This window comes from Quercus lobata, chromosome 7 (assembly GCF_001633185.2).
Source record: "Quercus lobata isolate SW786 chromosome 7, ValleyOak3.0 Primary Assembly, whole genome shotgun sequence".
NCBI classification, from domain to species: Eukaryota; Viridiplantae; Streptophyta; class Magnoliopsida; order Fagales; family Fagaceae; genus Quercus; species Quercus lobata.
Genome location: NC_044910.1, coordinates 31,141,747 through 31,213,386, shown reverse-complemented (window position 1 = coordinate 31,213,386; position 71,640 = coordinate 31,141,747). Strand labels below are relative to the sequence as shown.

The 71,640-nt window shown below is 36.1% G+C and overlaps 6 protein-coding genes and 1 non-coding gene across 8 annotated transcripts; 4 read left to right on the top strand and 3 right to left on the bottom strand.

The window, feature by feature from the left end:
* Positions 1-6,042: 6,042 nt before the first annotated feature.
* Positions 6,043-9,165, bottom strand: LOC115952857 (probable mediator of RNA polymerase II transcription subunit 37e). The gene is made up of 2 exons (XM_031070189.1): positions 8,846-9,165; positions 6,043-8,012 (listed from the first exon to the last, which is right to left on the bottom strand). The coding sequence occupies exons 1-2, from the start codon at positions 9,057-9,059 to the stop codon at positions 6,286-6,288; spliced, it is 1,941 nt and encodes a 646-aa protein (XP_030926049.1). The 5' UTR covers positions 9,060-9,165; the 3' UTR covers positions 6,043-6,285.
* An 11,353-nt stretch (positions 9,166-20,518) lies between these two features.
* Positions 20,519-25,948, top strand: LOC115953880. Of its 2 annotated transcripts, none has more exons than XM_031071700.1 (5): positions 20,519-20,710; positions 21,687-21,894; positions 22,342-22,681; positions 23,486-24,424; positions 25,565-25,948. In XM_031071700.1, exons 1-5 carry the CDS (start codon positions 20,619-20,621, stop codon positions 25,687-25,689), a joined length of 1,704 nt encoding a protein of 567 aa, XP_030927560.1. In that variant the 5' UTR covers positions 20,519-20,618; the 3' UTR covers positions 25,690-25,948. The 2 variants fall into 2 exon arrangements, with proteins under 2 accessions (XP_030927560.1, XP_030927561.1); XM_031071701.1 differs by having other exon boundaries at positions 20,627-20,710; positions 21,698-21,894.
* A 1,215-nt stretch (positions 25,949-27,163) lies between these two features.
* LOC115951902 lies at positions 27,164-28,468 on the top strand. Its single transcript, XM_031069027.1, has 2 exons — positions 27,164-27,590; positions 27,699-28,468. Exons 1-2 carry the CDS (start codon positions 27,164-27,166, stop codon positions 28,466-28,468), a joined length of 1,197 nt encoding a protein of 398 aa, XP_030924887.1.
* Positions 28,469-40,467: 11,999 nt separating this feature from the next.
* LOC115951901 lies at positions 40,468-47,789 on the top strand. Its single transcript, XM_031069026.1, has 2 exons — positions 40,468-42,105; positions 47,319-47,789. Exons 1-2 carry the CDS (start codon positions 40,468-40,470, stop codon positions 47,787-47,789), a joined length of 2,109 nt encoding a protein of 702 aa, XP_030924886.1.
* A 7,083-nt stretch (positions 47,790-54,872) lies between these two features.
* Positions 54,873-59,446, top strand: LOC115951900. Its single transcript, XM_031069025.1, has 3 exons — positions 54,873-55,328; positions 57,389-57,556; positions 57,719-59,446. Exons 1-3 carry the CDS (start codon positions 54,873-54,875, stop codon positions 59,444-59,446), a joined length of 2,352 nt encoding a protein of 783 aa, XP_030924885.1.
* A 516-nt stretch (positions 59,447-59,962) lies between these two features.
* Positions 59,963-60,872, bottom strand: LOC115953873 (dolichyl-diphosphooligosaccharide--protein glycosyltransferase subunit 4A). The gene is made up of 2 exons (XM_031071695.1): positions 60,766-60,872; positions 59,963-60,275 (listed from the first exon to the last, which is right to left on the bottom strand). Exon 2 carries the CDS (start codon positions 60,273-60,275, stop codon positions 60,162-60,164), a length of 114 nt encoding a protein of 37 aa, XP_030927555.1. The 5' UTR covers positions 60,766-60,872; the 3' UTR covers positions 59,963-60,161.
* Positions 60,873-61,040: 168 nt separating this feature from the next.
* TRNAH-GUG lies at positions 61,041-61,112 on the bottom strand. Its single transcript has one exon. It is a non-coding gene; the product is annotated as a tRNA-His (tRNA).
* Positions 61,113-71,640: the final 10,528 nt, after the last annotated feature.

The following is a 71,640-nucleotide window of genomic DNA, read 5'->3' as shown; positions in this document are numbered from 1 at the left end:
TAAAATAGCTGAAGGAACATGGTACTTGGCTTAGAGATAGAGCTGTTAAGGAAAGTAGGAAAATGCATTTTCGTCATGAGTGAGGTCAGTTCCATGTCTTCTTGTTTTCCTTATTTATTTATTTATTATTTTAAACTAAAAAGGACAAAAAGGCATTATTAAAAAAAAACAAAAAAACAAAACAAAACAAAACAAAATATTTTGATTCAAAAAATTTGTTTTGTTTTTGGTTGAATGATTCAAACATCTCAACCAAACGGAAATCTATTCTTTTTGTGTATAGAAAACATGAATATTTATCTCCGTTAATAACTTAATACCACTAGGCTTCCATGTAAAATAGAAATGGATTGGGATCCAGTATAATAGCTAAGCGTCTAGCGCTATTAAACTATGTAATTATTATATTTATGCGAAATGTAAAAATTGATAGGATGAAAAGTAAAAGGTTAAAAAAATTATGAAAAAAAATTACCCTATCAACTTTCATATTTCACATGAGATGTTAATTGCATGGTGCAATAGTCAAATCTCAATCCAACAACTATATTTACAGGTCTTTTTATTGTGTATGGTGCCTATAGCATATTTCCTAGATAATGCCAGGAAAGGTGAATTTATTTTTTCGAGTTTCAGGCCTGTTACAGTGCTACTAGCTTGGGAATGGAGAAGATATGTGTATCAAATATATGTACTGTCTCTTTTATATAGAGGTTGGTCTCATACTTGTGAGGTACCCAATGTGAGAGGGGTTACCTCAATATGAGAGGGGTGTTACATATACTTGACGCATATAATTTTTTTTTTCTTCTTGAAAATGGGGTACTCAAGATATTATCCTAGAATTGATAGTTCACCATGAATGATATAAAACGAACCAATGTGCAGCCTGCAGGTCAGTTGATAATGACACTAACACCACATTTGGAATAGCTAAAAGAAGGAAAGGAAGAGAAATTAGGAAAAGATAGTTTCTGCTATTTGGTTGGTATGAGAGAAAAGAAAAGAAAGAAAAAAAGTGAATAAAAAAAAAATAAATCCACTTGGACAACTCTTATAATCGAGAAATTATAAGGTCCTCATGATAGATAAGTGACGTGGTCCACCATTCCACTTAAAGACTCCCACTTGTTTAAAATTGCTGAGTTAAATTTTTTTTTTTTTTTAAAACAAAAACTGATTACTGGCTCAACAATTTTAAACAGGTGGGAGTCTTTAAGTGGAATGGTGGACCACGTCACTTGTTCACCATAAGGACCTTATAATTTCTTCTTATAATCTGTCCAATTTGTGTAGAATTGGAGAGAAATCAGTAATAAAAAATTCTAGCTGCTTTTTTTTTTTTTTTTTTTTTTTTAAATTTTAGTTGGCTCTGAAAATTGCAATTTTATTCATTAACTCTTTTATCCATTTCTCATAGATAAAATTTAATTATAAAATTGGTTGTAACCTTAGATTACAACCTTACTCAATATCTTTTTATTGTAGATGAATTTTGACAAATCCACCGTTGAATTACATTTTCTTATATCCTCCATATTTGCAAAATTTCTAGAAAGTTAAAAATCAATATCTATGTTATCAATAAATTATTTAAATTGCAAGTTTTTGTAGTTTAAAATTATGCATAAAATATAAGCTTGTAGATCATATAGTAAAAATATCCGATTGATACAAAATTTGACATGTATATTGAGAGCATAAAGAACATGCAACTCAATGGTTAAATTTTCAAAATATGTAACAATGTATATTTCATTAAGTAAAGTTGTAGTCTTAAACTACAACCAATTTTGTAACTAAACTTTGTCATTTCTCTATTTTATCATGGTATAAAAGTAAAAATTATATATTTTTCTTTTCATTTCTCTTCCCTTTGCAAACCAAACAAAGGTTGGATAAGCATATTATTTTCTTTTCTTTTCTCTTTCCTTCCCTATTTCCAAACATACATGAGAGAAATGTTTTCTTTTCCCTTTCTTTATTCTTTCCTTTTACTTTTCTTTATTCTTTTCTTTTCTTTTCCCTCACTCAACTCCAACCAAACACAGTGTAAATAATCCTTTAATGAGTTGCAAATTATCAAACATTTTATCTTTTGAAAGGAAATGAATGGAAAGTAAATAAAATTATTTAGGAATAATATAAGAAAAAAAAATCAATTTATAACAATAGTACTATTATAGTTCCCTGCAAATGATTTATAGTTCACTTAGTACTTTCTTCTCTTATAATAATATATAGATAATAATATGTTGGGAAATTTAGACTCTAGTTGATAGAATTAATAAGTTTTAAACCCAAGTTGTTAATTAGATTTATTATGAATAAATCTTGTTAAAACAAACTAACATCAATACCATGTCAATATCAAGCACAACGGAATAGTAAATAAGACAAGATATGATGACCCAGGAAAATCAATGAAACAAACTAGTTTCACAGTAAAAAACTTGGCAGGAAACCTTCTCGAAAAGCAATCCACTATAATAAAGAGAAGTTTCAGATCTAGTACAAAACTTTTGTCCCTAGACTTTACAATCCTCGCAGATGAAATTACAGTAGAAACTTTCTACAGTTTCAGAACCTATGAATTCTTCAATATATGAATGCTACCTTTCAATGTACGACTCCCAGTACGTAATTAACCAATGATGTACGGATCTCAATACGTGACTAACACACCAACTTGAAGATGTTGTTGGTTGCAAAATTCTTCACTTTATCAATAATGAAGATCAAGAAGCACTTGATTACAAAACCCTAAGGCGCAAAGACATAGTAACTTCTTTCAGAGAGAATAAGGCACTAGGTCACTTTTTGCATGTGTTCTCCATGTATAGTCACTCAATACATATGTAATAGCCTTTAAAATAAGCCTCATATATGTCTAGGGTTGTGAGAAAATAAACCTTACACATACACATCAGCTTGGGCCGAAAATCAAATCTGAAAATTATGATTTCGTAGATCTCGATAGATTTTCTATCCAACTTCTGTCCAACTTTAATGAACAGCTTTTCTTCATTTGTTTCTTGGTCCAATCTTCATGGCTTTAATACTTGGCTTGAACAACATGTTTCTTGAAATACTAAACTCATCCTAGATCTACCCAATTACAAGTAAAGTGCATTTTATCAAAGGATTAGCCAATTTACAATAACATATGTCTCTAACAATTCTCACATATGTCCTAACATAATATGAGAGAGTAGAGTCATAAATTTAAGATGAACTATATCATGTGTGTACATTACCAATAAAAAAAAAAATTATTATTATTATTATTGTAGCCATCTATCAAAATGTTGATGTATACATATAGCATAAAATTGTTGACCAAAAGCGGCCGGTCCACTCTAAAAACAAAAACCCAATGTCTTCATTCTCCATTACCAACATGATGCCAAAATATAGTTTAATTAATGTGCTGATCTAATGAACTGTATGAGTGGCGGCAACTTCTTTATCTATGAGACCTATTTCCTTAAAGAGTTGATTATTACACGATCAAGTGATTGAACTAGAATTGTCCCCATCATCTGATAATATTGAGTGTGAGGTAGACTTGTGTATCAAACTGGATGAAAGCCAGAAGAGAGAAAGAAACCCGATAAGGAATAAGTCTAGGCAGGGCGGAGCTAGAAATTTTACTTTGAAGGGCCGAGGCAAAACTATCATATTAGCTTTTATTAGTTCTCTTTTAAGCCTACACCAACTGCAGATATCACTTTTATATATATATATATCTATAGCTAACAATTAGTTATATCAACAAATATGAAAATTTTTGTATCTATAAACCTTCTCATATATATATCAGGCATTAGTTTTCAAATAAAAAATAATAACAAAGGTCTTTCAATAACTTGGAAGTATGTTGCAAAATTTTTGTTATAAATTTTTAATCAATGTAATTCTTATTAGTACCCAAAATACTAATAAAACTAAACAACCAATTGATCATTTTAAGGTCATTTATTTTCCCTCGAGTTTTTCCTATTCCTTTAAACACTTATAAGTCCATAACATTCATAGAAATAAAATATAAGTATATAATAAAGCTAGACTACATTGCAAGAACAAATCATATTAATAGAAATTAAATATAAAAAAATAACGGTTAGCAACCATAAAATAAATTGAATCTAAATTCAACCAAATTAGATTCCTATAATGAAAAAATAAATTCAAGATCACTTTTGTACCTCTCAAATATATGCAAATTTAACTTAATAAGAAAACCATTAACCATAATCATAAGATCAGTAAATAAAGATTGAACTATAATAGAAATGAAAAGGCAAAACAAGAATTGTTTACCTCAAAATTCACATAACTTCATATTATAAAACTCTTTGTTAAGGAAGATATAATTTTTTCTTAAGATGTGCTTTGTTAAGGAAGAGTTTTAATGAAGTGAAATTGAAGAGAATATGAGAGTACTAAGTGATAAAAAGTTTTGGGGTGACTGAAAGGTAAAAACTATAAAGTAGCTTTGGAGTAACTGAAAGGTAAAAGCTATAAAGTATTTAGGAAAAAGCTCAACTAAAGAAGCTAGTAAAAAAATGGGTAGTTGACATGTTGAGAGGGAGATGGATAAAAACTAATGGGCAAAACATGAAAACATGCAAAGAAAAGTTGGGGGAGCCAAATCTTTATGCTAGGGTGGCCAGCTCATGAGAAGACTAAATTGGGACATTAGTTTTACCTGAGTCTAAGACTCTAGAGTAAAAGAGCTGAGAAGCTCCGATTTGAATGGAAGGTTCTCCATTTTATCCACTATAATCAGGCGATGTTTCAGCTCCATTGACTATCTCAAAAAAGGCAAATGGTGAACGAATTCCGCAAATGTCATTTTTCTCCCTCTAATCTGTGATTACAAGTAAATTTGGATGGCCTCATTTTTACTTAAAAGATGTGATCCACAACATTAAAATTGGATAGGGGGATTTTCTTTACGCTCTCAACATCAATTGGAAGGAAGACAGGAAGTAAATAATGGTTACTTTAGTTCCCCTTCCGCCAGCGGGTATCAGGATCAATCAACTCGCATACTCTTGCTTCTTCGGATTGAGCACTTTCAAGTTCAACAGGAGAAATAAATTTGAACGTGGTTGGGTTTGGTAATCGTTTTGTCCTGCCAAATTCCAGCGGCTCTTCCATTACCAACCCAACATCCGGTCTTGTTTGAGAAGACTTTTCACCACCGGTACACGAGTAATTGTAGAACCACACTAATTGTAGAACCACAACTTTTGTCGTGTGGCAAACTATGACTGACATCCTATTTCACATGAACTGTGAGGTTCAGCAAGCTGTAATTAGTTCTTTTCAAGCTCACCAACTTACCAAGTAAGATTTATTGTGAAAAATAAAAATGTAATAATTCTCTGTTTTCCTGCCAAACTTGAACTAAGAGTGACTCCGAGATTGGCTAGCATACCAGCCGACCCTTTGAGATATATATATATATATATATATATATATACATATATTTGCGCTTTTGAAATAATAAATAAAGGCTTCCACATCTATTTATTTATTTATTAACCATATAAATATATAACCTTGGAATTTGCATATATTTAGTGCTAAGTGATATTGATAGAATGAAATCCTCCAGTTGTTCATAAAAAAAATAAAAATGAAATCCTCCAATAAACCAAGCAGGTGCTTTGCACGTGCTGCTAGTGATTTATGATTTAAAAAGAGGCAAAAATAACTAAATTTGGTTCGAGATTTTATAATTAGGCATGAAACTCGCGGACATGAAGCTTTAAGGAACAAAGTCCTAACCAAGGTATATTCATTCTCACCAAGGTAAACAACTTTTGGAAGCAGATCAATATTGTCCCGAGCCTCCGTCCACTTCCTCAATTATGAATGAATACAGCAGCACTGAAAAAGTAGATTAGTTCGAAATACTTTTGGTGGGTTTGAACTTGCAACTGATGATGTAGAAGCAAAAAACATCTCATCTGTGAATCAGGACTCTTAAAAATTTTAAAAAACACAAAATAGAATAGTTTAAGTAGAATATGTGTCTAAATGTAAACACTTAATTTTAAAATATAAGAAAGGCCTGGCAATGAAATAGTTCCAGGCATCAATGCCACAATAATCAGTAACAGAAAGTAGTGGCAGCATAGGACATATAAAATGGCTTTCAATAAAATTACCGATAACTTCAAAGCCCCAATTGAGAGTCAAAATTAAGATAAACAAACAGCTTGAAATTTAAAAAAACCGCCTACGATACTATAGGGAATGCCGCTCAGAAATTTAGTCGACTTCCTCAATCTTGGGGCCAGCACCACTTCCTCCAGCAGGTACATCATCATCAGCTCCGGGCATTTCACCACCAGCACCTTGGTACATCTTGGCAATGATTGGGTTGCAGATACTCTCCAACTCCTTCATCTTGTCTTCAAACTCATCAGCCTCTGCAAGCTGGTTGCTGTCTAACCATTGGATCGCCTGCTCAATGGCATCCTCGATCTTCTTCTTATCAGCTGGTGGAAGCTTGGCGCCAATCTTCTCATCCTTCACTGTGTTCCTCATGTTGTATGCGTAATTCTCCAAAGCATTCTTGGTCTCGACCTTCTTTTTGTGCTCTTCATCCTCAGACTTGTATTTCTCTGCCTCCTGAACCATCTTCTCGATTTCATCCTTTGAGAGTCTACCCTTGTCATTGGTAATGGTGATCTTGTTCTTTTGACCGGTTGTCTTGTCCTCAGCAGACACATTCAAGATACCGTTAGCATCAATGTCAAAGCACACTGTGATTTGAGGAACACCCCTGGGAGCAGGAGGGATTCCTGAAAGCTCAAATTTACCAAGCAAATTGTTGTCCCTGGTCCTCGTTCTTTCACCCTCATAGACCTGGATCAACACACCAGGCTGGTTATCGGAATAGGTAGAGAACACCTGTTCCTTCTTTGTGGGGATGGTAGTATTCCTGGGAATCAACACAGTCATGACACCACCTGCAGTTTCCAAACCAAGGGAGAGAGGGGTAACATCCAAGAGCAGAAGATCCTGCACCTTCTCATTGCCCTCACCGCTCAAAATAGCTGCCTGGACTGCAGCACCATAAGCAACGGCCTCATCAGGGTTGATGCTCTTGCAGAGCTCCTTCCCGTTAAAGAAGTCTTGTAAAAGCTGCTGGACCTTGGGAATTCTAGTTGAACCACCGACAAGGACAGCATCGTGGATTGTGCTCTTGTCCATCTTGGCATCTCTCAAACACTTCTCAACAGGTTCCATACACTTCCTGAAGAGATCCATGTTAAGCTCCTCAAATCTGGCACGAGTAATGGTGGAGTAGAAATCAATTCCTTCATACAAAGAATCAATTTCAATGGTAGTCTGGGCAGTGGATGAGAGAGTTCTCTTTGCCCTCTCACATGAGGTCCTCAATCTCCTAAGAGCTCTGGGGTTGCCACTGATGTCCTTCTTGTTCTTCCTCTTAAACTCCTGGACAAAATGATTCACCATTCTGTTATCAAAATCTTCACCACCAAGATGGGTGTCACCAGCAGTGGCTTTCACTTCAAAGATACCCTCTTCAATAGTAAGAAGAGACACATCAAAGGTACCACCACCAAGATCAAAAATCAAAACATTCTTCTCGCCGACACTTGTTGCCTTCTTATCAAGACCATAAGCAATGGCCGCAGCAGTGGGCTCGTTAATGATTCGCATGACATTAAGACCAGCAATGACACCGGCATCCTTGGTAGCCTGACGCTGAGAGTCATTGAAGTATGCTGGAACAGTGACCACTGCATTCTTGATTTGGAAACCTAGGTAAGCCTCAGCAATCTCACGCATCTTCATTAGAACCATGGATGAGATTTCTTCAGCAGCAAATTGCTTCTCCTCACCCTTGTAGTTGACACAAATCATGGGCTTCTCGCCAGGTCCATTAAAGACCTTGAACGGCCACAATTTAATATCACTCTGAACTGAGGCATCACTAAATCTCCGTCCAATCAACCTCTTGGCATCTGCGAAGGATAGGTACGATATAAGAACAAAACATTGATTATAACAAACAAACAAACAAACAAACAAAAAAGAACAAAACATTGATTATAACAAACAAACAAAAAAGACTTAAATTTCAACGAATCAAAATTGATTATTTCACATATATAGTCATCCAACATGCATCGCCAATAATAAAACCCATAACATTGTAAGCTTATTACTTTCCAAATTTCAGATCATTTCAACTAAATTTAGATTCCATATAATTGATTATAATACAACTCTCCAATCATTGAAGTTCGTGGACAATAAGCTTACAAACTAACGTGTCACTGATCAGCAATTTGTAACAGTTTTAGTATTTTCTTTTTAGAAAACCATTACATCTTAATAAAACTAACATTAACCTTCGATTCAATAAACAGTAATAACATAGGATATAAACCATGATTTCTCTTGAATCTAAGACTACCTATTTGAATTAACAATTATTTAAAGCCTCTCAATTACTTTGTTTACTTACGCAACTACTTTAATCATAAGTTAATACGTGTTTCATTAACAGAATCACAAAAAACATCAAATCTAACTCCAAATATAAACATCAAAACTTTCATACCGAACTTGCAAATAGCATATCATCAGCAACAACAAAAACTCAGATCTAAAACACAAGTAAAAACAAACAACACAGAATAGTAGATCGGGAGAGCTCAAAACAAAACTAGATAGATCCACAAGCTTCAGCTATAATCAACAAAGATATAAATTCACATAAAACATCAAGTCAAAAAAAAAAACATGCTATTTTCAGATCTATGAAGCAGTGAACTGAACTCAGAGATCTTACCGAAGACGGTGTTGGTAGGGTTCATGGCGACCTGGTTCTTAGCCGCATCACCGATCAAACGCTCCGTATCGGTAAAAGCGACGTAAGACGGTGTCGTTCTGTTACCCTGGTCGTTAGCTATGATCTCAACACGATCGTGTTGCCATACTCCGACGCAGGAGTAAGTGGTTCCGAGATCGATTCCGATCGCCGGTCCTTCTCCCTTTCCGGCCATTATAATCTTCCTATTAGTTGTGTCGACGAAGAAGAATTTAATAGAAAAGTAAAAAAGAGATCTGAGTAAGAGATAAAAGAATAGTAGTACAAACAGCTAGGGTTTGAAAGTAAGAAAAAGCTTGGTGGAGCTCTGTTTATATAGTGTAAGGGTTAAGAATTCGAGAATGTTCTATCGCGCTATTGTATAGGAGCCGTCCGATTTTCGTGTGGGAACCAACGGTTTCAGATTTGTCTAGATGCGGTGCCTTCCTTCGCCGCTCAGTGCTTTATTGACTTGTGTGCTTCCGCGTCAATTCCCCCCTCTTCATACGATTTCCACTTTCCAGTTCCTTCCAATCACCGACCAAAATTAAAATCATTAACATTTTTTTGAATTTTTTTATTCTTTCGGTAATAAGTAATACTATACATAAATTATTAACGTTGGAATTTGTCTGATTTACCCTCTGGACATTAGACAATAGAGTTCAAAATTGTCTGATCTACTCCATTTAACTTTCATTTTTTTTTTTTTTTTTAAGTTACTTGGCACTGTTAAAAATTCTCTTGTTGCTTCATCATTTATATCTTACTAGTGCATCACTCGTGTGTATGTACGGTACAATTAAAAAAAATTATAATTACATATATATGGATTCAAATTAGACCCTTCGTCTTTTGCACTTTATTAACTCACCTAAAACAAAAATTAATAAAAAAAAAACTTAAATAGAACACGTGACGCAAAATTAAACAACAATTGAAATCCAACTTGAAACCTAATTTATCTCAAAAATAAAAAAATTGAAACCTAATTGGATTTTCTCTTAACTTTACCTATTAATATATATATATATACAAAGAGAGAGAGAGAGATATGTTATTTATCCACCATTGATTACCTAACACTCCTTTGCATAGCAGTGACAAACGTTACATAACACGGTTTAAAATTTCTCGTGATACTTTCTTTTCTATCAATCTTTGATAGTTATTTATTTATCATTAATTATGCAGACACTCTTTTGTGTTTGTGATTGCCATAATAAAATTCCAATGAAACTTATGCAATCCAAACAAGTTGTTAGAATAGTAAGGAACTTTCAAAGGATGTTCAAGGAAAACAATCTTTCTCTCTATCAGAGATAAGTATAAGTGTGCGTTTGGATATAACGTTTTGCATGTTTTGTGTTTGGCGTTTGACCAGTGGGACCCACGACACTGTACACATTTCAACCATTCACGCAGTTTGTCCATCCTTGCTAGGATCCACGTGTACTTTTTGTGGTATTAATACCACATTTCAGCCACTGTGCATTGTGCACGTCTCAACATTTATTTGCGTAATAGTTTGTCCATCCTTGCTAGGACCCATGTGTGCACTGTTTAGTCTAGTTTTAAAATTATTTGCTACTGTATTTTCAGTTTTCAGTTTTCAGCAAAATAAACAATATCCAACCAGACCCTAAGTCTACTCAATTTATATTTGTAGAGTTTTTGACGCGGTGTTTGGAATAATTTTAGGCACTATTAGCTCTGAGAGCTTCTATTCCAATAGGACCTGCAACATTATTATTCCAATTACAATGTAATAGGCGTGCATTGTCTGTCATTTATGTTTAGAAAGCAAATTTAATATTTTTGAAAAGTCTTACTCCCTCTGTCCCACTTTGTTTGTCCTGTTTGAAAAGTCAAACTTTTTAAGGGAACATCATTTATTGTCTTGTCTACCTTTTAAAAATGTATAAGTTTCCAAAACTACCCTTAAATAAATTTATCAAAAAATTGAATTATTAATAGGAACATTAGTAAATATGGGTATAATAGGAACATTAGTAAATTAATAACTCTTATTTTTAGAAACAGGACATTATTTTGGGACATCCAAAAATGGAATGGACGACAAACAAAGTGGGACGGAGGGAGTAATAATTTATGATATTAGCCCCAATCTCAAGAATAATTCTTATATTTTACCTTTTTTTATTTATTTACATTTTAGTTATTATTTTTAACTTCACACCTCAGTATTATTTTTTCTCAAAAAAATCTTACAAAATTTTAAAAAACAATTAAGAAATATTTGAATACAATTAAATATTTTCACATAAATATACATCAAAGAAAATCTACTTAGTTTTGTTTGTATGTAGATTGGTACCGAGGTATAGCCGGCAAATAACTATATTTTTAATATCAAAGATTTTGTAGAATACACAGATAAAAATGTATTAAATATTTTTATTAAAAGAATGCATATGTATATATATATATATATATATATAATTTTTTTTTCTAAGTTGATTATGACTGTGATTGGTTTTAAGTCTCTTTCATATGGATCTATCACTCATAGTCGATCACATGGATAGCTGTAACAATAATTGTAATATTTTATGTGATTCTAGAATTTTTGTTAACTAAAACTGCACTTTCCTACATCAAATGCCAAACTTTTTCTTTTTTTTTTGATAACACATCAAATACCAAATTGATCATAAGTGTATAGCTTATCATATAAAAAAAAAGACCGTAGGAAGATTCAAGAATAAGGCAATGACTCTGTTATAAAAAAAAATAATAATAAAGGCAAAGACTTTGATATATTTTAATAGTAGAGAATTTAAAATTTTAAAATGACTGTATTGAGCAAAACATGTAATACGTCAGGAGGAGGAGGAGGGATTAAGATGGAAATCTAGTGATGGGGAAAAATCAGAGAAAAAACTTGGCCGTCATTGGGTGTGACGTAATGGGTAAATGCAGATGTGCACATTTGCGAGAGAGAGAGCGTTGTGATTGGTGGGGGCAGCGCCTAAGGAAGATTCTTAGGAAAAAGCACGAGACGTCGACGAAGACTTTTGCTTTCCCTTGCTGGCTTTGCTCGCTAAATAAATGGCCGTATAGTATAGGCCACGCAACGAACATTGTGGGGAGGGGACCACACATTTCAAAAATATTCTGGCTGGGGTTACCGACTTCACTTCTATTCTCTCACCTCGATCGGCCTTGTTTTAGCCTTATATATTGGGCTCATCCTGGCCCATATATACAAGGCTAAAGAAAGAAAGAAAATGACAGTATTTCCCTTGACTTCCTCTTCTTCTTTTATATTTTTTTAATTTTTTTTAAAGGTAGTTCAACTTATGACATCTGTTCCTGATGATAACTGTTATCATCAGATCAAGACACAAATCAGTTTTGGTGTAGGTGGGAATTGAACCCAGATATTTTATTTAACTATAAAAAATTTTATCAGTTGAACTAATTGAAACTCACCCCTAATTTCCTCCTATATTTAGTGGGATCAGGATGTGCGACACGTAATATTTATTTAATTTTTAATTGTCACGTGTCTTATATCTAAATAAAAATAGAAAGAAAATGAAAGATTCAATAAGAGGGACATGTTATCTTGCTATGTTTGATTGGTTCATTGCTTGGCTAAGTAGATTTGGAACAAGTAGGATATTTGTTCGATCTGTTAATGTATATTATGTTATGGGCTTTAGGCCCAATTAGGTTACTTGTATAGCACACTGGTACTTGTACTACACTCTACTTGTACTGCACACATATGCCTCCTATATAAAGGCAGTGATGTATATTCTTTAATTTATGAAATACAATACAATCATTCAGTATTTCTAACATGGTATCAGAGCCATTGCTCTAACCTTCTTGTGTCTTGCAGTCCTGTCTTTGTTGGTGTTTTCCGCTGCCTCGACTTCTTCGGTCAGTAAACCTTTTTTTTTTTTGTGCCCTCAGAGGTGCCAAGGTTGAATCTTCACCGTCAGAAGCTCGATCACCGCCACCAAGATCACTGCCTCCGTCAAGTCTTCCACATCAGACCTCCGATTAAGACATAAGAAATATCAACGTCTAGATTTTCAACCGATCTACATCACCGGCGAAGAATCAGCATCATCAGGCGTGCCACGCGCCCTCACGCGCCGACAGAAGTTTCGGCGAAGATTGGACCACGCGCTCACGCGCCTCACGCGCCGCTGGGTCATCTGCTGACGTCATCGCTGACGTCATCTCTGCCACGTCATCATCTACGTCAGCCCTAGCTGACGTCATCCGATAACGTCATCTTGCTGACGTCATCACTGGAGTTGACCGTTGACCGTTGACCGTTGACTTTGACCGTTGACCGTTGACTTTTTGCAGAGTTGACTTTTTGCAGTCCAGGTGCTCCTTACCCAGTTTTTCGCGCAGATTTCGTTTTTGCAGTCTATTTTTGCATATTTTGCTTCAAAATGAAGAATAAGGACAAGTCTTCTTCCTTTTGCAACAATCGTCGCCGACAATCCAACAAACGTTTTTGCAATTTTTGCAAACGTTTTGGCCATAATATTGAGACGTGCTTTCAACGCAACAAATCAGTTGTTTCCATTTCTGCTGCTACTGTTGCTAACACTAAGAATGTCCAACCTATGGCTCCCGTCTCTGCAAAGTCTCAGTCTTCTGGATCCACTTTCACCATTTCCAGAGATGACCTTATAAATATCATCGCCAATGTCATTCGTATGGTTGGTAATGCATCTTATTCCTCTTCTCTCTCAGCTTTATCTGGTATGTCTCCTACCTCTTGGCTTATGGATTCTGCTTGTTGCAATCACATGACACCTCACTCGTCCTTATTTTCTGAACTTAAACCTGCACCACACCCTCTTAATATTCGCACAGCAAATGGTTCCACAATGTCTGGTCATAATATAGGCTCTGTTTCGACCTCTAACCTCTCGGTTCCTGGAGTCTTTAATGTTCCTGACCTTTCTTACAATTTGTTTTCTGTGGGACAATTAGCTGAGTTGGGTTATCGCATTATCTTTGATTATTCTGGGTGTATTGTGCAGGATCCAAGGACGGGACAGGAGCTTGGGACCGGTCCCAGAGTTGGGCGTATGTTTCCCGTGGACAACCTTCGTCTTCCACTTGTTGCTCCTGTTTCTGTTGCTGCAGCTACCGTAGTTTCTTCTGTTCCTTCCCTTGCACTTTGGCATGCTCGACTTGATCACGCATCTTCCTCTCGGGTACAACAATTGGCTTCTAGAGGTTTGTTAGGTTCAGTGTCTACCGAAAATTTTGATTGTGTCTCATGTCAGTTAGGAAAACAACCAGCCTTGCCTTTCAATACTAGTGAATCAATAACAACTGATATCTTTGACCTTATTCATTCTGATGTTTGGGGGCCTTCCTCTGTCTCTAGTATTGGTGGGTCTCGATATTTTGTTGTCTTTGTTGATGATTACTCTCGCTATAGCTGGATTTTTAATATGAAACATCGTTCTGAATTATTGCAAGTATATTCTAATTTTGCAAAAATGGTTGAAACTCAGTTTTCCAAACGCATCAAAATTTTTCGATCTGATAATGCTCTTGAATATACTCAATATGCTTTCCAAGCTGTTTTGCATTCCTATGGCACTGTTCATCAACTAACTTGTCCAGGTACCTCTCAGCAAAATGGTAGAGCCGAACGGAAACTTCGTCATATTCTTGACACTGTTCGTGCTCTCCTTCTCTCTGCCAAAGTTCCTGCTCCTTTTTGGGGTGAAGCTGCTCTTCATGCTGTTCATGCTATTAATCGCATTCCGAGTCCGGTTATCCAAAATCAAACTCCATATGAGCGCCTTTTTGGGTCATCTCCAGACTATCACCACCTTCGCTCCTTTGGTTCTGCTTGTTTCGTTCTTCTTCAGCCACATGAGCATAACAAACTTGAGCCTCGGTCAAGGCTTTGTTGTTTTCTTGGCTATGGCGAAACTCAAAAGGGGTATCGGTGTTATGACCCTGTCTCTCATCGTCTTCGTGTTTCCCGCAATGTTGTCTTTTGGGAACATCGCCTCTTTGTTGAGCTCTCTCACTTTCGTGCCTCCTTATCTTCCTCCTCTGTTTTAGATATTTTTCCAGATGAGGCACACATTCCTTCTATAGCTGCTCCTGATCCTCCTGTAGTTGCTCCTGATTCTCTTGTAGACTTCTCTGTCCAACCACCAGATATCACTGATCCCTTTCCTAGTTCACCCTTTAATGAACAGGTGGAAGATGAACAGGTTGAAGACGAGCTACCCAACCCCAACCCTGAGCTTGGGTCCCCTGCTCCTGCTCCGCCTGAAGATCTTGCACAAGACATTCCACCTCGTCACTCAACTCGAGTAAGATCTATTCCTGCACATTTACTTGACTATCATTGTTACACTGCTCTTGCTACACTACATGAGCCTCACACCTATCGTGAGGCTTCCACTGACCCTTTATGGCAGATTGCAATGAAAGAGGAACTTGATGCATTATCTAAAAATCATACTTGGGATTTGGTGACACTCCCTCCCGGGAAATCTGTGGTTGGTTGTAAGTGGATCTACAAGATTAAGACTCGCTCTGATGGGTCCATTGAGCGCTACAAAGCTCGTCTTGTTGCAAAAGGTTTTACACAGGAGTATGGGATTGATTATGAAGAGACCTTTGCTCCGGTTGCTCGTATCTCATCTGTCCGTGCCCTCTTAGCTGTTGCTGCTGCCCGTAAATGGGATCTTTTTCAGATGGATGTCAAAAATGCATTCCTCAATGGGGATTTACATGAAGAAGTTTATATGCAACCTCCTCCTGGTCTCTCTGTTGACTCAAACAAGGTTTGTTACCTTCGACGTGCACTTTATGGCCTTAAACAAGCTCCACGAGCTTGGTTTGCTAAATTCAGCTCTACCATCTCTCATTTGGGTTACATGGCCAGTCATTATGATTCTGCCTTATTTCTTCGTCGCACTGACAAAGGCACTATTTTACTTCTCCTATATGTGGATGATATGATCATAACTGGTGATGACCTCAGTGGCATTCAAGAACTCAAGGATTTTCTCAGTCAGCAATTTGAGATGAAAGATCTTGGACATCTCAGCTACTTCTTGGGTCTTGAAATCACTCATTCTACTGATGGACTTTATCTTACTCAAGCTAAGTATGCTTCTGAACTCTTGTCTCGAGCTGGACTCACTGATAGCAAGACTGTTGACACTCCAGTTGAGCTTAATGCGCATCTAACTCCCTCAGGGGGGAAACCATTGTCTAATCCCTCTCTTTACAGACGATTAGTTGGCAGCCTAGTTTATCTCACAGTTACTCGTCCAGACATCTCCTATGCTGTTCATCAGGTGAGCCAGTATCTGTCTGCTCCACGATCAACTCACTATGCTGCTGTTTTGCGCATTCTTCGATACTTGAAGGGCACCCTCTTTCATGGCCTTTTCTACTCAGCTCAGTCTCCTCTTGTACTTCGTGCATTCTCTGATGCTGATTGGGCAGGAGATCCTACTGATCGCAGGTCTACTACAGGTTATTGTTTTCTCCTTGGCTCTTCTTTGATTTCTTGGCGAAGCAAGAAACAAACTTTTGTGGCCCGCTCCAGTACTGAAGCAGAATATCGTGCTCTTGCTGATACCACATCTGAGCTCCTTTGGCTACGATGGCTCCTTAAGGATTTGGGTGTGTCCACCTCCTCTGCTACTCCCCTTTATTGTGACAACCAGAGTGCCATTCATATTGCTCATAATGATGTCTTTCATGAACGGACTAAACACATCGAGATTGATTGTCATTTTATCCGTTATCATCTTGTCCATGGTGCTCTTAAGCTTTTCTCCGTCTCCTCCAAAGATCAACTTGCAGATATCTTCACCAAGTCACTTCCTAAGGGACGCACTCGTGATTTGGTTGACAACCTCAAGTTGGTCTCACATCCACCTTGAGTTTGAGGGGGGCTGTTAATGTATATTATGTTATGGGCTTTAGGCCCAATTAGGTTACTTGTATAGCACACTGGTACTTGTACTACACTCTACTTGTACTGCACACATATGCCTCCTATATAAAGGCAGTGATGTATATTCTTTAATTTATGAAATACAATACAATCATTCAGTATTTCTAACAGTTCGATCATTTTCCTTTGTAATAACTAGGCAAAAATAGCCAAATAACACATTTTTGCATATTATGTTGCAATCTACCATTGTTTCATAAATATATAGAGATTTAACACTTTTTAAATACTCAAGTTTGATAAAATCAAGTTTTCCATGGTACTCGAGTTCCTTAAACTCGAGTACTATGGAAAAATTTTCAAAATCTTTCAGAGTATATTTTCCAAAGAACTTGAGTTTTTGGAACTCGTGTTTCATAGCAAACTCGAGTTTCAAAAACTTGAGTTTCAAAAAAGTGGTAGATTCTTATATATTTTCAAAACAGAGATAAATTACTAATTTTTTTGCTAAATACTGATAGTGGGCCATTTTTGCCGTAATAACTACCTCAAATTACGAATAGTTGTGAGATTCCAGATTTTCCAATAGAACATACGCACAAGTACAGCAGAGGCATCAAGTTCAAACTTAAGTGAGCTGATTCACAAAGGCAGGGCCTATTGTATATTTGTATTCCATCCCTACTGGCCCATTATTCCACAAACATATCCCAACTATTCTTGAAGAGGTGGAGAACGTAGAACCCAACCCATTCCCCCAAAGCCCACTTCAGCATCACTTCAGCCTAAACTTTTTAATTTTAATTTTTTTTTTGGGAGAAAGGTAATTCCACTTCAACCAATTTTTTTTTTTTTTTTTTAGAGTACTAAATATTTTTAACACACACGGAAATATAAGAGAAAGTTTTAAAAATACTTATAGTGGTATATATCCAAAAGGGCATACTTCAACCAAAACTCAAGTGACAAATATTAGTATTTTTTTTTCCTGCACCTTGAAATAGAAACGAATATTAATAATTTAATACCAACACTAATATATTTATTTCTTTTAATTATTGTTATTTGTTGTAAGGACGCGTTTCGTGGCGGACCGTAACAGTGTCGGGTTCGCACGTGAAAAGGCCCCTAACAATATCATTTGTAGAGCGTGGGTTTGGAAGGCTAGGCCTTGGTTGACAGGCGGTGGGCTTTTCGTGGTATTCATACAAGTTTCGGTTTTCCTTCACCCCTGGAGTCTTTCTCCTGGAGGTGGGCTGGGAGGCTCTGGTTTCTGGCCATTTTTCCCAACCCCCTCCCAAGATTACTTCGTTTTCCTTTTATACTCGCCTGTATCCATTTATCCTTCATCCACGTGTAGGGTCAATCTTTCCAAGGCTGATACTTATCCCATCAGTCTATCCCCCAAAGTCATTGGGGGTGGTTGTAAAAGCTAAAGACTGCGGCTCTGTCAGGTTCAGAGCATTAAATGGCAGTAACAGCAGTTTTCCCTTGATATTTTAGATCTTTTTTCAGAGTTTCAGTTTTATACCATTTTTACCCTTCTTTACGAGGGGGAACTTTGGGTCTGCCGAGGACTGAACTACCCTCGGCGGTACCCAAAGTCTATTTTGTTGAACTTGGGCCATAATCCTCCTCGGCTTGGCCCATAAATCATTTTCGCCCTACAATATATATATATATATATATTTTGAGAATCTGATGAACTCAATTTGATGGTGTGATGCAAAGCAAAGAAATATCAAAAGACCTTTGTGATACTGATATGGCAATCCGAATTTGATTACAATGACATAAAATGGTAAATATGAATAAATCTTATTTTTAATGTTTTGAATAAAGGCTTGCTTAAAAGAAAAATCTGATTTGTCATTCAATTGAATGATCACATAAATAATTCTAAAAAAAAGAAAAGAAAATAATGATCACGTAAAAATGATCTATTATGTTTAATTTTCTATTTAGATGAGTTGCATAATTCATGACATAAATATGTACATTAATTCCTAAAATATTGATTTATGTAGGATAAGGTAGATGCCAAACACATTTGCATCTCGTAAGTTGTAAACTAGCATCCTTCCTTGAATTAATAGTTCAAGGCACTTTCTCAAAAAAAAAAAAAAATAGTTCAAGGCAATGCTTTTTCAATGTAATTTTTTCATTTTAAACGTGAAATTATAGCCATGTGATTTTTCTTTATATTGTTGCAAATAAATAAAGTATTATAATTGTAATTTTTCATTTTATCATGTAACCTGAAATTTTAATGGAATAAAGGTGTGTTTTATTTATTTTCTCAATTTACTTGTCTTTATTTCTTAATAAAACAAGCTACCACTCCAAATCTAAAACACTCATCTAGAGATTAGATAGGTTGGTTGGTTGAGTCATCACAACAAACTCATTTGACCTTTTTGGTTCTCATAGATATTGAGGATAATACAAATTTTGTTATACAAGTATTATCATCAATTATTAAAAAAATAATTGTAACATTTTAGTAGAAAAAAAAAGGTAATTAGGAAATTTATATAATAATTTATTTATCATATTGTTAAAATAAAATTGTAATTGACTTTAGAAATTTTCAAATCTCTTAAACAAAAAAAATAGAAATAAGCTTCTTCTAAAAAATAATAAAGGGTCAATTGGATAAGGTTTTTCTCTAGTTTGGAGAAAAATCCTTCAAACTCTTCATATATGTTTTTATTGGATGAAAATTGTGAAAATCTAACCGTTGAATTGCATTTTCTTTATACTTTTAACACGCATGTAAATTTTGTTCAAATCGGATGTTATTTACTATTCGATCAATAAATTTATTTTTTATACATAATTTTAAACTAAAAAAAACTTGAAATTTAAACATTTGATTGATGAAATATCTATGGATCTTTAACCTTATTGAAATTTGGAAACGTGGATGATATAAAAAGAACATGTAATCCAACGGTTAGATTATCAAAATTCACATTCAGTACAAAAATAAAATGAGAAGTTTGAAGGCTATTTTCAAACTAGTATGAAGGCTATTTTTCCAAAATTCACATGCAATCTTTACTCATTTGATCTTTGTGGCACTCATAGACATTAAAGATAACACAAATTGGACAAAGTTTAGTTATAAAATTGGTCGGAGGTGAATTTTGACAAATCCATCATTGGGTTACATTTTTTTTCTTATATCCTCTATATTTGCAAAATTTCTAGAAAATTAAAGGTCAATTATTATGTTATCAATAAATTGTTTAAATTGCAAGTTTTTATAGTTTAAAATTATGCATAAAATATAAGTTTATAGATTATATAGTAAATAATATCCAATTGACACCAAATTCGACACGTGTATCAAAGGCATAAAAAATATGCAATTTAACGATTAGATTTTTAAAATAAGTAGTAACAACTACAACTAATTTTGTAGTTAAATTTTATTCATACAAATTTTGTTATACAAGTATTATAATCAATTATAAAAAAAGTAATTGCAACTTTTTATTAGAAAAAAAAAAGTAATCAGGATATTTATATATTAATTTATTTATCATATAGTTACAATAAAATTGTAGTTGACTTTATAATATTTAAAATCTCTTCAACTAAAAAATGGATAGTAAAAGGTAATGTGTCAAAATTCCATTCCATAGGTAATTTCTAATTTGATAATTTTACCTTTTTTATTTATTTATTTTCACTTGGTCTGCGGCATCTCGGAACTCGGAAGACTATTAACTTCAGTACTGGTTTCCCTTCCCCAACATAACTTCATCTATCCCCCAAAGCCACTCTAATCTGAACTCACTCAAAATGGGTACAATCAGTGAGGCAGAGTGTGCCTTAGAACTCGAGGCCATGAGCAAGGAAGACTCATCATGGCACCCTTGCCAGGTCTCTTTTAGGTGAGACCAAAATACTCATCGCTTTTTATTATTTTATTTCCTTTGTTTTGTGGTCATGGGCATCTCCCAAAAATAAAAAAGTTGATCAGTTTAGGATACCCAAAAATAGAAATTATTGTTAGTGATTGATTTTAGTTATGTGGGTTTTATTTTTTATGTAAGTAAAGTGATTGTATTTTTAGTTATGTGTGTGGGTGTTTATGGGTTTTGTTTTTCTCTGCATTGATGATTTTTTTGGGTGTAAAATATATGACTGCATTTTTAAATTTTGTTTTTGATCAACAAAAGAGGATAGTAGATATATATAAGGAAACTTTGTAATGACTAAAATGTGTGATCATTGTGAGTTAATGTGTGTATCTAAAAGATGCTAGAGTAAAAATCTCTACTTCTTTATAACATGGACAATATTATCTATTTATTTAACTTTTTTTTTAATGATTTTTTCATTTATTTTTGTACCATATCTGAAGTGAATAGAATGAGTTTTGATCTATTTATTTTCCTGTTTATGTTTTCCTCAATTTCTTTACTTTCTGATGACAACAAACCTTAAATTGGAACAAAAGAAAGGAAATAAAATAAAAATGAGTACATTTTTTTTGTGTGGATAATTCGATAGTTGGGGGGGTGCGGGGATTTGAACCATGGACATCTTCATCAAAAACACCAATTGAGCAGCTCAACCTGAGCTACAAGGCTCTTGGAAAAAGAGTACATTTTTTGTTTGGAAGGAGTGGGATATTCAATGAGAATATGTAGGGAGGACTCGATGAATATTTAACATGGTTTAGAGTTCCTTGCTGAACTGGAAAGATTTGGGAGGGAGAATAATCGTAACACCATAAAAAGCTTTAGTGCAAAAGTTACCTTAAGCCAGTTATTTGCATTTCCTTTATTACAATCAATTTCAAAAGTTCACCAACTTAGATATTCAGAAAAAATGTTTGAGTATGCTTCCTGATTGTGCGCTCAGCTCTGCTGAAGATGGTCTTCTTATAGAGTTTGGGAGCCAAGAGTTGGAGGATATGCTATTGCAGGATGAGGAAGCTCTTACGTGTCTCCGCTTCCGTTCTACTCCTCTTCAAGGTGATGACTGCACGCACATTGAAGAAGGAGAGCATGTTCTTGCCACCCATAAATCACAATTTAAGAGCCGCTTCTATGATGCCAAGGTGGAAAAGGTACATTTCCTCTCCTTCTAGGGTAATTGCATGGAAAAATAGTAAGGATCTCTTTTGTTGACAGTAGGAGAGTGGGATCCATAAAGAGTGGACCAACAAGAACTGGTTGATCGCTTTTTCCTTTTTGGATTGGTAAATTAACATGCAATTGGTGAGTCTTGGACCTATGATCTCACCCTCCACTTTGCTCTTAAAAGATGTTGTTTTAGCTAGAGCTCATTGACAAGAATGGGTTCATAGTTTCAAGTGGGATTTGGAAATATTGTAATATATAATGGAAGATCACCCATTTCACCAAAGAAGAAAGGAAAGAGTCAACTATGTGAAATACAGTGCAGGTTTCTGTGTGTGTATTGAAGTTTTTGTTATTTTTAAATGTGAGATGCATAATTTTTAGAAATGCTGTTTTCTAATTCTGTTCACATCCCAACAAATAATAATTATCAGGTAGTGAGAGTACGACACTCAAAGAAGATTTATTGTAGATGCACTTTCACTATCAAATGGCTTCACCAAGATCTGGAAGGAGAAGCCTTCACTGTCCCATCTAATTCAATCATGAAACTGGCAACTAAAAGCATAAATGACCATCCAGCTGTTGCCGTTTTCTTGAAATCAGTAAAACAGATGCGCTCATCCTGTGCATCTCTTTTTCCGACTGTGCTCGAAGAAACTGATGGTGAAATGGACATCAATAAATTGCTAGAAAAGCAGATAGAAGATATCAGCAATTCAGCTACTGAATCCAAGGAGAAAATGTCAAAAGACATTTTATTAGAGATTAAAGGTGGGCATGCTACATGACTACTTTAACAATTTGATCAATTCAAGCATCTTGTTGCAGTTTTCCTTCTAATTCCATTCTCTCTCTCTCTCTCTCTCTTCTTTTTATTTTTAAAGAGGTGGGGGAGGGGGGTTGTGAGACAGTGGGAGGGTGTTGGTGTATTGGGTGAAGACTCTGTTGGTGCATTTGCTCAAGATACTATCTTACATCTAAAGCCTCAAACCTAAAACACCCTTCTTAAGTATTGCAACAGAGGGGTTCAAGTGATAGCTCAATGGTATTGGCATCCTTATGGTGTCTAATGTCTTTAATTCGAACCCCACCTCCCCCGCTATCTACCTATCCAAAAAAAAAAAAAGTATTGCAACAGAAATGCCACACCTTTATACCTTCAAGCATATAGGCATCACTAAGTATATAGTCCATGCCATAAAGTAATGATGGTCAAATGAGTCTGTACTATCTGTTTTCGATGTGATATATATTTATATATATATATATATATATTATTTATTTATATTTATAACATGTTTTTGTATGATGTTACTCTTTCATCTGGGTATGGAAATATTAATATAGCTTGCCTCACACATTTCTTTACACCTTAGCTACCCTAGATTTTTTTTATGTTAAAATCAACAATGAGGCTTTGAAGGCTTAACTAAGCGAACAGCAATACAAAAGCTCAGGTATTAAGCTGTGCTTGCAAGGCACGCCTTCTAATATAAGATAAAAGAGTTCTACCTTATCCTATTTAATGTTATAAGATGTTGCAAATGTCATTTATGTTCCTTCTTGTGAATGCAGTTGATAACAAGGGACATATACAACCCAACGCTGTTTCAGTATGTGAAGTAAGCATTTCACATGCTCAAGCTCCTCATGGTCAGAATCAGTTGAATAGGTCAACACAGAATTCAAGTAAACTGCCAATAGATTTGCAAGTCAAGGATCAACCATCAGCTGCTGCTTCCATCCAAGAAGAGCTTCCAGAAAACAGGTCCCATCTCAGTCCTCTTGCTGCTCGTGCAGCTCTGGCCTCATTAATGTCAACTAATCACATGCGTATTGCTCTGGATGGGACTAAAATGTTCAATTCCTCTGGCTTAATTGACATGCCTATGAAGGATAAAGTTTCCTCAGAAATATTAGATGCTTCCATTCCTGTCACTTCAGCCTCTGACAAAGTGGGAAATCCACTCATCTCAACTGAAAGTATGTCTCAACTAGTGGATTTATCTTCTGGAATAACAACCAAGGTCAATAAGAGTGGCAAAAAAGAATCAGAACTCACTAATTCTGAAGTGACTTTAAAATGTTCAAAAAGAGAGAGGAATGTTAGCCAGCCTACTAAAGCTGCTAGAATAACTCGTTCAGCAGTTCAGAAAGTTACAGTAATGCAAAATGAGGGTTTTCAAATAGAGACTTGTTCTGAAGAAATGAAGTTAACGGCTACAATCAACAAGAGAAGGTTTACTCGTTCTACAGTTAGTGAAGAAACGAAAAACGTGGTTATGGAGGTCAAACAAGTGTTGGAAGAGAAACAGTCAAGTCATAATAAAGAGTCATGTTCCCCTGAAGGAAGTCTCTCTGTTCCTGAGAGCAATGTTTCTAAAAAAAGCAGTGCTGTATCAAAAAAGAAGAAAGCAAACTCTTCACTGCTTGATGCTGAGATTAATATCCCTGATGAGGAAAGAAATAAAAGGCAGAGTTCCTGTGAAGTCAAAACCACTCAGCAAAGTGAAGGTTATGTAAACGAACTCAAAGTGTGGTCTATTATTGTTTTTGTTTTTCACATCCAACTTTGACAATTCTAATTATCCAACCCTGATCCCAATTGCTACACATCTGTTATACAAGTTTTGTTTTTATGTTTCTAATATTTGCAAAAACATCTGCAAATTTATTCTCATTACTTCAGTTACATTCTGGGCTTCCAATGCCCTTTAGTATCTTCAAGACATAGCCAAGAAGTATTTTTAGAACACTCTGAATATTACTAACCAATTATACCAATTTTTAGTTTAGGTACAAGTAACCCAATTTTTGTTGTGGAAAGTACTACAGGTCAATGATCTTGAATAAGAATATTTTGTGGCTGACTGGACTTGCTTCTCTAGTATGCATTTTTCCTCCTCCTAGTATCCCAAGTCAAATCTTGAATATTTACCTGCTTATTTCTGATCTTCTAACCACATTTTTGTTACAAGTAGCTTCCAAACTTGTAATATACTTCCCATCCTGTCATAAATCTGATTCAATTTTATGCTTTAAATTTCCCCTGCACCAGATTTATGTTGCTGCATTTTGCTACTAGTTTTCTGTGTATTGCTATTGTTGATTCAAGCTAGAGTAATAGTTGGCTTCATGGGTGATATATATCAACTCATGATTTACGTTAAGTGGTCTAGGATCCACTAAGTCACAGTTTATTTCTAGTGCAATTCAACCAATCTGTGTTTAACCTTGATAAAATTTTACTGTGTAATTTCCAAAAAGAAGTAAAAACTGGTTGGATGATGCACATCTGATTGTGCCAAAGTTGAGGATGTAGCACTAAACCATCGGTCACACATACCCATCTTGTTGACTATATTCTGGGTGAGTGGTGCATTTATTTATGCTTATTTGTTTGGACAATATGATAGCATTGCCCATGAGCAAGGCTCTCTGAGGCACCATTAAGACAAGGGATAATTTGAGCCCTTCCTGGGGGTGTGGGATATACTGCCACCCGGCTTTTCCACCCAAGCTAGATTCAGCCTTAATGCTTGTGTAACTTAGAAACAGCTTATAGCAACTATACTAAACTAAGAGTTTTTCTCTCTTTAAGAATATTTTTGTTTTAAACTTCACAACGATTTCATATGTAGTACAATATTGCAGGCAAAGATTCAGGCAATAGTCAAGGCCAGAAGAGGAAGTCAACTTCTTCCAAGAAGCAAGAGCCGCCACGGTTTTCTCCCAGACTACGCTATCTCCCTCGGACTCGCTCACAAGGCAAGCGTTAGCAGATCCTTCATCAGAATAGTGCAAAATAGAAGTTCCAGCAATACAGCAATAGCAGAACTGGTTAGTGGTAATACTTGTCTTCTTTTGATGCTGTCTTGCTTTACATATTCTCTAGTAAGAAAGGGAGGACCAGGATATTATATGGGACTTTGACAAGCTAGGCTTGTTTGTACGGGGATCATGAAGAATATTTCCATGAAGTGGATGATTGAGGTGAATATATCAAGTAAAATTTTAACACATGGACTCTTCTAGCCATCTGTTTGTGCTTTTCCCTCTTCTTCTTCTTTTATTATGCTGTGCAGAATGAGCTTTAAACGGAAGTAGACAATTGAACGACACTATTCCTTACAGAAAAAAACAAGGGGAAAAAGAAAAAAGACAAAATACTGCCTGAGGGCTATATGATTCTAACTTGAGGTTAGTTTTGTAGCCCCAAAAAGGTCAATGTCATTTTCCAAACAAATTTACAATAGTAAGAGTTTTTTTTTTTGATAGGTAAGAAAGTAATACTATTACTAGAAGAGAAAAAAAGATACAAAGAGTTCACGGTAGTGAACAAAAAACCACAATGACAAAAAGAAATAAAGGAATCAACATCCTATTCTAAGAGACAAAAGAAAATCAATAATAGTAGAACAATCCGAAAGACCCTAACACTGAGATCAATCAAAGAGAGTCCACAAGCACAAATCTAACAATTGAGCCATTGATTTCTCAATATCCTCAAAAGAACACTGATTACCTTTAGTCTAAATAGCCCACTTCAAACAGCATGGTACCAAATTCCAAATATCGGAATTATATTTCCCAAGCTAATGGTGCCAACAATAAAGTAAGTCTACAACTGAACATGGCATGACCCAATCAATCCCAAACAACTAAATCATATGCATCCACATAGAACGAGCTAATGAACAGGAAATAAGAAGATGATCCACAGATTTCTCGTTATAACAGCACATACAACAACGATTTGCCAAGGGGCAACCATGAAGCATAAGAGTATCTAAAGTGAGAATCTGGCCATGGTCTGCTGTCCACATAAAAAATGCCACCCTTTTAGGAACCTTTACTTTCCATATACCCTTCCTAGGGAAACTAGGAGTAACATTTCAAATCTTATGATAAAAGGACCGAGTGTCAAAGGCTAGAAAGGGAGATGGAGGTAGTTATTGAACGACGGAAGAAAGCAGAGGCTAACCAAAAGGCAGCCTCCTCAAAGGGTAAAGGGAAAAGAGAGTTAAGGAATTTAATTTCCTCGGTTAATTATGATGGGCGATAGGGTGTTGGTAGTGTAGTAGAAGTAGTTGTGGGGAATTGTTAGTATTAATGAAGTTGAAAATGATTTCTTGGAATGTTAGAGGATTAAATGACTCACAAAAACGTTTGGTTGTCAGAAATTTGTTACGGGAATGGAAGTGTGATGTTATCTAGCTTAAAGAAACAAAACTTGTCGGCATTGATAGACAGATGGTTTGCAGTTTGTGGAGCTGTACATATGTGGATTTGGCAGTTCTAGATGCTGATCAGACGGCTGGGGGAGTCTTGATTATGTGGGATAGAAGGGTTTTAGAAAAGTTAGAGGTTCTGGTGGGTTCGTTCTCGGTGTCGGTTCAATGGAAAGGGGTGGAGGATGGTTTTATTTGGGCTTGTTCAGGGGGGTATGGCCCAAATGACAACAATTTGAGGGGTTATATGTGGGATGAGTTGGTTGGTATTCAGCAGTACTGGAATGTTCCCTGGTGTTGTTTTGGGGATTTTAATGTTTTCCACTTTCCTAGTGAACGGAGGGGTGGATCTCGACTTACCTTGGCTATGGAAAAGTTTTCTGAATTTATCGAGGACCATAATTTGATAGACTTGCCTTTGGAGGGAGGGAGTTATACATGGTCCAGTGGTACGAACCAGCCATCCATGTCTAGGATTGATAGAGCTCTGGTGTCACATGATTGGGAGCAACACTTTCCGGATGTGATCCAGTGGATTATACCATAACCTATTTCAGATTATTTCCCAATTCTTTTGGAGGCAGGGGGTATGGTGAGGGGGAAAAGTCCCTTCCGGTTTGAGAATATGTGGTTGAAAATGGATGGTTTTGTTGATAAAGTTGATTCATGGTGGAATCATCATTCTTTCTCAGGTACATCTAGTTATGTGTTCGCTAAAAAATTGAAAACTTTGAAAGAAGACATTATTCAGTGGAATCGCCAAGAATTCGGTAATGTTGACTGCAAGAAGAAAGAATTATTGGGGGCTTTAGCGACGCTAGACGCTAAGGATGGGGCTCTTGGACTCACTGAAACAGAGATGTTTGAGAGAAACGAAGTGAGATCACAAATAGAGTATCTTCTTTCTCTAGAGGAGATCTCATGGAGACAGAAATTGAGAATGTTGTGCATTAAGGAGGGTGATCATAATACTAATTTCTTCCACAAGATGGCTAACTCCCATAGAAGGCATAATCATATGAGTTTCTTAGAAGTGGATGGGGTGATTTATGAGGAAGGAGCAGAAGTGGCTGCTCAAGTAGTTCAATTTTATAAAACTCTATATCAAAAGACCGAAGAGTGGAGACGTTTTGTGGAAGGTTTAGAGTTTGATCAAATTGAGGAGGCGGAGAGGGGTTGGATGGAGAGGAGGTTTGAGAATGACGAGATAATACAAGTGGTTAGAAATATGGAAGGGGATAAAGCTCCAGGTCCAAATGGCTTTTCTATGGCATTTTTCCAACACTGTTGGAGAGTGGTAGAAAGTGATGTTTTAGTAGTTTTTTAGTAGTTTTTGAAGAGTTTTATCAGCACTGTAAGTTTGAGAAATCTCTAAATGCTACCTTTTTAGTTTTAATCCCTAAGAAGAATGATGCCTTTGGCATTCGAGATTTTAGACCTATTAGTTTAGTGGGGAGCTTGTATAAGATCTTGGCCAAGGTTTTGGCTAATCGATTGAAAGTGGTGCTAGATCAACTGATATCTGAATCTTAGAATAGTTTTGTGGGAGGTAGACAAATCCTTGATTCAATTCTCATTGCTAATGAGTGTGAGGATAGCCGGACGAAGAGTAAAATTCCTGGGGTGATCTGTAAGTTAGATATTGAGAAAACATATGACAATGTGAATTGGGAGGCTCTTTTGAAGTTGATGAAGAAAATGGGCTTTAGGGAGAAATGGTGCAGCTAGATTCGAACTTGTATCTCGACAGTGCAGTTTTCTGTGTTAGTTAACGGGTCTCCAGCTAATTTCTTTGGTAGCTCTAGAGGTTTGAGACAAGGGGATTTACTATCTCCCATGTTATTTTTAATTATGATGGAGGTGTTTAGTAGGATGGTGAAGAGAATGGAGGGGCAATTTACTTAGTGGCTTTAGGGCAGATGGCAGGAGGGGTAGAGGGGAATGTGTTTCGCATTTGCTGTTTGCGAATGATACCATTTTGTTCTGTAAGGTAGCGGTGGAGCAAATCCTACATATTCGATTGTTGCTAATTTTTTTTAGGTTTTGACCGGTTTGAACGTGAACGTAGCTAAGAGCGAAATGGTTCCTATAGGAGAGGTAAATAATGTGCATGCTTTGACAGAGATATTGGGTTGTAGGGTTGGGACCCTACCTATGACTTATCTTGGTATGCCGTTGGGAGTGTCCCATAAAGCCTCCTCTATTTGGAACCCTATTTTAGAAAAAATTGAAAGAAAGTTAGCAGGTTGGAAGAAATTGTATTTGTCAAAAGGTGGTAGACTGACATTGCTTAAAAACACGTTATCTAGCCTCCCTACTTACTTCTTACCTCTTTTCACCACTCTTACACATGTGGCGAACAAAATTGAGAAGCTGCAAAGGGACTTCTTGTGGGGTGACACTAAGACACATTTGTTGGGTTGGGATAAGGCATGCATGCCTATGGCTAATGGCGGTTTGGGTATTAGGAAGTTAACCACGTTCAATAAAGCCTTACTTGGAAAGTGGCTTTGGCACTTTGAGATAGAGGAGAATAGGCTGTGGAGGAGGGTGGTAGCTTTGAAATTTGGGGAAGAATGGGGGGGATGGACCTCTAAGTTGGGAAGGGGTGCTCATAGGTGTGGTCTGTGGAGAAGTATTCGGATGGGATGGGAAATGTACCTTAAGGTTGGGGTGGGGGTTAAAGTGAAATTTTGAACAAACAGGTGGTGTGGAGACCTTCCTCTCCAGTTGGCTTTTCCGATCTTGTACACTTTTGCTGCAAACAAGGAAGCTTTCGTAGAATCTTCTTTGTTGTGTCAAGGAGAGGGGAATTGGAGAACTTGGGATGTTCGCTTCATTTGTGGTCCTAATGATTGGGAGGCAAATGTGATGGATGAGTTCTTCCGACTCTTGGCTTCCAATCAATCCCTTGTAACTGAGGGTGATCGTATGAGATGGAAGTTGTCAAAGAAAGGAGATTTTACCATCCGCTCTTTTTATCACAAGTTACATGGTTCTTCTCCCATTGTCTTTCCTTGGAAAGGCATTTGGAAGGTTAAGGCACCCTGGTGTGTATCTTTCTTTGTTTGGACAGCAGCATGGGATAGGATTCTCACAGGAGATAATCTGAGGCTTAAGGGCTATGACTTCTTTGATTGGTGTATTATGTGTCGGTGCTGTGGGGAGACAGTGGATCACTTGTTGTTACATTGTGGAAAGGCTTATCGGCTGTGGTGCTTTGTCTATAGAATCTTTGGGATTTCATGGGTCCCCTCTGGTTCAGTGTCAGATCTTCTTTTTAGCTAGTGGAATTGGTTGGGGAAGCGTTCATCTCACATTTGGAATTTAGTTTCATTGTGTCTGATGTGGTGTATTTGGAGGGAACGCAACCGGCGGACATTTGAGGATTTGGATAGATCCGATGACCAAATGCTCGCTCTCTTTTCTGGTTCCCTTTTTGATTGGGCTAGGGCTTGTGGACTCACATCTAGTGATTCTCTTCCGCTCTTCCTTAGCTCTCTTTTTCTTTGTTCTTAGTGTTTTTTTTTTCTTTTTGTTTGTACTTTTCTTTCTTTTCTTGTATGTTTGATATGCTAGTGTATTTTTGCACTTAGCAGTTTTTTGAATATACTTGTTTCTTACCTATCAAAAAAAAAAAAAAACTTCCCACTTCCATTAAAGCTCCAACAAAGACTGTCACCTCCACCACCCCTAGGAACTTGAGATTGGATCAAGTGAAGAAAGGAGTAAGAAGCTGCTAACTCCCAGTCGTTGAATTCCCTATGAAATCTTAAGTTCTACACTTTGTCATTTCCACCCACTTGAGGACTCAATACATCATAAATAGAAACTTCCTTATTGGTTGAACACAAAAATAATTGAGGATAGAGAGTTTTTGAAGAGTTATCCCCGATCCACTTATCATGCCAAAAAAGAATATGAGAACCATCTCTCACCACAAAAGTGAAATGCTTAGAAAAACTCTCCTACCCTTCACTAATACTTCGCCATAATCCACACCCATGAGCCCTCCTACAAACTCTAGTGCTCCACCCCCCTTTTCCCTCCCCATATTTCATTGCAATAACCCTCCGCCAAAGATGAGTAGGTTCATGGTCATATCTCCAAAGCCATTTCCCTAACAAAACTTGATTAAAAGGCACAAGTTTCCGAATTCCTAAACCACCCTGCTCAAGTGGGAATCACACTTTCTCCCAAGCCACTAAGGGGTATTTGAAACACTCTTCTGAGAAACCCCACAAAAAATTCCTCTGAATACGTTCGAATCTAATAGCCACAGCTTTAGGAACAGTAAATAGAGAAAGATAATAAGTTGGAAGACTTGAGAGGGTACTTTTCAACAAGGTGAGCCTACCACCCTTTGCGCATGCATACACTCTTAAAAATCCATTGGAAATTGTTAAGTTAGGGTTTTTAAAATGTGTTTCCAATACCTAAAAACAAAACCATATGAGACCCATACATTCAAATTCTCTTTTTATTAGATTTGGTATGATATATCTTTCTTAAAGGCTATCCTAAAAAAAAATCCTAAAGCTGCCATTAATCAAACTGATTGAACTGATCAAGGCCGATTTGGAGCGGGGTTCCAGCTTGATCGGTTAATCTCAGTGCATGATTTTTAAAAATCGACTGTTGTGGTTTGGTTTGAAACCCCCCCCTCCCCCCAAGACCGACTGAATCACACTGAACATGCTACTTACAGCAAAGAGTTCCAACCTAGTAACTACACCCAAACTCTCACACGCTTACCCAAAGACACGTGGAGATGGAAGAAAAAGATAAAAGGGGTCCAAATGAATAAATCGAGTGTGTTCTTGAGGCTGGTATTTGCCAAGACTCTGTTGTATCCCATAAAGAATCAGGTTCTTGTTCAAAAAATTACCATAAAATTCCATTACCAGTACTAGTGTACGGCAATGTAGTTTGAGAAGAATGTTTTACATGGCCATTTGCATAAAAATAGTATCTTCTTATTGAGTTATTTTAGGACCACAACCAATTCCATATCCATTTTCACAAATATCCTATCTAATATGGCAGACTACATGTCACTTTCACACTGACTCACTATATTTTTTTAATTGCTCACATTTTTTCCTTCTTATCCAATCTTGGAGGTGTAATTGATAAGAGTTTTTGATTGGATCTGACTCATGATCAATATACATAGGTTTTAAATTTTATTTTATATTAAACTTGGCCTTATTCTGGCCAATCAAAATTTCCAAGTATGCAAAGCTAACTTAGCTTGCTTTGGTGCAAGAAACATGAGTGGATTCTATACCCAACAAGACATCTCCTGCAAATCTACATGCATTCTGATTTCTTCTTTAGAAGACATGCACCCAAGGTGTAGCAAACCCCTCTTGTCAGTTCCTAGTGAGTTCCATGAGAAAATTATAACTATTATGATTTAGTTCTTTATAACAAGTTAATGTCGTGTTCTATATGTCGCTATGTGATAATGCGTTAAGGATGGTGCAGTGTTCTCCTATCATTGTAGTGGGATGAAAGATAACAGAATTTAATAAAACATGATCAGTTTATTGATTTTTGGCCACCTAATAATTCATGTTAAACTAGATTATTTTAAATCAGATGATAGAGTTTCTACTTGACATCCATAGGAGTTAGGACAGATTATCTGAATCATGATGGCAATTCACATTATTATTATTATTATTAGTCGGCTGCCGGCTGGCCTGCTAATCATGTTACATATATTTTTATTCAGTAAAAAGAGAAAAAGAAAATACAGATACTTTTATTCACATTCTTAAGTGGCAGGGTTTTCCTCTAAATTAGATAGGAGGGGAAATTAAAATACAAATCAATGGTCTTAACTCTCATTTACCATTGCACACTCTAAGCGTGATGATCATTCTAAGTATAAATGTTTGTGGAGTGTGAGAAGGCAACGGTCAAGATTCAAGTCTTTAAGAGGGAATTTTACACACATAAAATTAGATTATTCTTGAGTAGAATTCTACTTCAAATAAATAAAAAAATAAAATCTCTCATTTAATAAATTAGAGAAGATTCCTTTCAACTAAATTTAGAGGAAAACTTTATCATTTTTAAATTAGGTATCAAATTTCAAAATTTTTTATTGGTGATATATATATATATATAGAAATTTTTTTGTTGAATCTTTATATTGGTCTTTTTGTTTGGATGAATATGGTTATAGAAATTTTGAATCCTGATGTAAAATTTTGTGTATGGAATTTGATCTTTTTAGGAATAGGTTTAGGGTTTTTTCTTAAAAAAATTACGAAATCCAAAAAGTTGTTAATCGTAAAACAAAATTCCGAACCAGAAAGAGCTTAGTTTTTTTTTTTTTTTTTTTTTTTTTTTTTTTTTTTTTTTTTTTTCAATTATGAGGAAAAAAAATAGTTTTATGGATTATTTTAATGTACGAAATTCAAGAAAAAAAAAAAGCAAAATTATCTCATTTTTTGGATTGTTAACGGAAAACACCTAGTGGAAGTAGACGAAAGGATTGGATTTGAATTGACAAAAATAAAAGTTAAAATATTGGAAAAAGTTTAATATTAGGAGATTGACTTGAAAATTGATCAAAGTTAAAGAAAGAAAGAAATAAAGAAAAAAAAGAAAAGAAATTATGCGGATCAAATTACACATGATGTATTTCTTCTTTAATGTTACAACATTTTTATTTAATTAATATTTCAAAAATCTATAGTTATATGGTTTATATGTTTTTAACAAGTATTTCAAATTTTGTGTCAATTTAATATATATATATTTTTATTATCAATAATCTCATATATTTTGTTTATAGTTTTAAAGTTTAAAAATACTTGTTATAAGCCCAACTCTTTGAATTATCAGGCCATTAACTAATATAAGCCTCTTGTTTGGGATTGGCATTCTTGCTTGTATCGTGGTTTGGTAATTGACGTTAAAAAAAAAAAGAATGGCTAGGAACTATCTTGCAAACCTCCAAAACAATCAGATATGTTTAACCCTAATCCACTACACCAAGCGAATCCCATTCCCTAGGGGCTAGGGCACAGTGAGTTCCATCCACCATGGATGGTTTTTACAAATCAGCTTGATACAATTTTATATACGTTAATTGAAGACTCTGAGTGTGGGGGTACCCAGTAATTGATTCCAGAGCTAGTTGTTCCATTGGATCAAAATGACGTCCTATTTTCAGAGCATAACTGGTAGATTTGATTTGGTGTTTAGTCCAAAAAGGAAGTGCATTTTCTGTCCTGTCAATGCTATAATTTTGTGAAGTAGAGAGATTGTCATTTAGCTGAAGATAAAGGTATTCCAGTGCTTGTCATTCTTTGATTTTTCATGATTATATTTGTTTATAGATTAGGGAGCAAAAAAGAAAGACAAAATTATTTGTAAGCGCATATCGATTATCCTTATGTACATATGTGTGGGTGGTAGTTGTACACTCGTATATAAAAAGATAAGTATAAAGGTTGACGAATTAATGTGGTATAATTGGGTCAAAACTCACAAGAATGAATTGGTGTTTCTATATATTATATTAAAGTTCTTCTTAAAATGTTATCATGAGATGCATGTACTTGGAAGTTGGAACCCATAAATTTTATATGCTTCAAATATCTGAAATTTTGAAACAATATGGAATGAAATGATATTATTTTCATTTCAAAATTTATAATTTTTTTAATAATTTAATAATTGGGGGAGGAGAATTTGAAAGGTGTAAATTTATGCTGAAAACTCTAAGAAATGTTAATTGAATTAGAAGACTGAAAAATTTTATAATATTTATTCTAAATAATAATATTATTAATTAATTCTATTTAATAAAATATTTTCATTTGAGATATAAATTACGAATCAGTGGATCACATTGAGGATACCACTTATTTCTTTTTTATTTTATTTTTATAGGAACCACTTATTTCTTTTTTATTTTATTTTTATAGGAACCACTTATTTCTTTTGGTCGGCTGAGTACATCTCTATTTTAAGTTTTTAACACTTGGTGTTGGGCGTTTTTTTTGGGTTAATACCATATGTGTACAAACTTTTTGAAACACCATCTATTATTTGAGAATGTGTGCTTTTTTGGTATGAAAGAGAAATGCTATATATACATTGAAAATATTTTCATAACAAATTTTAAGTGGTAAATTATTACTAACTGTTACGAGGGGAAAAAAAAATAGTAGTAAGTTTAAATTATAACTAATAAAAACTTACTACATAAGATTTGTTACTAAAGTATTATGAAAATTTTATGTTAGTAACACTTCTCGGCCTACAAAACACACTTGTCATGCATCTCAATCGATTAAAGAGGACAAACACTTGCTAGTTGGTACTATTCTCTTGCTCTTCACATTGAAGGAATAAGGATACACGGCTATGAGACCTGTCAATGTGAGAATAGTTGCCGAGTACATATGGTAAGCATCTTGCAGAGGATCTTGTTCACTAATTTTCTTCGGTTGCCTGTTCTCCACAAATCGCAATTGTGCAGGTGTTAAAATGAAAAAGAAGTGGAACTTATTCTTGAAATGATTGTTTCTGTATTCTCCTGCCAACTTACAAGAACATTGGCGCGTTATGTGTGGCAATTTTTTGGTAGAAAGGTTTGGCTTGCGTCTAATATTTTAATGTATTGAACATGACACGAAACATAATATGTTATGTATCGATGACATATTCTTATTTATTGGTAAAACTAAGGTTTCTGTAGTCACATAAAACGTATGGATTTTTAACATGGGCAAATTACAATTTTCGTTTTAGGGGATATTGTAATTGGGGTGATAAATTAGAGTGAAAAAAAGAGAGTAATTTTATCAATTTATAAATGTTGATCGTTCATCTGACGCTCAGGGTTCAAAATGATCTTTTAAGCTCATTCCTTTAGTTTTCTGAAATTACTTACTACCATTTTTAAAATTATTTTCTTGAGATATAAATAAGCAGTTCCTGAAATGTTGGATTTTATTGAAAGACAACTGGAACGAGCAATTTAAAATTTTAAAACTCCCTCACAAGGTACAAAAGCTAAATAGCAAACAACAGAAAAGGTCAACGATTAAATTCAAATAAAAATAGTTAAAGCTGTAATTTAACAAATAATTAAATGAAGGGCCAACATCATGATATGCTCATGCTTAGTGTATTTTATTGCTTTATCGATCATACTGTATTAGAATAGAACAATTATTTTAAAGTGTACGTTTTAATTTCCACCATTCTTTTATGAATATAAATAAAACATTAAAGTTTAAAACAATTAAATTTAAAATAAACGGTTGGAAAGAAAGGATTGTGGTCCGACAAAATCTAGAGTTCAATTGAAACTCTTCTGTCACTTCGCGCTATGATTCTCTCTCTCTCTCTCTCTCTCTCAATTATAAGCTTGTGTCGGACACCTATAAAGAAACGGGAAAAACATCCTCTCTCAATGCTTTTATACAAGAAAAATGTTTTCTTTGATAGGTACGATTATGCATATAGAGCCAGTAATCACCCTTAGATTAAGCTATATTTAACATGGGCTTCCATCTATACACAAAAAGAGCAAGACATCATGTTCATTTTCTGTAGAACTCTAATCTTTTGAGGTACCTAAAACAAATACATTTGAGATCAACGTGTGTGCAAAAGCAAAAGTGAAAACCCCTTCTGCCTTTGCAGCTCTTTGGAGCAATTAAGCTTGCATACAAAGCCCACGACACATGAAATGTCATCCACAGAGCCAAGAACAGACCGAACACGAGCTGTGTGGCGTGTGCGCTTAGGCTCTGCGTTACGGACCATACTAGCATGCACCATAGTTGGCTGCACCACTCTGTATAGCCCAGCCTCTGTCAAGCACTTTCTAAGATATCCAGCTTTTTCTTACGTGACAACAATCCTAATTGTGTCTGATGCGACACTAGGTGATGCTCTAAGAGGTTGTTGGCATGCCTTGTTTGCTAACATTCAGGCTTTGCTTCCATCCATGCTATGCCTGTGGGTGATTGGGCCAGCCAGGTTCACCAACGAGCTAGCAGCTTTGGCAGTGGCAACCAATGCATTTTTGGTTGCTTTGCCTGAGTCAACACACTTGATGTGTAAAAGGATTGCATTTGGGCAGATTGTGATAGTGTATGTGGGTGCTGCCATTAATGGTGCAAAAGCTAGAGCTATCACACACCCAATTCATGTGGCATCAAGCACTGCCCTTGGAGTTTTGGCTTCTCTCCTGGCTATGTTGTTACCCTACCCGCACTTGGCCTTTTATGAGGTAATTAATTTGCTTTCTTTTACACTCTTGCACTTTAATGAGCACATGAAAAGTAACTATTGAGACTCAAGGTCTTCCCTAGTTTATTTATTTATTATTATTATTATTATATATATTTTTTTTTTGGAGAAAGTTTCAATCTATGACGTTCACTCATGATGATAGCTCTTTATCATCAAATCAATACACTAATGAGTTTTTGGTGTAGGTGGGGATTGAACCCCAGATATCTTATTCAACTATAAAAAACTTTATCAATTGAGTTAATTAGAATCGACTTAAGATGTTCCTCAATTAGACCTAATGAAATTGAACTTGAATGAAAAATAGGATATAGGTCATAGGAATAATATCCTATTTTGGTCCAGTAAAGTTTTTACCCGAACTCCATCAAACTAACCAATTTGTCAAGTCTATCCCTTTCAATCGGTCCGATGGTCAAGAAAAGGGGAATTAATTATTTTCTACTTTGTAGAAGAGTTGGAGTTGAGTTTTGATGGGTTTACTTCTTTAGGTAAATTAGTTGTAATTTTGGGTGTGCATCATCAGGTTGAATCAGACTTAACCAACTAACCAGTTGGGTTAAGTTGGACTGGACTTAAATGTTTCATCTCTTATAAAAAAAATTCATCAACTATTTAAGCCAATTGTTTTTCATTAAATTATTATAATTCATATAGTTTGCCTAAATTGCATTCCAAATTTCTAAATTAATTAAAACTAATTTTCAAAATATCAATATAAATCAAAATAAACTATTGAAATAAGTGTAATAAAATAAACTTTTATATATATATATATACATTTGTGCGCATATCAGGTTCAGTTAAGAGTGTTTTTTGTCAACCCGTCTGACTTAATTCACAAAAAATTAAACCAAAATGTCATGTTCAGTTGGGTCAGTTTCATTAGGTTGATAGGCTAAAAGTACACCCCTAATTAAAACATTCAGCGGAGCCGATGTAGATTTGATACTTTCTCAATTAGGGCGACCTTTTCAAATACCATGCACGTCAATACTTAATTAGAGAATTACTAGATGAAAGATCATTGGAATATCCTTTGACTTACAGGCATTTTTTTTTTTTTTTTTTTGTATTTTCTGGTATTAAAAAAAAAAAAAACCTGATTTGGACTTGAAATTGACAGTTAAACCAACCAGAGCAAACTAAGCGGGTCCTAGCTATATAACTGGCTAATTTGGCACCTAAGTTAGAGTACCAAAAAAAAAAAAAAAAAAAAAGAAAAAGAAAAAGAAAAAGAAAGAAGCGCTTTTGCCTCTTATTCAACAATTTTTATTTATTTATTTATTGCATTTACCCAAATAGAACAAACAAATATCTTTTTAGATTTGTCTTGAAGCATCAGTTTAATAACCATTCAAGTTGGCCATGACCATGGGGTTCTGATGCATTGTGCATCATTCATTCACTGGCTGCATGCTGGCATAAGTGAATTTTTTTTTTAATGAAGATTTTTGGTCTCCTTAAAGGCAGATCTTGGTCAGTATTATGCTTCCAAGTTTTAAAAAGAGAAAATAATAAAATGGATAGATTATATAATAATGGAATGAGATGAAAAAAAAACATGGTAAGTTTTTCTATTATTTTTAGAGTTTATAAAACAAGGAATGAAAAATGGGAAAAAAAATTATAACTTTACAATTATGCCCTTCACTTTTTGCTTATCTTTTTTTTTTTTTTTTTTTTTTTTTTTTTTTAGAATATGAATAAAATTAAAATTGCATGTATAAAGGAAGAGTATTTCGGAATGTTTACAAGGAAATTAAGAGAATGAAATTCAATAAGCATTCTCTACTCTTCATTTAATTCATTCCAGCTAAACTTCCAAATGAGTTAAGCTAAAATAACAAGATAAGAGCTGGAGAAAACCGAATCGTAGAACTTAGAAGGGCATTATACATTAAGATATAAATATTTTTAGTGTGTCTTGAAATTATAAAGGAGAGCATGACGCATGTGAATGCATATATATATATATATATAGGGAACATTCCTTAAAAATTTCTTTCAATCTGTTCCTTTCTCTTCTCCCAAACAAGCTTAGTTTTTTTTTTTTTTTTTCCTATGATTCCAACAAGCTTAGTTAAAACTTAAAAGAACAAAGTAAGAGAACAAGAAAAAAAAAAAAAAAAAATCCTAGAAGGCATATTGTACACTATCTAGACGTATTTTAGCGCATCTAAAAAAAAAAAAAAAAGGAGAGCATGAAGCATATGATAAAGTGAGGGTTTGTGCCAATTCACAGGCTCTTTATATGCAGTCGGTAACACTAATCATGAATCATGAATATGCATTATGCTTGCTGGGATTGGGAAGATCTAAAATCCAACCCACCATGCACAGAGGCGCCCAAGTTGGCTCTCATATATATATCTTTTTATTCTTCCTCCACTATTATAAGGTCATATGACTTCTACAAGCTATTATGCTACGGGACTGCTTTGAGAGAAGTATATCCATGGCCATGGGCAATAGGGCAACTTATGTGACATTTTGTGAGTTCATATGTGGATTGTGAAAATGAAATACAGATACAAATTCTCTGTCTCACTTTTTGCGTTCCACCATATACTTCACCAATCATAACTATTGACTCTTACGTTTTGCAGTTACGAAAAACATGCCAATTATATGCTGAAAATGCTTTTGAGAGATTAAATTATTTCATCGATGCCATTTCTGCCCAAGACAACACAACTGCACGTGACCTGATTTCCCAAGCTATGTCCCTTTCCAAAGCAGGAGCCAAACTTCTTCAAAGTATCAAAAAAAATATGGTAAGCTAACATTCACATATATGCTATTGCTTAGCTAATCCAATAAGCTGAAGTCATTGTCAAGAGCCTTATGACTCAACTTGCACTTTTTAGTGTTTTGAATGAAAATATCCAGGACTCAAATTCTCTCTCCCCTTGCTATCAAATTAACTGAAGTCATTAAATTCTTTGTGAGCAGGACGTCATGCAGTGGGAAAGACCTCAGACGAAATTGTTAAAAACCCGTTACATTAACCTTGGAGAAAAATTGCAACACATGGAATTACCAATAAGAGGGATGGAAATGGCCTTAAATTGTAGCACAGCTTCTTGTATTGGCAGCATGATGGATGAAGAGCTCAGAGAAGTTTTGGGAAGTTTGAAAGTACAAATAGGCCAAAAATTTGAGCGAGCTAGGTGCTCTATGCCCATTGATGCAACAATAACTCTTTTAGAGACAAAGGAACAATTTTTAGACATGTACCTTTGGAAGTTCCGAAACATATCCATAACCCAAGAAAATTTGTCAGCATTCTTCTTCTTGTATTCTCTAGAATTGCTCTTGGATGACTTACCAATTGCTCAAGTCCCTGAGTGTGCTTTGGAATACACTCAGAATATTGACACTGAAGAATATATTGATTCACAAAATCAAGCAATGGGTAGCTTCAATAGGACCTGGAGCACTCTTGACATATTTCCTACAAGCCAGAGTTTGGTTTTTGCTTTTAAGTGTTCACTTTCTCTAGGTCTTGCTGTGCTATTCGGTTTGATGTACAACAAGGAAAATGGATATTGGTCGGGACTCACGATTGCTATCAGTTTTGTAACAGGACGACAAGCCACGTTTACAGCTGCAAATGCTCGAGCACAAGGCACAGCAATGGGATCAGTCTATGGAATCCTATGTTGCTATATTTTCCAAAGATTTGAGGATTTAAGGTTCTTAGCAATGCTACCTTGGATTATTTTCACCAATTTTCTAATGCATAGCAGAATGTATGGCCAAGCTGGTGGAATTTCAGCAGTTATAGGGGCATTATCAATCTTGGGTAGGACAAATTATACCAGTCCAAGTGAGTTTGCAATTGCTAGAATTTCAGAGGCATGCATTGGATTAATTTGTTTCCTCATAGTAGAGATTCTTTTGAATCCTGCAAGAGCAGCAACTCTGGCCAAAACTGAACTTTCAAGGACCTTGGGGGCACTTCAAGATTGGATCAACAGCATAGTTCTTTGTTCTAACCAGAAGAACATGCCAGCTTCCACTTTGCAGGCATTGAGAGAAAAGCAGAACAAACTGAAAACTCATTTCAATGATTTGAAAAAGTTCATTTCAGAGGCAGGTTTGGAGCCTAATTTCTGGTTCTTGCCTTTTCATGGTCCTTGCTATGGTAAGCTCCTAGAATCTTTGTCAAAGATGTTGGACCTTACAAGTTTCGTGACTTATAAAATAGAGTTCCTCTCACAAGTATTAAAAAGATTTGCACTTGATTTGAATGAGCTCCAAGAACGCATGAATGATGATCTAGAGCTATTCAAGGAAAGAGTTGGCTCTTCATTGAAACACCTTGAAAAGGCGACTTCAATCAAGTCCCTTGCAGCATTGGAGAAAGAGTTGCAAAAGAAAGTCATGTCTCAAGACATTGAGTTGGGAAATTCACCAAATGTAAATGCGTTCCGGCTCTTTGGTACAGATGAAGAAGAGGTTGAAAACATTATGAGTTCTTTTCTTCGACACTTGAATGAAGAAGCTGACAAGATTTATGCTAAGGCAATTGAGGAGAAGCTTAAGAGCCAAATAGTTCTATGTTTGACTGGCCTGAGCTTCTGCATTGGTTGTTTGATAAGAGAAACGATGGAAATCGAGAAAGAAGTAAAAGAACTAGTCAAATGGGAAAATCCCAAAAACCATGTAAATTAATTTGAATGAAATTTCCTGTAAAGTTAATGCTTTACATACATGATATATTATATATTGATAGAACCACCACCGCGGGCAACTCTTTGAGTGGGTTTGCTATGCCTGTGACTGCAATCATGAAGCCGCGTGTATGAGATGAGGGCTGCAACATATCTTGTAACTTGGCCAACTGTTAGCTTATACAGAATTGTTCTATCCTTCAATCATTCATGGATAAGGTACACTATTCAGCCCAAATACAAACCCGTTATTCTAGAACCACAACATTTACCACACATTTTCTCATGACTATCTTATATAGTAGACTGACTGACTGACTGTCTGTTTTTTGATAAATAAATATCAAATTTCTTTTGGTTTCGTTTGAGAGTTCATAAGGGAATGAAAATGAATAGAATGTATTAAGTAAAGGAAATGAATGGAATGAAATGGAATTAAGTAACCTTAATTGGATGTTTTAAAATAAAGGAATGAAAATGAATGAAATGTAAGTAATCTTGTTTAGGAGTAACATGGAGGGAATGAAATAGAATCATTTTATAATAATATTACTATTAGACCTCTATTTTAAAATAAAAGGGTTGAATATATTGGGGTATTTTGAGAGTTTTAGTAAAAAATTCATTAAATCTAATTTCATTCCCTCTCATTTCTCCTAATTTTGGGGGGAATGGAAATTTGAGATTTTAAGGGAATAGAGATGAATGAGTATTTCCTTTTACCCATTTCATTCTCTCTTACTTAAACTCTCAAACAATGGAAGGGAAGGAAAGAATATCCTAAAATTATTCTTTTTATTCCATTTTATTTTCTCTTCCTAAACTAGGCCTTAGGTTCCATTTGGGAGTTCATAAGGGAATAGAATGGAATGATCATAAGGAAATTGAAAGGAATGGAATGTATTTAAGTAAGGGAAAAGAATTGAATGAAATGGACTCTCAAACAAGGGAAGGGAAGGAAAGAATATTCTAAAATTATTCTTTTTATTCCATTTTATTCTCTCTTCCTAAACGAGGCCTTAGGCTCCATTTGAGAGTTCATAAGGGAATAGAATGGAATGATCATAAGGAAATTGAAAGGAATGGAATGTATTTAAGTAAGGGAAAAGAATTGAATGAAATGGAATTAAATAACCTTAATTAGATGTTTTAAAATAAAGGAATGTAAATGAATAAAAATGAATGGAATATAAGTAATCTTGTTTGGGAGTAACATGGAGGAAATGAAATGAAATTATTTTATGACAATATTATTATTAGACTCCTATTTTAATATAAATGGTTGAATAAATAGGGGTATTTTGGGAGTTTTAGTAAAAAAATCATTAAATATAATTTCATTCCCTCCCATTCCTCTCAATTTCAGGGGGAATGAAAATTTAGGTTTCGCTTGGGAGAAGGGAATGGAATGGAATGGAAATGAATGAAAAGAATCATTTTAGAATATTCTTCCATTCCCTTGTTTCGGAGTTTTAATAGAGGAAATGAAAAGTCCATTCCCTTGTTTGGGAGTTTAAGTATGAGAGAATGAAATGGGTAGGAGGGAACACTTATTCCTCTCTATTCCCTTAAAATATCAAATTTTCATTCCCTTCAAAATTGGGAGGAATTGAAAGGAATGGAATTAGATTTAATGATTTTTTACTAAAACTCCCAAAATACCCTTGTATATTCAACTCTTTATTTTAAAATAGGGGTCTAATAGTAATATTGTTGTAAGGACACGATTCGTGGCGGACCGTAACGGTGTCGGGTTCGCACGAAAAAAGGGCCCAACAATATCATTTGTAGAGCGTGGGTTTGAAAGGCTAGGCCTTGATCAACAAGCGGTGGGTTTTTCGTGGTATTCGTGCGTGTCTAGGTTATCTTCACCCATGGAGTCTTTCTCCTGGAGGTGGGCTGGGAGGCTCTGGTTTTTGGCCATTTTTCCCAGCCTCTTGCTTGGTGCACCTACCTTTTTATTATATAGTCTGTCTTGGCTGATCCTGTCCCTCCACTTGTAGGTCAGGTAGGAGCTTATTTCTGTATCCATCCCATCAACTGCCCCGCCTAACTTTCTATTAGTTGCATGGATCGAAGCTTACACCGTCCAAACGTCTTTTCTCATTAATCAGTTCTGGGTATTGGCAGGTGCATTTATTGAAGAGGGGACGCATTTTCCTTGGTCCAATTTTCACACCATGCTTCCCTATGGGCCCCATTCCGTTCACATCCCCTTGAGGGGGCTGTTTGGGGATTACCCCCACCAAGATGTTGGTCTCCCCATTGAAGCTTTGGAATGCCGAGGACAGGGTAAGCTCTCAGCCGTTCCCCTTGCTACCCCGGCCACTGATCATTCGTCCTCGGCAAGACACCCCCTCGGCACGGGCCCTGGGCCCAGATAGAGTTTGGGCCGGATTGCAGACCTCTCGGACCCACAATAGCCCCTCAAAATCCTGCTATCCGTCTCCTCGGACGGATAGGAGGGTTTTGATGACGTCAGAGATCCGCCAACTCCTATCAATCCTTGTCATCTATCGATTCCCGAGGTTTTTCACCTGCCCAAGGCACGTTTCTAGAGCCGTTGGAAGGCGAAACGTGGCCTCATTAAATACGGGCGGCTTTGTGCTTCCCACGTTCAACGGTGTGATGGAAATCGAACGGTGGTGATCTCCTGGCCTCTTTGGGCGGGAAAAGGGCGTGCAGTTACCCTAGAAAGTATAAAAGATTTTTTTGGGGATGGATCCGTCTCTTCAGCTCTGCACTTAAGAGTTTTAGTGCGTGTATCCTGGGTTCATCTGAACTTCCGCCCAAATTCAAGTCTATCTCAAGCACATATAGCCCATCCGAAGCGTAATTCTCCTTTTATGTAAGTTCCCTTCCTTCATTAACTCGCATTTTTTTATCTTTTCTGAGTTTATTTCTCTTCAGCTCCCTTTCCTTTCCGTCGCGGGTTAGGTTTGTTTTAGCAAATGACAAAGGCGACTAAATTGAGATTGAGGAAGTTGGTCGATACTGAAGAGGCGATGAATAAGTTCATCGTTGATTATAGGATTCCCCCCAACGTAAGTCTAGAACACTGTAAGATGGGGGAATGGCACTATAGAAGGGGAACGGGCGCGGTGGTGATTCCCGTCCTCGCCTTTGTTGAGGGAGGCATGAGAATCCCCATGGGGCCAGTGACGAGGGGTTATCTCAGACATTTCCGTTTAGCCCCCACCCAATGTGCCGGCAACATATTTAGGATCCTGGGGTGCGTGGACGCTTTAAATGAGAAGATGGGGTTAAGACTGACCCATCATGACGTGAACTGGTGCTATAACCTCCAAAAATTGAAAGGGAAAACCTACTACATGAGGTCGAGGGACGAAAGGGTTCGGTTGATCCAGTGCCTCCCTGATTCCAACAAGGGACTGAACAAGGATTTCCTTATCGTCTCCGGGGAATGGCACGATGGCGATCCATGCCCCGTAGTGGAAGGAGAACCAGGTGGGGTACTAGGAATGGAAGGGGGATAACCCTTTACGCCATTCCAATCTAATGCTCGTTCGATAGCTAACCATGCATATGTGTTTGTTGTTTGTTTTTTTTTTTTTTTTTATAGATGAACACGCCTACGCACGGCATTTTCACTTAGTTAATCGGGCGGACTTGGAGACCGTTTTACAAGCGGCAGTTTTTGTGAATGACAGAGATGGCCAAGTCCGAGCAGCTCACAAAATATTAGGGTACCCTCCTGTTCAGAAGTCGTTTGGGGACGCAAGGCACGTGATCAGTGCCCGCCGTCCTTGGCTTCCAAAAATTACCGTAGTCGAGAAGGGATTTTTAATCTCCCAGGAGCCAGCTATCCCCGAGAACATCCCCCAGGTGGGCCCCTCTTCGTCTCATCAGGCAGCAGAGGACGAGGGTGAGCCAGATCAGCCGGAGGAAGGGTTCGGGGTATTTGACTTAGTCTACCAATCCGAGGACCCTCCTGGTGACCTAGGTGACCCAGCCTTGTCCGAGGCGGAATTGTCGTTAATAGGCACCTCTTCTCAAGCCGAGATGGGAGTCAAGAGAATACCTTTGACCCCCCTTCTCCAACTCCTCGAGGGCCAACCAGGGAAGGACACACAGGAAACACCACAACCTGATGCTCCTCCCCCACCGCCTCGGCCCCTTACCATCCAAACTCGGTCATCTTCGACCAAGTCCCAGCCACAATCCACCCGCCCTGAACCTCCCACTTCCTCCCAGCCAGCTCGGCCTCCTCGACCTGAAGGTGCTGATCCCAAGAGAAAGAGGAGCCCCAAGGGCAAGGATGTTGTGGACAAGGGAAAATCCCAACCTCCTAAGGAGAAGGATGAGACTCCGCGCACAAAACAGCTGAAGGTTGGATACCAAGGCAAGGGCAAAGAAACTGAAGTCCAAACCTCTCAAGGCAAAGGAAAAGGGATTGAGTCCTAGTCCCTACCGAGTGCCTGGCTTCCTGCCCCAATGCTTCACGGGGGTCCACTGCTGGAAACGGCCTCTCTGAGGGACCTTGGAGATGGTGAGGGTGGTTACGTGGCGGATGCATTAGGGAGAACCATGTTACTCCCTAATGACATGGATGAACTGAGGAGAATGAGGATGCAGGAGGTCTTTCTCAGCGCTAAGAGATACTTGGGCATGGTAAGATTTCTCGAAACCTAATACTTTGTTCAGCTCTTGCCACTGATTTGTTATTAACTACACGCCCATCCTTCTTGACAGGCCCTCCAGGCAACCTATAGGATGGAGGAAGAGGTGAATAACAGGAGTAAGGCGGCCGAGAATGAGCGCAAGAAGCGCATTACGGCCTCGAAGACTCTCGAATCTTCTGAGGAAGAACTTGCCAAAGTCAAGGCCGACTTAACAATAACTACCCGCGAGAGGGATAACGTCTCGGCGGGCCTAGCTAGCGCCCAAAGACAGGCCGAGGACCAAACAAAGCGTGCACTTGAAGCCGAGGACCAGTTGCGAATAGCCAAAAACCTGATCGAGGATTTAAATAAGCAGCTGGCCACGGCTGTGCATGAAAAAGGGGTGGCAGAATATGCCCGTGATGAAGCCGTACGGGCAAAGCAGGAGGCTGAGTTTGCTAGAAATGACGCAGAGGCTGCCAAGAATACGGCCGAGGATGACGGTTACAACATGGGAGTAGCCGAAACCCAGGCCACCCTTAAGGCGCAGATTCCTAGAGTGTGCAGGTTTTATTGCTCCCAGGTTTGGGAAGAAGCATTGAAGCAAGCTAGGGTGGATGCTTCGTCTAATTTGTGGAAGGCGGAGAGCATATTCTACCCGGCGGCCATCCGCGAGGTCTCCTCTACCAACTCCGTGGCTACGGATGATCAACCCGAGGAAGAGGTCACTCCGTTGGAAGACTCGCAGGCCAGCGGTTCCGCTAGCAAGGCGCCCAAAGAGGGAGAACTTCAGGAGGTGGCAGCGAGGTCCCAGCATACGGATCCTGAGGCCCCTAAAGAGGTTTCGGAGCCCGTGGTTGGCATTCAGGTGCCTAGTACAGAGGAGCCAACCACACTTGCACAGCCGCCACAGGCCATTCCCCTTGCTGTGGTCCCTCAGAGTACCGGTGCTGGCCCTGTTCAGCCTCCCCCAGAAGGGACCATCCTTCCAGGCATCGAAGCTGAATCTGTTCCCTCCTCTCAGGACGTGACCGACAAAAAAACAGAAAAGTAGAAGCCTTAGTTAGGCTTTTGTATTCGTTTCTATTTGAACGATTAACTTGTTTCTTTTCCTTTCACAAACTTCCTAATTTTATTGACGGTTTACGAGCATTTGAACATGTACATATGAAATCTTGTTTTTCCTTTTTCTTTCTGGTTACATCGTTAGCCGCCCTCATTGATACGCACTATTTGCTTATGAACTCCGCGCTGATTCACTTTAACATGTACAAATAGCTATGCATGCAATACATTTATCATCATGTTCCCCAAACCCTAATTTACTTGCACCCACAGAGGCTTTAGGTTCATTTCTAACCTTCATTTTACGAAGGTATAAGCACCATTTTCGACGTCCAGCATAGTAGCTAAGTCTCGCTTAGTGCCTAATTTTCCTCATCCAGGTAGTTGGTTTCCCCATAGGCTTGAGTCCGAGGACCATGCAATGCCCTGGTTCTGTCCAAAACCTAGTTTTCCTCATCCAGGTAGTTGGTTTCTCCATAGGCTTGGGTCCGAGGACCATACAATGCCTTGGTTCTGTCCAAAACCTAGTTTTCATCACATCCAGGTAGTTGGTTTCCCCAGAGGCTTGAGTCTGTGGACCATGCAATGCCTTGGTTCTGTCCAAAACCTAGTTTTCCTCATCCAGGTAGTTGGTTTCACCATAGGCTTGGGTCCGAGGACCATGCAATGCCTTGGCTCTGTCCAAAACCTAGTTTTCATCACATCCAGGTAGTTGGTTTCCCCAGAGGCTTGAGTCCGTGGACCATGCAATGCCTTGGTTCTGTCCAAAACCTAGTTTTCCTCATCCAAGTAGTTGGTTTTCCCATAGGCTTGGGTCCGAGGACCATACAATGCCTTGGTTCTGTCCAAAACCTAGTTTTCATCACATCCAGGTAGTTGGTTTCCCCAGAGGCTTGAGTCCGTGGACCATGCAATGCCTTGGTTCTGTCCAAAACCTAGTTTTCCTCATCCAGGTAGTTGGTTTCACCATAGGCTTGGGTCCGAGGACCATGCAATGCCTTGGTTCTGTCCAAAACCTAGTTTTCATCACATCCAGGTAGTTGGTTTCCCCAGAGGCTTGAGTCCGTGGACCATGCAATGCCTTGGTTCTGTCCAAAACCTAGTTTTCATCACATCCAGGTAGTTGGTTTCGCCATAGGCTTGGGTCCGAGGACCATACAATGCCTTGGTTCTGTCCAAAACCTAGTTTTCATCACATCCAGGTAGTTGGTTTCCCCAGAGGCTTGAGTCCATGGACCATGCAATGCCTTGGTTCTGTCCAAAACCTAGTTTTCCTCATCCAGGTAGTTGGTTTCACCATAGGCTTGGGTCCGAGGACCATGCAATGCCTTGGCTCTGTCCAAAACCTAGTTTTCATCACATCCAGGTAGTTGGTTTCCCCAGAGGCTTGAGTCCGTGGACCATGCAATGCCTTGGCTCTGTCCAAAACCTAGTTTTCATCACATCCAGGTAGTTGGTTTCCCCAGAGGCTTGAGTCCGTGGACCATGCAATGCCTTGGTTCTGTCCAAAACCTAGTTTTCTCTATGTGTGGGATCTTGGCTTTAGGGGAATTAGCCCCTCAGCCAAGCCCCTAGTCAAGAAACGCAGCCCCTAGCGGAACTTTACGCTGGAGTTGGAACTTGGTTTTGAGGGAGTTAGCTCCTCGGCCAAGCCCCTAGAATTATTCGCGCGATTAACGCTGACAAACGTAGCCCCTGATCAGGAAGCATAGCCCCTAGCGGAACTTTATGCTGAAACTCCGTAACCAATTGTTAGAAATAAAAAAGGAACTATTTCGACCTACCGCCTGTGCCAACACACAAGCCCTTCCCACAGACGGCGCCAATTGTAAGGACACGATTCGTGGTGGACCGTAACGGTGTCGGGTTCGCACGAAAAAAGGGCCCAACAATATCATTTGTAGAGCGTGGGTTTGAAAGGCTAGGCCTTGATCAACAAGCGGTGGGTTTTTCGTGGTATTCATGCGTGTCTAGGTTATCTTCACCCATGGAGTCTTTCTCTTGGAGGTGGGCTGGGAGGCTCTGGTTTTTGGCCATTTTTCCCAGCCTCTTGCTTGGTGCACTTACCTTTTTATTATATAGTCCGTCTTGGCTGATCCTGTCCCTCCACTTGTAGGTCAGGTAGGAGCTTATTTTTGTATCCATCCCATCAACTGCCCCGCCTAACTTTCTATTAGTTGCATGGATCGAAGCTTACACCGTCCAAACGTCTTTTCTCATTAATCAGTTCTGGGTATTGGCAGGTGCATTTATTGAAGAGGGGACGCATTTTCTTTGGTCCAATTTTCACACCATGCTTCCCTATGGGCCCCATTCCGTTCACATCCCCTTGAGGGGGCTGTTTGGGGATTACCCCCACCAAGATGTTGGTCTCCCCATTGAAGCTTTGGAATGCCGAGGACAGGGTAAGCTCTTAGCCGTTCCCCTTGCTACCCCGGCCACTGATCATTCGTCCTCGGCAAGACACCCCCTCGGCACGGGCCCTGGGCCCAGATAGAGTTTGGGCCGGATTGCAGACCTCTCGGACCCACAATTGTCATAAAATAATTTCGTTCCATTCCCTCCATGTTGCTCCCAAACAATATTACTTACATTCCATTCATTTTCATTCATTTATTTTAAAACATCCAATCAAGGTTACTTAATTCCATTCCATTCCATTCTTTTCCATTCATTTCCCTTATTTAAATACATTTCATTCCACTTCATTCCTTTCCATTCCCTTATTATTATTCCATTCCATTCTATTCCTTTCCCTTATGAACTCCCAAGCGGAGCCTTCGCTTGGGAGTTCATAAGGGAATAGAGAGAAATGAGTGTTCCCTCTTACCTATTCTATTCTCTCCCACTTAAACTCTCAAATAAGGGAATGAGTTTTCAATTCCCTCCACTAAAACTCTCAAGGGAAGGAAAGAATATTCTAATTTTTTTTTTTTTTTTTTCATTCATTTCCATTCAATTCCATTCCTTCCTCCCAAATGAGGCCTTAGTTTGACATGAGAAACTATTATATCACACAGGCCTAATCAAATTGATCAGTCACAATAAACTATGAAAGGTGCACTTGTCCCGATCGAATAACTTTCTTTTACAAAGGCTTGTTCTCTTTGGGAGAGGGAATTTCCTCTCTCTACCGGTGATTTTAAGTCTATGAATTTTTTGTTCTTTACCTAAAGGTAAGGTAAAAAAATATGTTCTTAGATTGGACGTGAAGGAAGGAAATGACTTGTTTCTTTCGGTCTACTTTCATGACTTGTATGGTCAAAATTTCAATGTTATTCCCGAATTCTATTACTCCAATTATCCCCAGCCCTAGCTTAATGCATACAGCAATGTTATAACAACTGTAGCCTTTTTACTTCGTCACCTTTTTGTTTTCATTTTAAATGACTTTTTTGACAGATCACGGACATGGAGTCCTATTACGATCTTTGTCGTCACCCCCATAAGATTAGAATGACGTAACAGTCTTTATGTCTTAAGATTTGTAATATTTATTATAAACCGTAAAATGAACCCAGTTGAAATAAAGGAGATTCTTTTCCAAAATTAGAGGTTAGCATTGTCCAGGGTATATGGTTCAACTTTTAATGTTCTTCTCATATTTTGTTGTCCAAGCAGTGCACCATTTGCAAAGAAAAGAGGTAGAACTGATTCCTTCTACAAGTTCTTTGGAATTTTCCTGGAGGCTAGACTCCATAATTGAATAATAGGCTCCACAAGTCACGCTGTCAAAAAAGCATTCTAATTCATTGATGATTGATGATAATAGGATTCGAGGTGGAATAGTTTGATCTGCGGATTCCACTATGTTACTTATCTCACTCATTTAGAGTTTTGGTTAACTCTTACAGTTTTTGAAATCACATAGTCTAAAACATGAACAAACATTCCCCCATAATGGTGGCATTTTGGTAAAGCTCAAATATGAAGGCCAATTGCCTACCCTCCGTATGAGGACACAAGTATTAACTATTAACACTGAATTTTATGACCATTGCACACCTTTGGTGTGTTGGTCTTATACTTGTGGAGTGTGGAGCGGTAAAAGTCGGAGTTCAAGTCTCCAAGAAGGAATTTCACACACATATACACTTAGATTATTTTAGAGTAGAATTTCTATCTTGTATTAAAAGAAAAACACTGAATTTTATTTTATTATTTTTTGAAGGATCAATTCAGCATGACTTTATTCAATGGCTAATAAATCCGACGCAGTAAAGCAATAAATATTTGATGGAATAGATTCTATCCAAATTAATAATGGAGAACAATGCATACTTAATTTTTATAATATGCTGACTGATCTATCAAATAAAATGTATAATTTATATGCTCTGAACTGCCAATCTAGCGCTTCATTGGCCATTTTATACCATCTGACTATTATGTATATAAATCGTTAATAACTTAATTAACTTTGAGGTTCCACTTTTTTAATGAATTTTTATTTTTTAGTCCAATAATTGTACTGAATTTTTTTTTTTTTAATACAAGATAAAAATTCTACTCTAACCTAATCTAAGTGTATATGTGTGTGGAGCTTCCTCTTGAAGACTTGAACCTCAGCCTTTACCCCCCACACCCCATAAGCACTTATACTTGTGGAGTGACCACCGCACCAAGGGTGCATGGTGGCAATTGTACTGCTAATAATACATTTCTATACCCCATCAAGGTTTTCAGACCCGGACCGTTCATTGAACCGTAAAAGGAAGAGGTTCAAGGTTTTTGAGGTCAAACTGCGATGACGTCATAATTAATTTAATAATTAATTAAAGCCTAAATATAGATATTAAATTTATAAAACTAGTAAAATTGACTAATATATCTATATATGTGAGGGAAATTTAATGATTTTCAAGCATATATTTAATAATTAAATAAGAAAGTTAATAAAATAAAATAATAACCATGACAACATTAAAATTTATGATTAATTTTTGAAGTAAAGTTGAATATCTTTGAAGGATTTTAATTATAATATTTTTTATTCCTTGTAAGAGATGGATAATTTAATTAAGTAGAATAAAATTGTGTTAAGTTGTTTTTATTAAAAAAAAAAAAGAAAAAAAAAATTGCTAAGGGGTTGGACCGCACGGTTCTTGCCACTGGTTCGTGCAGTCCAACCCCGGTTTTAGGGGTTCACGGAATTGCCACATATGCCCAGTTCTTTATGCTTAAAAACCGATTTTCATCCCGATTCTCGATTTTCACGAATCGACCTCCCGGTCTGGTCTGGTTCTGAGAACTATGTACCCCATAAAAAATAATACATTAATATTAATTAAATACAAGTAGAACTCGTATGCTCCAACCTCCAATCTTGCCTTGTCCTTTCAAGAATTTTGATAGGGAATATTTATACTAGAACCGTCCGACAAGTAGACTTGTCCAACATGTGCTACTCATCTGACATGTTTGACTGAGTAGCTAGCTAAACCATTGCAAGTTCAATTCATCGATGTGAGTCGTCCAACCAGATTCATTCATTTGACACCCATACGGACGGACAAATGAGGACACTTAACTCCTTAAAGTGATATAGGAACTTCATTCTATACTTACCCACATATGAGAATTATTGCACACTATGCCAAAAGATCTTCCTATAGATTCATATCCACTAAGTATGGGAAGTTGAACCTAAAGATCTTGGTGCCATTAACTCCACTCCTTCCATTACACTCCCTACAAGGGAAGTGCCTAAATTTTTGGGAACGTGGTCAGCCCTAGACCACTATATAAGCAACATGCTTCCTCCATTCCAAGTTACATGCATAATTTCTTGACTTTCACACTTTTAGAGTTCTCGGATATTATTGTTAGTTTCTAACTTAACTAGGAGAAATTATAGAATCCTTTGGTGGACCACGTCATTTGTCCACCATTCCACTAAAAAACTTCCACTTGTTTAAAATTGTTGAGTCAGTAATTAATTTCTGTTTAAAATTTTTTTCTAACTAACAATTTTAAACAGGTGGAAGTTTTTTAGTGGAATAGTGGACCACATCACTTGTCCACCATTTGGATCTTATAATTTCTCTTTAACTAGAGGTGTCCACTAGTCGATCCAAGTCGGGTTTGTGCCCAACCTGTACTTGACTTGACCATTTTGAATGGGGAAGATCAAAACTCGCAGTCGATAGTGAAGGAGCTTCGGATTAAGTCTCATTGGGTGTCAGGTGGGTGTTGACTGGAGTAAGGTTTGTGGCAGGGGTTGAGATGCTGAATCTGGCTGAGATCTTCTTAAATCAGCAGAGAAATAGTTAAAGCTTACTGAATTTTTTATCCAAATTTCGCGATTTGTCATGAAGAAAGAACCAGTCGTTAGCAGGTTGGGTTCGTCGGTTTCTTAGATGGCCAGGCCACAACTCAAACTGATCTCTTTGATTCCTTGCACCAATGACTTGTCATCGACCTAACCATTGCTTGGATCAGATAGTTTTTGGGTTAGATGGCATCAGATTGAGCAAATTTGTCGAGTATAGACAAATGGTGGACAGCCCGAGACTTAACAACCATTACAGAGTCTTTGGCAAGCATCACACTAGTACACTCCATATGCGTTTCATTCTTCAAGTCTTCTTACAAGTTTGGACAATTGGCTGACGATTTTTTGTGTATCATCAAATTTGATGCTTTGTTATGTATTATCCAATTACTTATCAAACACCAGAGGAAAAACTTGATACGCAAGGGTCACTCCACTTTTAATTTACTCCGCCAAGTCGCAAACGTATGTCTACCTGCCATATATAGTGGCTCGCATGGCAGCACCTCCAACATTCTAGAATAACTTTGAAAGATCCAGTAACTAGCTCGGATTATATTCCTTCTATAGATACTATATTTAATTTCAATTTTCCATGAAACTATTAATTTCTGCTAACTTTCTAGCAAGGTTTCTTCTCCCATAAAAGACCAATACGTCATTTCTCTACTACAAAACCCTTTTCCCAGCTCTGGACATCACACGATTGTTGCCACCCATTTATACTCAATGAACCCAACCCATTTACTGTGGCGCGTGCGTCTTTGCTCAGCGTTAAGGACCATTCTAGCTTGCTCCATGGTTGGCTGCACCACCCTCTATGGTCCAGAAACTCTCCAACGCTTACTAGCATATCCAGCTTTCTCTTATTTGACAACTATCTTAATCGTATCAGACGCGACACTTGGTGACACCCTAAGAAGTTTTTGGCATGCTATCTATGCTACAATTCAGGTTACGATTCTTTCTCTACCAAGCTTATGGCTAGTTGGTCCTGCTCGGTTCACTAATAGCTTAGCAGCAGTGGGAGTGGCTCTTTGTACGTTTGTGGTGGCGTTGCCGGAGTCTACACACTTGATGTCTAAACGAATTGCGTTTGGGCAGATTGTGATTGTGTATGTTGGGGTTGTGATTCATGGTGCCCAAACTGGAATCATTAAGCACCTAATTCATATGGCATCAAGTACGGCCCTTGGAGTTGTTGCTTCTGTTCTAGCTATGTTCTTTCCATATCCTCGGCTAGCCTATAACGAGGTAACTGGTATAAGCTTTATTACTTCTGGATTTAGTTTAGTTCCGCATCGTTCAGTGTCCCTCACTTTATAAAATTTTACTTGGATTTAGGATTGGTTCAATTCCATAGTTGAAATGGGTGCATGAAACTTGGAGCTTGGAAGTATAACATGACCTTAAAGAAATTTTTCTATGATCTACAAAAACATGGGTGGGGAAAAATCTATAAAGTGACAATGTAATAAATAAGTTACGTGTCAAGAATATAACATAACCTTAACTCCATATATTCACACCTAAAAATGGCGAAAAGGCTTGCAACTTTATAAACCTTCAAATTAATTTGTAAGATTTTGTAGAACTTTTTAATAGTTCAAATAAAATGTTAAACATAGTAGTAATTTTTATTAAAATATTAAAGTTAATTTCTTATGAACCGACAGAACCTAACTTTAGTCATAGCTTGTATAAAATAGAATTATATTTGCTTCTCAATTTTCCGGGCTCTTTATGCTGAAGGCATTTTCAATTTTCTAAAGTATGCATGCATACTTAAAGGCTTAATTTCCAAAGTACCACGTCTCGATGTCTGCCACTCCAAATGGAAGGAGATAGAGAGAGAATTTTCTTGACTCGTTCAGCTTCAAACTTGTTGGGGGAAGGAATTAATGCGATTCATATTTCATTGGGTATGGTTTAACATAATTGTTCCAAGTTGACTCCATATAGTATTTTTTTTATTTTTTTTTTTATTTTTTATTTTTGGTGAAAGAGACGATTACATAAACTAAGAAAGAACTACAGAAGCAGGACACAGCCTGTTAAAACCCAGACCAATAGTGTCTTGTTCAAAGAAAACAGAAGCGTCCACAGGCGGACTATCAAAAATTCTAAAATCTAAGTCTTGATTAGCACCTAACCTTGCAAGAGCATCAGCACATTGATTCGACTGGCGGAAGCAGTGTCTAAATTGCACCTGCTGGAACTACTCCATATAGTTGGGTCAGGACTCTCTTGAACTCAAGAAGCCACAGGGCTAGCCAGAGACCAGAGTGGTATCCTGTGCAGGCTATTTGGCATCCTCTGGAGCGTGCCTTTTTTTTTTCCCTCCAATCTCGGACAGTAAGCTCTATGGAAGCCTCATAGGTCGACATATATCTAACCCATCCTTATAGCTATACACCACCAAATCTGCTCAATAAGTTGATAAACAGAATCCTGAACCCTATTTGCGTAAAGAAATCCTCTTTCTTTTTTTTCATCTTCTTTTTCTTTTATTTTTTTGCTGATATGCACCTAAGATTGCCAACCAAATCTCATTTAATTTGCTTTTATTTATATATATATATATGATTGAGTTTAAGTTACACTTGGTATAACTTTAAACAATATTATACCGCTCAATTACTTGTTATATATATAAATATATATATATATATATATATACATACATACTTGAAATAACTTACTACAATCTACTGACACCCTAACAATTACAACAAAGTACTCCTAGCTTGTCAAAGACAGCCCATTACAACATTATTATGAGATTTTATTAACATTAAATTCCTTCACTTACACCTCCAATTTTTCCCCCTATACTAGCGAGGATCTATACTAATCAGTATCAGACATGATTTGGCTCATTAGAGCATTCACATCAATCCGTATAATAGAAAAATGTGTAAAATTTACATAGTTTTACCTAAAAATAACCCACATTAATCTGTGTAAATTTACAAATTGGCTACAATAACCATACAAATTTATACTGACACAATTTATTTTGCATTTAGTTATTTATTCTTTTTTTACGTATCTTGAGAATGAAAGAAGAGAGTGAATAGTGGTTGTTGTGTGTGAAGAAAGAGAATCAATTAAAAAATTTTAAAAAAAATTGATATTTGAATGAAACATAGTATAAAATAGATAATTTGATGTAAGGTATTTTGAAAAATGAGTTTGTAAAATAGAAAAAAGTAGGTTCTTATGGTAAAATAGATAGAAATTTTTGGATGAACTGATGCAAATGCATGCACTTTATAGATGGTAATAAGTTGACAAGGGGTTCTATATTACAGGCGAGGAAAACGTGTCAGTTATATGCCAAAACTGCTTCAAAAAGATTAGATCTCTTAGCGGAGGCCTTCTCTGCTCAAGATAACTCAAGTGCACTCGAGTTAGTCTCCCAAGTAAAGTCCCTTTCTAAAGCAGGAGCCAAGTTTATTGAAAGCATCAAATATAATCTGGTAAGCAAATATTCACGTACTGTGTTTGAAATATAAGGAGTTGTTCTACTAATGCATGTTATTGCTTATTATTGGTAGCTGAGCTATCCTAGCTTCTTTTCTGCTTAGGAGCTTTCGGTAGTTCAAAACTTCAAATAGCTAATGTCATTTCCTTGCTAACAGGACGGCCTGCTGTGGGAGGGACCTCAGTTGCGTTTTGTAACAGCCAATTCCATGGACCTTGGAGAAAAATTGAGAGAAATGGAAATACCAATAAGAGGGATGGAAATTGCAGTAACTTCTTGCCATTCCTTCCCTATTGGCATGGTAGATGAGGAGCTCAGAAATGTCTTACAAGGTTTAAAAGAACAAATAGGCTTAAACCTAGAGCAAGCCAAGTGGTCTGTGTGTTTTGGTACGACAACAGCTCCAGAAAGAACAGGAAATTTTTCAGATAAATTCAAGCAGAACCTTAAGACCACTTTGGTAACCCCTGAAGATTTTCCAGCTTCATTCTTCTTCTATTGCATAGAACTCCTATATAACTTACTCATTGCTCAAAATCCTAAGTGCATTATAGAAATTGACTCTATGGAGTCATCAAGTTATTCAGAAAAACAAGCCAAGTGTCCCTTCCAAAAGACCTGGAACATTCTGAAATTAAGACCAACTAGCCAGCAAGTGGTTTTTGCATTCAAGTGCTCAGTTTCTTTGGGTCTCGCTGTGTTATTTGGTTTGATATATAACAAAGAAAATGCATACTGGTCAGGTCTCACAATTGCCATTAGTTTTGTAACAAGACGACAGGCAACATTTGCGGTTGCTAATGCTCGGGCACAAGGGACAGCAATAGGATCGGTGTATGGAGTCCTGTGTTGCTTTATATTCCATAAGCATGTGGTTTTACGGCTTTTACCTCTTCTTCCTTGGATTATTTTTGGCAGTTTACTAAGACATAGCCAGATGTATGGTCAAGCTGGTGGGGTTTCAGCAAATGTAGGAGCATTATTAATCTTGGGTAGGAAAGATTATGGCCCTCCTAGCGAGTTCGCAATTGCCAGAATCGCTGAGGCTACAATCGGGTTAATTTGTTTCATCACAGTGGAAATGCTTGTGAACCCGGTTCGAGCAGCAACTCTGGCCAAAACTAAACTGTCCACAAGCTTAGGTGCCCTTCAAGAATGCTTCAAAGACATAATTTTTGCCAAACAGAACATTCGCTCTTCAAATTTTCCCACATTGAGGGAAAGGCATAACAAGCTACGATCCCAAGTCAAGGAATTAGAAAAGTTGATTGCAGAAGCAAAGTTGGAACCAAATTTCTGGTTCTTGTCATTCCATGGTGCTTGCTACAATAACCTCCTAGGATCTTTGTCAAAAATGGTAGATCTATTACTCATTGCAACTCATACAATTGAATTTCTCTCACGAGAATCACTGATAGTTGGAGTTCCTTTGGAAGAGTTCCAAGAACATATCAATGATGTTTTAGAGCATTTCAAGAAAGAAGTTGGCTCTACATTGAAATGCTTGGAAGAAGTGACTTCAATCAAGTCTCTAGCAGTACTTGAAAAAGAGTTGCAAAAGAAAAACATATCGCAGCCCCCCTTTTCAACAAATGGGAATGCATTCAGGGTTCCAAGTTCAGAAGAAGAGGTTGAGAACATTGCAGCCTCTTTTTTCCAACATTCAAGAAAAGTGGCTGACAAAATTTATACCAGTGATGGTGAGGACAAGCTTAAAAATGAAACAATTCTTTGTCTAGGTGGGCTGGGGTTCAGCATCAATACTTTGATGAAAGAAACAATGAAGATCACGAATGAAGTAAAAGAACTAGTCATATGGGAAAATCCTTCAAGCCACATAGATTTGTATGAAATTTCTTGTAAAGTTAAAGCCCTGCATACATAATATACTGGAACTACAAACACCTAGTTACATTCAGGAGTGTGCTTGCTTTTCATAAATCCAGCAGCACCACCACCACCACAACCTAGTAACACTAGTGGGTGCCTGAAAGAAAAGAGAGATAGAAAACCTAAACTCTTGGCTAACCATTAATAGATTTCACGAGTCCCACATGGAAAGGCTGTCAGGTTACAACACGCATCTCTAGTCATCCAACCAAATCACAAAATACAAAACTACAAATGCTTTATCTCTCCTCGACACCACATGTGATTTGGTCAGATTAAGGTCTCAACCAGAAAGCCTAATCCATGTTGCAAGAATAAGAAAACCCACACTTATTTCCATCCTATTTGCAACTGGACAAGAGTAGAGAAATCTACAAAGCTAAGAGTGCCAACCGTCAACACTAGAATTGATACTTGACAATTTCATGCGACCTTCATAGAACCACACCGCCACCATGATCCCCTAGACATTAGCAGCATCACCAAAATTAAAACGCAGCCAAACAAAATGTGCATGCAAAGCAAGAATCTATTACTGGATGGATTAAGTTTTCATGAAAATAATGCAGAAAAGTGACATTCAATGTAGCAAAGCGAACATTTTGGTTACATCAAGTTTCGCCCATTTTGTGAAACGGCTCAAAGTCTACAAAACTAGAACAACACATCTCTATTGCAAACACATCAAAAAAACAGACAGAAAACCTTAGTTAGTTGCCTTCATATTTCGGGTCAGCCACCACGTAATGATATGCTATCACCAGTACGAAAATGAACACTCCAAGGAAATTGGCAAAGAAGCCGAGGTCCTGATCGTCGATCATCTGTAACACAACACAACACAACACGCAAATACAGCAACTTAGCACCATTAATTTACCCCCAAAACATCACAATATCGTTTTCTCATTCTTGCTTAGATCGATTAGTGAAAATTGACTCATGGCTACAAGATACCCAATTAATCACGCATCCAAGCAGAGATCAAGGGCTTGAATTGAAATGGAGAACAAATTAAACTGTGATTTTTTTTTTTTTTTTTTTGAATTAGATTGATCAGATTTACCATTTAGGAATTACCAATTTCAGCTCCAGATCAAAAATTTTACCACAAATACCAATTTGACTCCCAAAATTGATAAGCTAAAACCCTAATTTTATCATTATAGTTGTTGTTGTTGTAGTTGTAAAAGAAAGAAAAGAGGGATCGAAAAACGAACAATGAGATCGAAATATTGAGATCAAATAAAACAGAGTAAACACGAAATGATGAAATGGCGAAATTAAAGAGAAAAAAGAGGTGAAGAAGCTTACGATGTGAGGCTGGGATTTGTTGCGACGATCTGGTTGACGACGACGAAGACGCAGAAGTGAGGGGAGCTCTCTTTCTCTTTGTATTCTGTATCTGGAGACTACGGCAACGGAATCACTATTAAATATATTGGAACAGGCTACCTTAAAAAACAGTAAAAAAAGGAGTATTTAAATTGGGCTAATTTGTATACACAAAGGCAGTATGGGCAGGCCCAATTGGGCCCAGTTTTACAGAAACACTAAGTTTAAAAAATAAAGAAAAAGGAGAGTTAAAATGTGGCTGCTGGGATTCGAGCCCAGGTCTCCACGGCCACAACGTGGAATTCTTACCACTAAACTACAGCCACTGGTTGATGTATATTAATCGAATTAGTACTAAAACAAGCATCAAAAATTTACTTGGGCATATCAGACATATACATATATATATATATATCAGTTCGGTTTGATAGTTTGAAAAGTGAGAAAATGTAGCAAAAATAATGTTTTAAAAAACTGTATATAAAAGTTAAAAGTTTAAAACTAATGTCAAACTCACCCTTAATATCAAAACAGATAGCAAGGGGTTAAGTGTTATTGAGTTTTTTTTTTTTTTTAATTATTTTTTTGTGGTAAAAACTAAAAGTGTTACAGAGTTATAAATTTCAGAGGTTGATCAATCATTTCGATAGTTTATAGAGTAAAGTATAAAATGAGGTTTAGTTTAAAGTGAAAAAATATAATTTCTTCTAATAAAAACTCAACATTCCTTTACCAAATTTCAAGAACCTTCCCAAGTTTGGGCTTCTTGAGCTATGGCAATGGCATATGCTGCTCTATTAGAAACCTTTGGAGTAGTTCGAAATTTTAATTTCTAAAATTCCAAATTTTCTTTTTTATATCACGAGAAAAATGCCCTCACATTTTCTGAACTTTTGGGTAGTTATATTTACACCCCCCTTAAAATTTTATTTTACCCAATTTACTACATAAACTTTGTTATTGTAGCAAATAGACTTATTAACTTTTTCTTTCGCCAACAACATAAAAGCTTAATTAGGGGTCTATTTGTTACATTACCAAAAATTACGTACTAAATTGGCTAAAATTAAAGTTCATAGAGTGTGTAACTGCAACTACCCCAAAGTTTAAAAAGTATTACAGTATTTTATCCTTATCTATACTACTATTTAAGGGGCTTCTTATGTTTGGAATTCTCAATTTTGATGCCCAAAATATCCTTAAGTTTATTAGTTTGTAAAACTTAAATGGTAGGGTTAGACATATATATAAATAAATATATATATATATAAATAAATAAATAAAAATAAATAAAAAAACCACATTCAAATTTTCCCCAAAAAAAAACCCACGTTCAAATTTATCCCCAAAAAAAAAAAAAATCTTTCAAATCTATAACAAAAGTTCCAGATAACTACTACTAAAACAACTGAAAGTTAAAAACAAAAAAAAAAAAAAAATTGCAAATACCACGTCAAAACCCAACCCACATTCAGATTCTTAAAAAAAAAATTAAAAACTATGTTATCTTTGACAAGAGTTTCAGATAATTACTGCTAAAATAACTGAAAGGAAGTTTTGGATAACTACCTACTAAAACTGAAGTTAGAGCGTCCCATGAAGGAGGATAGAGCCTCCTATGAAGGAGGTGAAGTGTCAATTGCTGTAAGTCATAGCACAAGAATCCTCTATATGATTTTTGACTTGAATGGATATACTTCGCTGCATTAATCACAGGTAGGCATTAATAAGTGTTTCTTCAACGGGAGGGTGTTAATCAGTGTTCTTTGTTATTGGTAGTTTAGCACCAGTGCCACTTGGATGTAATTTTAGATGTTGAAATCTGTAGTGATAAATTTTTTTTTTTTTTTTCTTTTAAACAAAATGAAATAAATGGTGTTGAAAACCATCTTTACAAATCTATTAAGTTTTTGTATATATTAATTTTTTATTAAAATTTTTTAATTACTATGATGTATTATAACTTTTTTTTGAGAAGATGAAGTATTATAACTTTCATTTATATCTTTTGCTATTCCCAATTAGTTTATATAGAGATGTTTAATTAGAAGGGGACTGCCTTTCACTATAATTTGTGTATAAAACCAATCTTATTTAAGGTAACGTTGCAAGAACAGAAGCTTCATGGACATTGGCTTCAGAAATAATTTGCTTAACTCTCTTAAGCTTCTATTTTGGTATGGATTGTGTGGGACTAGGTGGGGATTTGACAATGATTCAAGTGCATGTGTTGGATTCAACTCAATGGACTCCTCCGCATCCTATGTGGTTTAAGATCATTGTAGGTCCTCCCGTAGAGTTGCTCTGCAATTCAAAGCATTGTGGAATGTGGACACTTCATTATAGGCTGCATATTATGTTGCTCAGTTTGCTATTGATGTTGGCATCTTTGAAACAAATGTGTTGCCTGATGTTCAAGCTTTGAAGTTCTGTAGTACCAAATTATAGATTAATATACATTTTGTTTCTTCATTGCTTTCTTCCACCCAAATTAATAGTGTTGCATAATGTTAGCAAAGTAGGCTGTTTTTATTAATGATGATTGTAATTGGTTGGAAGATTCGTTTGCTCAGTTTATGCAAGCTGTTATTTCTGATGTACCAACGTAATTTTCATCCTTATAAATTAAATAGTTTTTTTTTTTTTTTAAATACTTGGCAAACACAGTAATCTGAGATCTCAATCAAAAGGATGTAAAGAGTCCAAAATTGCTTGATGACATTATCTGTAATTACACACTTACACTATGTAATCAATTCGGTACAAATTCTGGATTTGGAATTATTCATCATCACTAATTATTTATGGTTTGGAAATTTGGTTAAATTAATGGATAATTTATGCTTCCAAATTTTACTCTTATCCAATAGTCTAAATGCAAAGCAATCACTTGGCTAAACAAGACCACAAATTCATGTGAAATGTTATTTTGTAGTCGTGGGTTTTTGTAGAATTGGACCCTTTTAGGTGGGTAAGCTTTACATAAGGATTTTACATGTTGAATTGGATGGGAAAATGTTTATGTGTGACTGTAGGTTCAGGTGTGTTCATTTTTCTATACAAGATTTAATCACACTCGGATCCATCTATTTCAATAATTGGCAAACACATAAATCTTGAATTGCATTAAATAAAAAGCTTTGAAATTCAAAATAAAAATTAAAAAAAGCCTCTTAACTAAATTTTTTTTGGAATTACTAGCCTTTGAGCACGTGCTTACGTGCGTGCTCAGAGCTCTTAATTTTTTTTTTTTTTTGTAAAGATTAATTTTCATTCATCATAATTCAGGGTTGCTTTATTTTTTAATCACAAAAATTTCTAAGGGTGTGATGAGATTTTTATACAAAAAAATTATTTCACACACATGCATAACACTTATCACACCCTTAAGAATTTTTTGTGATTGAAAAATATAATAACCCCAAATTATGATGAATGAAAATTAATCTTTACAAAAAAATAAAATAAAAATTAAGAGCCTCTAAACATGCACCTGAATGCATGCTCAGAGGCTAGTATCATTAATGACTATTCATAATAAGAGTCAAACATGTGTTGCTTAAGCAAGCATTGACATTAAAAAAATAGCAATCCCCTTAAACAATCATTTTCCATAAACCACGGTCCTATGCCCATCAAATAGCACGTAACATTGCCATGGATTTTACCTTAATCACATAAACCCTCAAAAAACATTGTCATCTCATTACTGCAACAACTCCTCCTACATCATGCACGATAGCATCCAGTGACGGAGTAAGGGATTTAGTTTTGGGGGGAGGGGGGGGGGGAAATCAAAGACAATAATATAAAAACTAAAATTATTAATCGATATTAATAATAAAATTATAAACAAACAGTAATTGTCATACGAAATCTATTAAAATTAAACATTTGTAAAACATCTAATTCATAGTAACTGAAGATCAATTATCAAAGTAAGAGATTAATCTATATACATAAAATTTGGAGATCTAATTTGATTGGTCAAAATAAATTTCAACTTTTCTCTATTTTTCTAATTATTTAAAATTTTGGATTTATGGTAGAAACTCAAATTTTGAAAATATGAAAATGCAAGAGATGTTGGAGAAAAAGTAATGGATTTAATGCTTTGGTACCATACAAGACATTTTATTATTATTATTATTATTATTATTTTGTGTAATTTTAGTTCCACAGGCTGAACTTGAAATGAAAAGAAGGAAATTTGGATAAGTGAAAAAAGAAAAAAGAAAAAAAAGAGTGAATATTGGTCCCGGGTGTAGACAACTTTAACAAGTTTGGTGGCATTTATTTCGTACGAGGCTGATTGTTTGAATTTGAAGTGGGAGGAGTTGTTTTAATAACGCCACAAAATCTCATAATATTTTTCCTAATAAAGTGAGGTAATATTATATGATTGGTTACAATAAAATAATTTATTCAGAGATCCATCTCAATTGAAAAGAATATTGTGAAAATATTGTGAAATTTTGTTGTTTTTCTAGACTTAATCAGTTGAAATATCTGTTTTTTATTATTTATTTCATGTCAGGTACAGTTTGTATAGAGAAAAAGTTTCTTTGTTTTTCCTATTCTATGTCAGGGGCATAACTCAACTTTACATAAGTATATAAAATGGAGTTTTTAAGAGAAGTCAGGGGGGCAGGTGCCCAGCATCCACATTCCACACCACAAACCAACTCATGCTCTGCTCTGAGGCCCTCATTATTGACCTTGTAAACATGCAAATGAGGGGCTCTCTCTATGGCACATGCTCAGCTAGCCTGAACTGAATTTCAACCGAAGCCCATTGGCTCAAAGAAAATTTGTTGCCGAAATCGTCCCATGTTGACAAAGTTCATCAGCTCAAAGACTCCGCTGCCCTATGCACTTCTCATTACAATTCATCAATAGCATCCGTGCCATGAATATTAGAATTTGAACTTCTGGAAAGTTTTTTTTTCTAAAACAACTTATCAAACACCTCCTCGAAACAAAGGATACTGATACAGGAATGGTCCCAATGCATTGAAGTTGCTCCCTCAGACTTCCGAATAACATGGGCATCTACTGTAAAGAACATGGAGATTATCCCACAAGCAAACAGGTTAACTTTGGTAGGTAAAATCCCATGCCTGCCATATAAAATTCTTAACTTTATTAGGGACCATTACAAACCACACTGAAGTAGGACAAAATCTTCAAATTAATTTCTATAATTTGTTATATTTGGTATTTTCATGTAAAAAAAAGTTATTTTAGAGTTAGGTGATTTATTTCTTTGTTTTTAATGTTTTTTGGGTCAAATTTGGTTCCTGTTATGATTAAGTATTACTTAGGAGTTATTTTAGAATATATTTTCTTGTCGGTTAAGTTTTACAAAACCCTTAAATAGGCTTCTAAGTATGTAAACGTTTTTCAGCATTATTGATATTAATAAAAACATGTTTGGTAGATTGTAATAAGTGTTATAATGTAATAGTTATTCCTATAGTTTAGTTATTCTTTAGTTTGGTTATGTTTTTATTACAAGGGATAATCATTCCTTATGAATAGTTATTCTTCAAAATAATGAAAAATTATTCATCTTTAAAAGGTTGTATTAATTATTCCTTAGTAAGTGCAATAATTTCAAAACTTAATATATTTCCAAATAAACAAACTTTCCATATACATCTAACAATTATAAAAATAAAAAATTATAAAAAATAACACATTTCTCTCTTAAATTTAAAAATAACAAATTTTAAGGAGATATAATTGTACGAGTAAGATATTTCCTAAAATAAAAGTTAAGTTTTATTCTAATGTTATAACTCACAACCAAATTAATGAATAGATTTAGTTATTACATTACAATATAATTTATTCCTAATAATAAAGATTACAATTCCAATCGTAATCTCCATTCAGTGTATCAAATGTACCCTAAAAATTTAGACTTTATCTAGTAGATTCCAGAACCCTTTTTTGTTATGGATTTGAGAAACCCTCGTGGATTCGAGATTATTTTTAGAAGTAAACGTGTTTTGTTTCTTATTTTCTAGAAGTAGACGTATTCTACTTCTTGATGCTTCTGCATCTCGCATAAGTTGGTATCAGAGCCTTAACTTATCCTAGTATAGTGACTAACGTATGAGACGGTAGCAATTCTGGTGATAGAAAACTTAGCAAGTATTACGTGAAGTACAGCTACTACTCATAAATATCTTTGCTAGGATGTCGTCGTTGGAGCATGGAAACAATAGGGATAATTGTTGCAGAGACATAACTCACGGGCAACCTATTGGTAAGCAAATTTCATTTAGGCTGTATAAGAGAATTGAAAGTTTTAATGGTTATTTTTATAAAATAGATTTTCTTGATTGGTTACTTGATCTAGAAGATTTATTTGACTATGAGAATATTTGTGATGAGAGAAAAGTTAAACTCTCTTTGTATAAACTTAGAGAGTATGCCTTACGTTGGTGGGAACGAATACAAACAAATAGAATCCAACAAAGTAAAGACAAAATTCGTTTATGATCAAGGATGAAAAAGATGCTTACTATCAAATTTTATCCTTTGGATTGTGATGAACTTCTGTCATATACAAAACAAGATTATTTTTGGCCAAGAAATTCACACTTGAATTATTTTGGAGAACCATATATTCTACCATTAAGAAAAGAATTGTTTGTTGAACAACACATTTTCTTGAAGAAAATATAGAAGTTTATGAGGAAGTTCATGAAGATCTAATTATAAAAGAAGAACCTAAAATCAAGATTGTGGAGGAGATTAATGAAGATCCTATTATAGAGAAAGATCTTGAGGTCGAGATAGTAGTAACCATTAAAGAGGAAATTATAGAGGAAGTTGTCAATGATCTTGATGAAGTCAAGTTAGATGATTGCAACATTCAAGCTCCTATTATTTTGGTGGGAAACACCGAAACAAAGTTTATTGATTTTATTGGGGTGGAAAGATTCGATTTGATCATTGACTCTTATTAAGTGAATATTTTCAATTGCATGAAGTTCAAGGAACAAGAAGTTCAAGTTGCCCAATTGATGACTTTCAAGTTTATTGTGCTTGCATCAATAATTTTAAGGAGATTCAAGCTCTTAGTTGGCTAAACTTTGTAACCAGTGCAAACCTTCTTTGACTTGTCTCCCCTAGAATACAGCAACTTAACAAATGTCGCATGGATAGAACAACTTCTGCACAAAGTGTTCAAGCCCAAAGATCCGCCAGAAAGAACACCATTCTTTGCCAAGAACCTCTCTATTTTTTAGTGTATAAGAATGCTTGCAATTGCTAGATTTTTTGGTGTTTAGCGTTGTTATACTGCAGTTACTTGGATTGGGTCTAAATGAGTCTATTTATAGGCTTAATGGGCCTCATGAAATTATTACTAAATTAATCTAATTAGTTAGGTCCATAATTCTAATGTAATAAGTGTTACAAGATTAATTGCTAGACATAAATCTGATGGGCTGGAGTTATAAAATTAAATGGATGAGATAAGGAGTTTCTAAAGAAATAAATAGGCCCAACAACTAGTTCATTAAGTGGGTAAATGACCCTTCATTTTCCATAATAAAAAAATAAAAAAAATCATTTACTTACCAATGAATAAGAAAACTATTCTAAATGTTTCTACCCAACAAATTGCTACAATACATATCAGCCTATTAATCACCATAATTAAAAAGAATAAAATAGTCTCTCTCCTTTTCAATGTAAGATTAAACATTCCACTAACTCCTTATTTTCCATATTAACTCACACATCTTTACATTTATGTTGTCATATAAATCCATTTTAATTAATTAATATTAAAATGCTCCAACAGGTAAGAATACAAAGAAGATGAAGTATTCAAAGTATCTATTCTCTTGGCATGGAAGATTTTAGATTTCAACTATCAACTCGAGGACGAGCTTGTTTCAAGTGGAGGGGTTGGATGTAGGAAAAAATCTTTAAATTAATTTCTATAATTTGTTATATTTGTTATTTTCATGTAAAAAACGTTATTTTAGGTTTAGGTGATTTATTTCATTATTCTTAAGTGCTTTTAATGTTTTTTAGGTCAAATTTGGTTTCTGTTATGGTTAGGTATTAGTTAGGAGTTATTTTGGAATATATTTTCTTGTCTGTCAAGTTTTACAGAACCCTTAAATAGATCCCTAAGTCTGTAAACGTTTTTCCAGCATTATTGATATTAAAAAAAAAAAATTCAAATTTTGTCTAGTAGATTCCAAAACCCTTTCTTCTCATGAATTCAAGGAATCCTCGTGAATTCAAGGTTATTTTTAGAAATATATGTGTTTTGTTTCTTGTTTTCTAAAAGTATATGTGTTCTGCTTCTTGACGCTTCTGCGTCCCGCATCACACACTTCCATCCAAAGTTTTTGTTTTCTATAGCACAAAGAAGATTCTCCCTAAAAAGTATTGTGCAACTCTTCCATTAAAAGATGGTAAGTACTACTTATAGAATACACGCCTTAGGATGTGATCATTGTCCACAAAATAACATTATTCAGCTACCTAGCACTCAAAGAAATTTCTTTAATAATATCAACCACAGAAGGAAGGAAAATCCCATCAATGGTGTAAACATTCCATTTGTGGCAACTAGTTTCAATGGGATCACTAATTCATGCATGATGCATCAACATAGAGCACACGTTTAGGGGAAATTACTATAAAAATGTTAGGAACATATTGTATGTATTTGGCTAATCTTTTGACAAAATACACTTTACTTGTAATTTGGAAAGTCTAGGATGTGTTTAATACTTTAAGAAACATGTTGTTCAAGTCAAGTATTAAAGTCATGAAGATTGGATCAAGAAACAAGTAAAAAAAAGTTGTTCATTAAAACTCGACAGATACCTCGACAGAAACAGTATCTATTGAGATTTAAGAACGAAGCTTGACAGAAGCTAAATTTGTTGAGATCTATGAAATCAAAATTTCCAGATCTAATTTTTGACCCTAGCTGACATGTATGTGTAGGGTTTCTTTTCTCACAACTCTAGATATATATAAGGCTTATTTTAAAGGCCGTCATACATGTAGAATACGAGGAGAACACATTCAAAAAGTGACCCAGTGCCTTATTTTCTTTGTAAGAAGTTACTGTGTCTTTTGCGCCTTAGAGTTTTGTAACCAAGTATTTCTTGATCTTCATTGTTGATGAAGTGAAGAACTTTGCAGCCAACAAAATCTTCTTCAAGTTGCTGGGAGTTAGTCACGTACTGGGATCCGTGCAAAAGGGTGACATTCATATATTGAAGAGTTTAGAGGTTTTGAAGTGGTAAAAAGTTTATGTTGTAAGTTCATCTACGGAGATTGTAGAGTCTAGGGATAAAAGTTTTATGCTAGATCTGAAACATTTCTTTATTATAGTGAATTGCTTTTCGGAAAGGTTTCCCCTCAAATTTTTTACTGTGAAACTAGTTTTTTTCATTGATTTTCTTGAGTCATCATATCTTGTTTTATTTAGTTTTCCACTGTGTATAATATTGACATGATATTGATGTTTGTTTGTTTTAAAGGTTTATTCATAATAAATCTAATTAACAACTTGGGTTTAAAATTTATTAATTATATCAACCGGGGTCTAAATTTTCCAACAAAAAGTTGTCATTAGTAGGAATCTGTCTATCTATCAATCCCAACTCTATTACTCTTTTAGTCTCTTTCCATAGCACTACATCAAGCATAAGAAGCATATGGGGAAATAGTTACTTAATTCCATGAAAGAATCAAATGAGAAATACTTTGATTTTTGAAGACTTTTTATAACAAGTATTGAGTATCATGGATCAACCTTCATCCTTGCTCTTGCCAAAAAAGCCAAGTTAAACACCTTTAAATCCCATCTCGCCTTCCGTTATTTTTTTATCTACATAGCTTATACCAACTCATCCAGTATGTCTTCCTCATGTGATCAATGTTGTTCCCACCGTAATTTACATGTATTTTAAAGCACACCTTATTTGGACTTTTGAAGCAACACATGTTAGAAATTTACCCAAATACACTTTTTGAAATCACAACATGTAGGATGTTATTGGGAAGAAAACACATACCTCTTTAGATTGATGATGAGTCCTCATGAAAATCCTAAGAAAATCCCTAGATTTGTCAATCAATGGTGGCTGCAAGAGGTAAGGGTGTGCATGTGTGTGAGAGAGGAGAAGAACTACCCTCTGTCCTAACACCCGATAAAGAGAAAGATGGGAGATGGCAAATTAAAGAGCTAATTGCTATCTTATAATAAAGGGTGAAAGTAGGGCTTCCTCTTGTGTTCAAAATATTGGTCCTTCCATTATGAGCCCAAAAACAAAAAGAATAGAGGCCCCGCACATTCAAATACTTAAAATGACAATGCCGGTCCACATAAAATAATGGGTAAATACAACAACACATTCTTTACATAGGAATCGATTGCACTACATCTTTATCAAAATCTCACTAGATTGAGACAAAAGTTTCTTCTTGCAACCTTAAAGCTACTTCCATAATCTTGATTTGATCTTAGAAAAAAAGCTTGTCCTCAGGATCATCCAATCAAAAGATGTAGGCACCAACATTTCTTAAATTGAACATTGTAAGAGGCTCCCAAAGCTACAGTGATATATTCCTTAGCCCTTTATGAAGCATTCTAATTAAAATACAGAGTGTTTTTATTATTATTATTATTATTCAATTTTTGATCTAGAGCTTCCTCATGAATCTTCAATGTTATTATTCTTATAAATAACTCTTTAGTCTTTCACGGCAAGGCCAACCCACAGCTCTTCCTATCATAGGGATACATGAAAACTTACTAAACCCCAGGATGCGAATGGGCTCTTCTACTCTATTTGTGCTTGC

Excerpts from the sequence above, each read along its gene's own strand:
- LOC115952857 (XM_031070189.1), bottom strand. The coding sequence starts at position 9,059 with ATGGCCGGAAAGGGAGAAGGACCGGCGATCGGAATCGATCTCGGAACC. Across the intron at positions 8,013-8,845 it reads CCCTACCAACACCGTCTTCG|ATGCCAAGAGGTTGATTGGA; the intron begins GTAAGATCTCTG and ends TATCCTTCGCAG.
- LOC115953880 (XM_031071700.1), top strand. The coding sequence starts at position 20,619 with ATGGGTACAATCAGTGAGGCAGAGTGTGCCTTAGAACTCGAGGCCATG. Across the intron at positions 21,895-22,341 it reads ATGATGCCAAGGTGGAAAAG|GTAGTGAGAGTACGACACTC; the intron begins GTACATTTCCTC and ends AATAATTATCAG. Across the intron at positions 22,682-23,485 it reads CATTTTATTAGAGATTAAAG|TTGATAACAAGGGACATATA; the intron begins GTGGGCATGCTA and ends TTGTGAATGCAG.
- LOC115951902 (XM_031069027.1), top strand. The coding sequence starts at position 27,164 with ATGGTTTGCAGTTTGTGGAGCTGTACATATGTGGATTTGGCAGTTCTA. Across the intron at positions 27,591-27,698 it reads GAGTTATACATGGTCCAGTG|ATTATTTCCCAATTCTTTTG; the intron begins GTACGAACCAGC and ends AACCTATTTCAG.
- LOC115951901 (XM_031069026.1), top strand. The coding sequence starts at position 40,468 with ATGGAATTACCAATAAGAGGGATGGAAATGGCCTTAAATTGTAGCACA. Across the intron at positions 42,106-47,318 it reads GGGAAAATCCCAAAAACCAT|GTTTGGGAAGAAGCATTGAA; the intron begins GTAAATTAATTT and ends TATTGCTCCCAG.
- LOC115951900 (XM_031069025.1), top strand. The coding sequence starts at position 54,873 with ATGGTTGGCTGCACCACCCTCTATGGTCCAGAAACTCTCCAACGCTTA. Across the intron at positions 55,329-57,388 it reads CTCGGCTAGCCTATAACGAG|GCGAGGAAAACGTGTCAGTT; the intron begins GTAACTGGTATA and ends TCTATATTACAG. Across the intron at positions 57,557-57,718 it reads AAAGCATCAAATATAATCTG|GACGGCCTGCTGTGGGAGGG; the intron begins GTAAGCAAATAT and ends CCTTGCTAACAG.
- LOC115953873 (XM_031071695.1), bottom strand. The coding sequence starts at position 60,275 with ATGATCGACGATCAGGACCTCGGCTTCTTTGCCAATTTCCTTGGAGTG.